This window comes from Vidua chalybeata, chromosome 4, assembly GCF_026979565.1.
Source record: "Vidua chalybeata isolate OUT-0048 chromosome 4, bVidCha1 merged haplotype, whole genome shotgun sequence".
NCBI lineage: Eukaryota > Metazoa > Chordata > Aves > Passeriformes > Viduidae > Vidua > Vidua chalybeata.
The window spans coordinates 62,512,883-62,584,971 of NC_071533.1; the positions used below are offsets into that span (position 1 = coordinate 62,512,883).

At 39.7% G+C, this 72,089-nt stretch overlaps 3 long non-coding RNA genes across 3 annotated transcripts; 2 read left to right on the forward strand and 1 right to left on the reverse strand.

The window, feature by feature from the left end:
* The first annotated feature begins 28,247 nt into the window (after positions 1 to 28,247).
* On the forward strand, positions 28,248 to 45,777 carry LOC128787224 (uncharacterized). The gene is made up of 4 exons (XR_008430621.1): positions 28,248 to 28,360; positions 28,512 to 28,568; positions 43,692 to 43,859; positions 45,697 to 45,777. It is a non-coding gene; the product is annotated as an uncharacterized LOC128787224 (long non-coding RNA).
* Positions 45,697 to 47,603, reverse strand: LOC128787223 (uncharacterized). Its single transcript, XR_008430620.1, has 2 exons — positions 47,403 to 47,603; positions 45,697 to 45,972 (listed from the first exon to the last, which is right to left on the reverse strand). It is a non-coding gene; the product is annotated as an uncharacterized LOC128787223 (long non-coding RNA).
* A 134-nt stretch (positions 47,604 to 47,737) lies between these two features.
* Positions 47,738 to 56,944, forward strand: LOC128787139 (uncharacterized). Its single transcript, XR_008430581.1, has 4 exons — positions 47,738 to 47,860; positions 52,413 to 52,500; positions 55,138 to 55,256; positions 56,719 to 56,944. It is a non-coding gene; the product is annotated as an uncharacterized LOC128787139 (long non-coding RNA).
* The last annotated feature ends 15,145 nt before the right edge of the window (positions 56,945 to 72,089 follow it).

The following is a 72,089-nucleotide window of genomic DNA, read 5'->3' on the forward strand; positions in this document are numbered from 1 at the left end:
GAAGGAGAGGTCAGCAGGGGCTGAGACACCCTGCAGTCTCTGGTCTGGACAAGTCCTGCAAGGTGAGCAAGGAGTCTTTGTCCTGTTACTTATTGCCCTCAGAGACAAAATGGTTCTTCTAGAAGTATTTTAAATAACTTTATGATATAATTTGTGTGGTTCTGTTGATCAGTTTAGGCAACAAAAAAAGAAAATTGTCAAATATTTGCTGAGAACAAGCTGTCTCTAAGTGTCACAACAGAAACCCAACAATGTGCTTTAGCAGAGCAGAACATTGTGCTACAATCTCACCTCAAAGACAGACTTGAAGGCCAACATTACAGCTTTCTCAAGATCGTGGGAAATGCAAGTTAAAAAGAGATGGGGTCATTTTCAGAGAGGATCTGCTTCTCTGGGCTATTTTTAGTCATAGTTCTCTTTTCCAGGGAATTGTGTTCTTTATGAAATGGGCTGCCCTCAGCAATATGTGTTGAGACTGGTGCTTGGATCCACACAGCCAGAGAGAATTGCCCTGGTTTTTGGTGTGGGTCATCAGCTGGTGAGAGACCAGCTTGGATCTCTGCTCTGAATTTCCACAGGTGTTTAAGAGAACAGGGGCATCAATGCTCAAAACCGACGTGAAGTTCTCATAAAACATAAAACTAGGTGTCAGATGCAAAAATTGTGGATTTTGCCATCCCTTCTTTGCTGCCATAATTTAAGGGTTTCTTTTGGAGCACTATTCTTCTATGGATATGGATATTGCTATGTATAGTGTTGCTGTCAGCCATTCAGCCATTTTTTTTTTCCCCAAAAAATAATATCTCAGGTCTGAGGGCTGAATGAATGGATGGACTTAAACAATTTAATTAAACCTCTTTCTGATGTTGGTGTTTGAAACTCTGCAGCATTCTGCAGCTAAACCATTAATATTATAATGTTTATTGACTGAGCATCAAAAGTGTTTTGGGAACATAAAAGGAGCAAAAGCCATGTGGTTTATGTACCTGAAAGTTTGTAATTGGATCCAGCTGGACACAGATTATACTTGTGACTACTAAAAAAACAAAACAAAGAGCAACAGACAGGTCCTAGGATGGCAGAAGCCAGTGCAAATTCATAAAACCATAAATTACACACTTTCCCTGAAAACCTGACTCATTTTTAACTTCAGTCAATGTCAAGGGACAAGGCTGATAGCAAAGCAAAAGGAACTTTCTGCCTTGATAACTTTTCTTTCCAATTGACTGATGTTTTCATATTGTCAGGCAATTTATTTTTTTGTAAAATAGTCCAAAGTTCAGCAAATGTGAAACTCATTTAAGCTCCACCACCTTCATTAGGAAAAGGCAAAGATCAAATTGATAGTGATGAAGGATTGATTCTATGCAACCACTATGAAATTGTAATTTGAAAAGTGGACAATCTTGGGCAATGTATTGTGCTTTATTTCTCTTGTGTACACTTAATCAATAAGATGAAATCACTAGTTGTATTTTTTGCCAGCTTCCTTTAATTCCCATTTAGTAGCATTTAAGGAACTACTCTTCCAGGAACAGTTTTTCTCCTACTTTATAAAATTTGTTTTAAACCTTAACTTTTGCTGGAACACACCTATTTGCAGTGAAACTTAATGCCACGACCTCGTGGAAAAGGCTGTAACCTGGGTGTTTGCTAACACAGAATCCCTGGGCTTAGGGGGTTGGCTGAAAACCTTCAATTAACATAACAGCATACAGATGGCCTTCAATAAAAAGCAATGAAAGGGTTTGTGGTTCAAAAGCAATTTATGTCTGAAACTGTTGTCCTTGGCAACACACCTACACACTTTGTCTTTGGAATGTGCTACTGTTTTGTCTGCTGGAAAGAAAAAAAAAAAAAGATTATTTAATGAAAACAGAAGAAAAAATATACTATTATAAAGGAGAAGGGGAAGAATCTACATCAACACAACATTTCACTATTTTCAATAATCCTGATCAAGACTTTTCACAGAAGGATCTGCTATGTTTTAACTCTGTATAGATGTTCTATCTTGAGAAAAGAGGATAAAAAATGGGTCTTTAAATAACATCCCCACAGGATGTTATTTGAGGTGCTTCTAGATATCCTTTACCTCTTTTAAGATGGAAATTTAAAGCCTCTTTCCTCAGTTTATAATTGTAGAGCTGTCAATTTTCCTTTACAAACCAGAGGACAAAATGCTGAAAGTCATATAAAAATTCATGAAAAAAAAAAAAAAAAGTGAGCACAATAGTGGCTAGGAAAGGTTATTACTGGAGCTGTTTGATAAAGATATGCTCATTGTGTTTTTTTACCTGGAAATGCCACTGCTTCTAGACTGGCACATCCATAAATATTTACCATGTGCTCCAGGCAGCCATGCAATGGCTCTATCTTGAAGCCTGACTCCATTACCCACACTCTGCACATAAACTACAGCTGCTTCTAGGGTTTTAAAATGCCTCAAAAACTTTCCAGCAGCCCCAAAACATCAAACTAAATAGAAGCTGTCTTTGTATTCTGGTTTTTCCCCTATCCCTTCCTTACCACTTGTTCCCTCTTCTCCCACCTGAGCAATTTCAGAGGTTTCAGGCTCACATTTCTGACTGGCTTTATACAAGGATTTCTTTCTGAGCATGCAAAATGCTGAGAACACATGAATCCCATGACCTAGGCCATTTCTTGAGGATCTCCAGACATATACTATCCTGCAGCAGCAGAGGGATTTCTCTCACTGGACCTCCACATGCTTGGGAGGCCAGGGGAGATTTTCCTTTTCTGACTAAACAAAGCTTGGGAGCAGAGAGGAGGACCTACATGGGAAACCAATGGATTGGGTTCTGTGTAGAGAGCACTTCTGTAACCTCTGAAAATAAAGTTCAGCAGCTAGGGGGTAACAGGAGAAATGCTTGTTTATAACGTGGGAGGTATCATAGAGTCCCACCATTTTTTAAAGGAAGATATTTCTTCTGGGCCTGGACAATATTTTTAAGCAGACCCTAAATAAGATACATGGTTTAAGGTGCTTCTGAAATTATCTTTTTCTGGGACTGAAATTGCAACAGAACCAGGAAAAGGAAATCACATCACCGACTCCATTCCCACAGTCATACCACATAGTTTCTGTTAGGCATTTGTGTGTTTGTTGTGCTACAATTACAAATTTCTAAATAGCAGAGATTATTCTGCAGCTATTCTATCCTCAAATTAATTCATATTTTATTCCTTTTGCACTGATCAGACCAGACTATGCATGCTCTAGCAGTTAGGAAATTTTATCTTATTTTCAGCATAAACGTGTTCACAATCTATTTATGGTATCTTTTTATCTGTTTATTCCTCTGTCAGTATTAACTTTTAATAGAAACAGTTCTCCTCCTCCTATATTTTTGGAGGATGATCACATCCAGTTTTCACCTTTTATGTTTTGAGAAAGAACAGGCACATCTGTGTGGTCTCCTTTCATGACTCTCTTTATTTTTGAATTTTTAGTAGCCTGTTTTCACACTAGTCCAGGTTGACAGAGAAACAATAATCCCACTTGTAAATACTGTATTGAATGGCAGTCTTGCACATTTGACTGCTTAAATTCTGCTATAAAAAGTAAGAAGAAAAAGTACCTGAAAACTGCTTAACTCCCAAAAAACTTGAACACAGAAGGACCCCCTTTAATTTATGCTGGGAAGTACAGAGGAACAGTAGATCAGAAAGTTTGGAAACTTTGCTAATAAAGACAGCTTTTGGAAAATGCATGCCTTGATTATGGTCTGAGCAATTTTACAGTCTAGTTAAAGAATTATTAAAGGAAATATTGTAGAATTCAATTTTAATCAACCAATCATTCAAAAAGTAATCAACATTCTGAAGTCTTAGGAAATTGTCATCATCAAATAAGTGCTGAACATTTAGGAAGGGACAAATAGCAACTAAAGATTGAGGAAATACTAAATCCAAACTACACTGTTAATCAGAGGAAAATGGAATAAAATTTTACTCAAAACTTTTGAAATGCTTTAGAAATTATGTAAGTCCTTACTTAAAGTGGATTTTCACTAAAATTAATATTAAGACCAAGTTGCTGAAGAATTAAGTTTCCAAGTTTCATTTTATATCTTGATTTTCCCTTTCCCCTTTCTGAATTTCCCTATTAAAATGAAGATAGTAAAAAGAGAAACTCAAGATTGGAAGTAAAAATCTTTCATCCCTTCAACCTCCAAATTTGGGACTGAAAGGTTATTGATCAGAAACTATGAAAAATCTGGGGCTTTTTTTATTAATTCATTAACTTAATTTAAGCTTGTGAATTATCTACAGTTATTATTGTAAGTTATTATTATCTACAGTTATTATTGTATTATTGTAACAATATAATATAATAATATTGTTATTATTATTGCAAGAAGGGGTAAACAACTCAACTTTTATTTTCTCCTGCATATTGGAGCAAAACAGTAAAGCATATATAATAAGTCAACTTCACAAGTCATACATTAATGGCTTTTAATTAATTTTAGCTTATTTTTTCTTTTTATTAGTTTTCATTAAAACTTCTAGAAGCTTAGTCTTTCATTTCCTCGTGAAAGCCAAGACAGTATGAAATTTTTAGTCTTCTGGGAGCTCCAGTAAAATCACTTTTATCACTGTGAAATTTTAACCAAATCTAGCAGTGAAAGATTAATCTTAAAGAACTCTTTCTCATTTTCCTAAACAGCATTCCTATGCTCTAGAAAAGGTTCTGAAAAGATGGCCCATCAAATTTCTTGCAGATGTGGTGTGAAATACAAATGCAGTGGAGGTAAGGGGGACGGGCTGGCCTGGATCAGCTGGGTGCAGGGAGCAAGGCAAAGGGGTGGCCACAGGAGCAGAGGCAGGACTCGATGCATTAGGACAGAAGTGGGTGTCTCTGTGGTCCTGGGAGGAGCAAACCATTCCCTGAGCACTGGGAGACATTTGGAGCACTTTCAGTGCTCTTCTTTGGGAAAAGAAGCGCAGGCTTTTCAGCATCTGCTTCAGGAGCCTGAGCAGCCTTTCCTGGCAAAGCTGAGCCTTTGAGAGTGTCTCAGACCCACCCTCTGCAGACAATGCCACTCTAAACACTGAGCCTGGGGCAGGGCATCTGCAAGAGAACCTGGGGGAGCTGAAAGCAGGTGGGGTCTCCCAGAGTGATCCCTAAACCAGCCTTGACCACCGCAGCATCTTCCCCTGTCTCCTTGAAGAAAGGCTGCAGCTGTCTGTGCTTTCAGCCTGGGATGGCTGAAATGTGAGTGTTCATTGAAAACTCTCCTTTGCTGACTTTTTGTTGCCACAGCTACTTTGTCTTTGTTGCCCATCTAGCACCTACTTGTTATTTGGGAGAGAAGAAAGACTATTTTTGATCTCAGTCTCTCCCAGTGCACATACCCCTGAGGCTGACAATACTGCAGTAATGTCTGTAACTATTCTCCACAGTTTTAGTTCAAAAACATCTGCATTTTTCACTTGTTCGGTGTCTCCTTCCTTTCCTCTTGAATATTTCCTCTGATAATTCCTGCTTACAGAAGTAGGTATAGCCTGCATCATTAATTATAGCAGAAATCACAGAATCTCAGAATAAATCCTCATTGCTGTATGATTTGGCAATGGTAGCTGTAGCAGCAACATTTCCACAGCTTCTTATGGTGGTCAAACATTTTAGAGATTCAGCTCTCAATAAAAATCCGGGTGTCTGAAGACTCTTGTGTTCCTGAATATTAGCTAGAATCTTTCTAATGCTTTATACCTCAAAACCTTCTGGGTCTGTGAGCTCCTTCGAGAAAAGTGGAAGTAGCGTTGATTATTTTGTACTGAGAAAATGAACTGTTTTTTAGGAGGAATATTTTAATTCAGGTTGTAGTAAGGTCCCTGCTTTGGTAGCATTTTAACACTACAAAATGACCTTCAGAATGGCTTTCTTTCAGGAATGTGCTTGTTATCTCTTCTATTTTATTGTTTAGAGATTTAAAACTTATTTTAACTCTGCTTTTTTTCCCTTCCCATGTTAGAATAAATCACCTGTTCTTCTAACAAACAGTGAGACAAATGATCTTTGAAGTACCATGCCCACATGTATCAGTGGGTGGTGCAAAATGTCAAAAGCTTTCAAAAGCTTTTGAAATTTATAATTCAAAGACTACACTCTACCTATGTACCAAGAGCCTGCCATATCTAGCAGCTCAGTGTCACTGCCACCACCCTCAAGTCAGTGACACAGTGGTACAAACTGACCTAATCCCCACTTGTAGCCACAGTCAAGTTTGACTGCTTGGAGGTAAGTTATTTATATGTAATTCAGCTCTGTTGGGCCAAAGGAAAGCTGCCTGCTTAAGAAATATTGAAATCCACATAAGAAGAAAGTTTTAGTGTGAGAACATTGTTTTGGGGTTTTTGAAATGTTTAAACTTTTCATCTGTTTGAGTGAGTAGTCTCCTGACCAGCTACCTTTTACAAAAGCGAGCAATTGTCAGTTTGGAGCTGTAAAGTAACATCTACTGATAGGTAATGAAAAACAAATTCAGTATGGCAAATAAACCTCTGTTATTTACCTGAAGTGGCTTGATATAAGCTATTGTTTATGATTTTTACACCTAAGTCAAGTCTCAAGGCACTTTCAGAATGTTTTAAATGCTCTTATTTTGCCTGGGTGGTAGTTTCTGATCATGCTTTCCAAAGCAAAGGAAAGCATGAGCAGTATCAGTTTCAGTTTAAGTAACATGCTTATCAAATGTCACTCATGTCTTTGTGTTACTTTTAGCTGTTACCCTGCATCTGATATTAGAAATGCACTGATGTAAAATCTCCCCCTCCTATTTCCTGCAAGTCATAGGATTTTTAAAGTTATCTGCATAAATGCATTTATTAGCACTCTTAACCTTTAAATAAAACTCCCATTTCTGCCATCAGTCATCTATAGGGCTTTCCTATCCCACTTAAGCTTATTACCTGTTCCTCCATCTTTCACATCCTCCTCCTTCTATGCAGGGAGCTGAAAACCCAGCACTGCACCCAGGGCTCAGCCAGCAGAGGTTGCCTGGGCAACCAAGATACAGGAATTGGACATGTGGCTAGTGAGAGGAGGAAAAGAAAACCTTTCAAAGGAAGAAAAAAATAATCCAGAATACTCTTTATGAATATTTTTTTCATTTGTAAATATGTTGTAAATATTCCAGGGTAGCTTTGTACCAGTGCTTGAGGAGTAAGTCTCATCTCCCTTCAGGGAGAATTTGCAAGAGCTCAGGCAGCAGTTTAGCAAAGGGGAGGTTAATATGATCACAGCCTAGAATTATCTAGAGAGAAAGAAATATTCCTGATACAATAAGACTTTCTATTTTAGAAGAAAAGTTATAGCAGAATATGTCAGCCAGATCTAGCTGAAGTTAAATACATTCAGACAAGAAATAATGCATGTGTCTTTAATCAGGATAACAGTTAAACTTAGAAGAAACTCACCTCAGGATGAGTCTCTCTCTCTCTAAATTAATAATTGTCTCTTTCTAAAAGATATTCTCCAGCTTCTAGATAAACCATGGATTTCACAAATATATCCCTCAGTATGCCATCAGTCTTCTGCAGCTCAAATTTTTTGTAATCAATTAAAGTCTATAGGAAGGAAACAGAGAAAAATAAAGCATAATTAAAAAAAGGTACAACTTATTTGTTATGATGAATAAATATTAACATGTTGGACCAGATCAGTACTCAAGCCAGTCTAATGGTTTTCATTTTCTACATCCTGAAGGAGATTTTTCAGGGTGATATTTCAGCTTTTCCTGGTGACAGCCCAAGCTGCAGTGGGGCTGGTGGCATGGTCAGCATGGGATGGGTGTCTCCTAGTGGTGAGGGAGATGAGACATGGGTAGCCTTAGGGTGAGCCTGGTCACTCAGCTCCCATGCAGGGAGGCAGGGGCTGCTCATGATCATAGGGAAGGCCACTCTTCTTATTAATTCTCCTGTTACAGCCAGATGTGACAGAGACGTTGCCAAGCCATGGCACCCACCTGTCCCCTCCCTCCTTGGCCACTCAAATGGACAACTGCCACTGCAGATGAGACAAATACAGCCCATACTGTCAGGGTCTAACTGGGAGGTGGATGCTCCCCTGAGAGCAGTGGAGCTCCAAATCCTCTTTCCCTGGGTGCCACACAAGCTCCTGGCAATGAAGAAGCCACATCACAGCAGGCAGAGCATTTGTGGTGGTGTCCCCAGCCACAGTGGGGTTGGTGATATGGTTGACCCAGGTTGGCTGTCAGGAAGATTATGGATGGACAATCTTAGTGTGGTTCTGGGGGAGCCCAGGGAGACAGGGGCTTCATGGGGTTGATTGTTCCTTTTTGACCAGAATAAAAGGAGTTACAAGTACAGACTTTTCCCTGCCCCTGGGCTGGGCAGTGTCAGCACTTCCTCCATGGAATTTTCCTAAGGGCTAGATAAAGACACAGCCTTGGCTGAAGTGAGCTCTGCAGCACCCACCTTCTCTGTACCATGTCACAATCCAAGCAGCAGGATAGTCCCTGCAGTCTCATGCCAAGTTCACTCCACAAAACTCCCCTTCTCTGTAAAGTTTATCTCAAAATAAGTTTTCTGATTTTTGATCCCATTGGCTGGTTCGTGCTGTCTTTTTTTGGAAAATCTTTTGGGACTTGTACATCAGGATTGCATAAGCCTCAATTTCTTAGAAATTCATGCAAAAAAAAAATCACTGCATATAAAGCATCATATCTAAGATTAAAGACTGCAGGCATGCATATGTAAACCACTCTGTCCCTTATTTGAGCAATGTAGCAAATTTATATGATAAAGGAAAGAGCAGGTATTTAATCTGAACCAAAATGGCTTGTGCGAGCTTATGAGAATCCTTTTGTTATGTAAGCTCCAAAAGTCTGATGATGCCTGTGGAGAATTCAGGAATGAACAAAACTTAGGTTTAGCATCCGAAGACAGTCTCTGAGCACAGCAGAAAAGCTGAAGGACTTGCTTTGATTTATGGACATCAAATGACACCCTTGATAAGGAATTTCACTGATAGGGCTGAGATCAGTGTCTCCTTAACACAACAATGTCAGAAAAACCCTCAGATGAAAACAGATGAAAACACCTTCAGTATGAGTGTGTGTGGCAGCAGCTCTCTGGCCACAAAGAGCAGGTACAGACTTTCCCAGGCATTTTCCTGAGCAAGGCTGTGAGAAGATCAGAGAAAAGAATGAGAAAAAATTCTTATCTCCACTTGTTGCACCTGCTGTTGTGCACATGTGGAATGTGTCATGGAGATTTGTTTACCAAAGGGTGATTTCTTAATTGGACACTGAATGGTGTTTGGATGGATTGACCAATTAGATCAAAGCTGTATTGGACTGGCTGTAAGGGTTACTGAGTTTCTTAATAAGTATAAAATAATATAGTATAGGATGATATAATAGAGCAATTGATCAGCCTTCTGCAATCATGGAGTCAATGCTAATTACTACCTGGCTGGGGGCCTGCGGCAATAAGTGTGCAATACTTAGGCTGAAGAATTTTTTGCTGCTGTGCTGGCAGGACTGCTAATGTCACAAGCAGCTGAACCACTTGCTACTCTAGCAAAATAAGCTTTTTTTAAAGGATGGGCAAATGCAATGCACAGTGAACTTGTGTGTGAGGAGCCATGCTCTAAAGGATAACAAACATATTGCAATGGCAGCCAGCTGACCTACATTTACAGCTGGAGATGTAAAGCTGGCCCAGATGGAGTGCTAGTCAAACAGGCCATGCATTTAAAATTATAAATGATTGCAGCAGCACAAGGATGAGTTTCCTGCTGCCCTATGTAAGGAACAAGCCAGGTCAATAGAGCATGATGAGCCACTGCTGGCTGGGAAACACAGCTCAGAGGGTCTCCTCTCTCCTCAGCACACCCTGCTGCAGGGAGGGGAAGCAGCCTTTGGGTATGCAGAGAGAAATCAACCCTGGTGTCAGCAGTACCTGGGGTGGCAGCGTGGGCTGAGCTGGACAAGCCAGGGGAGCTCAGGGGCTCTGGTGCAAGCAACAAGGCTACAGCAATGCCAGTGCCACTGTGCACTTGTTGCCACCAAGCCTGTGGCATCCCAGCTCCCACAGTGAGTGACACACAACCATAAATGCAGCTTGCTCCCCAGCATGCATAACCTTCAACAAAAGCAAAAAGGCAGTGAATTGTAGGGTTACTGGGTTGTAAAGAGAGGAGAGTAGGAGATAAAGACAACCTTTCCCAAGCACAGTGGTGATACTTGCATCAGCACCAGGAGAGAATTACACGTACACAAGTCCAGATTTTAGCCACCACCAAACCAATTAGCTGTGTTGAGATCAGCATACTACTGGTCCCACTGTATAAGGACCTGCCTGTTGGCATAAATCAACCTTAAAAAAAAAAAAACAGGCTTCTGGGTATTTTGCTGAGTCTCCCAAATACATTGGCTGGTTTTGAGCACAGCCTTCCCCATCCCTCTGTGGAGCTGTGTGTTTGTATGACAGCTAATAAGCACATGAGCAATTACTGCTACAGTGGCAAAGGAAAGGAAAATTGAAAGTTGCTACAAAACAAAAATGCTTATCCTAAACCCACCTATTGAAGATAAAGCATAAACATAATTAAGCCACCTTGCTTTTAGATAAATTGTTTCACACCAGTGTTTCATGGTTTTCTAGGACAAAACCAGAACAAGGGAAATAGCCCTGCTGTGCTCAGTAAATGTATGCAAATAACCACAGCATGAAACTATTATTAATAAGGACCAGTTAGAGAGATATCTCCTAGAGTCCCCAGATTCCTCAGCCTTTTCTTTTTCTCTTTTTTTTTTTCCCTTTTAGAATTCAGAAAATCTTTTTTCAAAACTTCACACATACAAGACTTTTCCTGGGATCAGCTGGTGTGTTTCCACAGTGTTCAGGGAAAGCCTGAAACATTGCTGTATTTGCAGGATCTTAATGGAATTTCTGTGACCCTGATGATAACTGTGATTACTCTATGTTCAAGCTGACATAAAACAGAAACTTGGAAATAAGAGTTATGGTTTCATGTATCATATTTTTGTCCTTCCACCTACATAGAGCCTTGTATCACAAAAGGACAGTAAGAAGCTGAATAAATATTTCATTCCTTAAATTAATCTTTGATGGCCAACGTATTAAATAATGGCAAAAAAGGATGAGGTTTGGTTTGCAGCACAGGCAAAAATATTTAATATGAACTCCTAATCTGCTCTGATGGAACTGCTTGAGGAAATTCCTGTTACTGGCACAGATTCTGGAAGAAGGAAAAATAATTCATGTGTTCACTGCTTCTTTCCTGAGACCAGAGCATTTTCCTTCCATGCTTAGTTTCAAACTTAATCACTAATAAAGGTCAGAGCTTTTACCCATTTTTATCCCTTCTCAGTCCAGCAAGCCACGTCCAAATCTTTCTCCTCATAGACAACATTTCAGCAAAGCTTTATGGCCAAAGGTAAGCACTTTTTTACTTCTGGTAAATAAATAAAGGCTTTTCTATTAATTCAAGGAAGTTAAGACTGGAGAATCTTTTGACAAGTGATTACCAGACTTAAAAACTTAAACTTCTAAGCCACTTGTAAAAGTGACTTCTAAGATGCTCTGGTCAAATGTTAACATTTTACCGTGATTTTCACCTGCAGCGATTTATAAGAATCTGAGAAGATGACAGATCAACTTCCACAGACCTAAACAGCCTGTCAGACATCGTTTTTCTTAGCAGCATCTTGGATGTCTACCATCTCTTCTAAGAATATATTCCCCGTGCCAAATTACATCTTCCCTAGGACCTGTACTGATCATCTGGATTTATGAAACGTTGCAGAAGTCTCTGAGGGGAACCTAAAGCAACAAGTGGATAATCCCTCTGTAGTTTAGCCTGAAAATGTAACATCAGATAGAATATTTATTCAAAAATATTTCCTAAAAAGTCAGCTGAAAGGAGAACTTGGGTGTGCTGGCAGCATTTTACATATTAGCACTAGATTGCTGGCTGCAATGTCTCAAAATTTCTTTTTTACACAGAATTTTAAGTGCCTGGCTTTAAGTAATGGATCTTTGAGTATTAAAGATCCATGAAGTAGCAGCTTAAGTGATTACATGGTCTTTCCAAGGTATTTTTCCTCTGCTTTAGTTACAGGTGTGGAGGGGAATTTTTAAGTTTTGCCTTGCCCTAATGCTCCATGTGAGAGCTTATTCTAGCTTAGACTGTCATTAATTGCTACATTTTAATGATGCCTTTATCAAAAGAGCAATGTCCAACTGAACACACTTAGCTGGCCAAGTCTCTTCACACAAATGAAGTGATGATGGTAGGGAAAGGCACCACTTGCCCTTTTGCATGAGCATGCTGTACCTCTTACTTGCTAAAGGTTAAGGGGGCTCAAATCTGCGCTTATGTGTAGCAATGAGCTCTTCTGTCACTCTGGCCATTTGCTACTGTCAGAGCAGGAGTCCAAACTGCCCTGGGGTCTGGCAGCTTTGCAGCAGGTTAGGAGCAGAGGTAGGCTGCTGTTCTTACTGAAGATTCTTGCCCAGAGAACAATCGAAAGACTTTCTCTCCTCTCCTCCTTGTATGCTCCCTTCCTGCATCTCCTTACCTAGTAATAACCAGAAAAAAAAAAAAAAAGTGTTGGGGGCAAACTTGTGTTTTTCTCTTGTATGCAGGAAACCAGAAGTACACACACAAGCATGCTTTGTCACCTAAGATTACATCAGAGGTATGAACCATGCATCATTAATACCATTTTATGATAGAAACACCCTAGGAAGGTCCCAAGAACTGTCTGCCCACTCAGATCAGGGTGGCTACAACATCTATGCTGAAAGGGAGGACAGGATCTGGAGAGATCCTGTCACCCATCCATCTGTTGTCATAGTGGGTGTGGCAACCAGGGAGACCAAGAGCAGTGCAATTCATTTTGCTTAGTAATGGGATATACAAAAAGTTTGTTGTTTTTTTTTTTTTTTTAATGGATCTCATGAAGTAGCATTAGAAGAGTCTATTGAAAAAAATGGAAAAAATTGAAAAAATTCTGGTTTTATTGAAGTAATGAAAAGTAACTTGGAAAGATTTTCAGATTGTTTGGCTTGAAGAGCACATCCCATGTCTTCTAATAAACCACCACCACAAGAAGCTGGCCTCCACATGCATGCATACACAGAAGTACCATAGTTTGCTGCTGCAGTGGGCTTAGCGTTGAAGCTCTTTGGAGTGTATATTTCAAGTGCAGATACACTGTAAATATATATGTACACTCTGTGAACTCAACCTCCCCCTACAATTGGTTCTCCTTTATGCCAGAAATTAAGTGAAAAATGCTTGTTTTCAAAAATATCACTTTTTGGACAGCTTTGTTTCTGTTCTGCTAGGAGAGATAGCCCTTACCTTCCCAATTTGGATAGCAGGAAGAATCTCATTATGAAAAAGAACAAAAAAACCTTGAATTTTTAACACTAGCCTGTCCTTAGAAACTGTACTTTCCTTCCCACCTTTCATCCTCTTTTGTTATCTCAGGCATTTTTAATCCAGCAAGGCAGGAATCATGCTCCTCCCCTTCTACATTCACTAACTGGGTGGATGCTTTTATTATTTGGTTTCATCAAGCTCAGCTTTGCCCTGTGAAAGCTTCAGGGAAATTACTAAAAAGAAGTGAGAATACCCATGGGGTTTCTTTTTTCTTTCCCTTCTGATGACAGCTCTCAGTACTAAAAAATTTGCTTTTAATTAAGCCTGATGAATCAGCATTCAGGTGGCTGTAAAATGCTGCCACTTTCTTCTCCCCTTTCTAAGTCTTTGGGAATTCACAACAACTCTTCCTACAGACAAACTGCTTTTGATGCAAGGTTTATCATGTTCCCTTTCCATTCCAGGATACCCTGGGCTGGGACAATGTAATCTCCACAGTTATTCACTATTCAATGAGAAAAATCTTTTCCTCTTCTGAAAATGTTCAGCCAAGAGGGACATTGGCCAAAGAATGAAAAAATTGTATTAAAATCTGGTTCATTTTTTTTTGGAGAGATCTAGATAGATCCAGGAAAAAAAAAAAAAAAAGGAAAAAAAAAGAAAAAAAGGCAAACTTAGAGAATTCAAACATGATGAAAAAAAATTTGCAGATTTACTACACCCTAAAAACTAGACCAAAATTACACATCAGTACGATCTTTAATAAAATAAGTAAAGCACCTGTATTTTATAAAAGTAAAGTGGTTATTTCATCAGAAACTAAGTCTGAGAGAGGAAAAATACATAAGGGAGGGAGGAAGCTACAAAAGAGGGAGGGAAAAATCTGTGAAGGAGGGAGGGAAAAAGCTGCAAAGGAGGGAGTAAAAAAACAAAGTACAAGTAAAGCTGTAATGTATTAGAAAGGAAAGATAAAAGTATTGTGAAGGAAAAGGAAAAGGGAGGGAAAAGGAGAAAAGAGAATGCCAAAAGCTGAATCTCCAGCACATATATTTTCCAGACAGAAATGACAACTGCTGAGGAGAGCAGAGGAAAATAGATGGAGAGAGAAAAGTAAAATTAAACCAAGTGGAGATAAGTACAAGTAATATAAAAATTGCATTTCATTCTTACTCCCTAAATTAATGGGATTAGGAACAGCCTTGCTGTACAAATGGCCTGTTCCTTCCCATAATCATTTATTGATGTTGACCCACTGCACAGCAATCAATAAGACAGAACCCTGCTCCCTGTCCACCCCCTCTCCTTGTTAAGGTACTTTTAATATTGATGGACTAGGTATTCTGTGTAGATTAATGAAGTCCATGTAGGAAGTGTATCTTAATTTGACAGGCTACTCAGACTCATCACAAGTCAATGGGAAGGAAGTCTTTGCAAGACAAAAATGTAGTTCTTAGTCCTGCAGTCTTATATTTTTTACTGAACCTTTTAAAATGAGAAGGCTTGTTGAACTCAAATTCCATTTACAAACTTTAAAAACTTCTTAATGTTCTTAGAAGCAGCAAGATACTCTAAAAATGTTCCACAGTTAGGTACATTTCCAAAAGTATTTTGAAGAAGATAACTGTTACATAATGTGAGGTCTGAATAGCATTCCTTTGTTCAAGAAACTTTAGTTCAAATAAGCTGTCTTGTTAACCTTAATAAGTATATTTGAAGGGCTCACCAGCTTCAGTTGGAGGTACATTAATCCTGCTGTAAGTGCCTAGAAGAGCACATCAGGTACATCATAGACTCAAAGAAATGGTCAAAGTAACATTATGTAGATAGTGGAGTCAAACACTCATCAGAACAAAATTACCTGTGCATTCTCAGTTCAGGTCTTGGTGAATAGCTTTTCTTTAATTAGTGTTAGTCAGATATAGTCACATAAAGATGCTTTTCCCCCAGATTACTTCTTGAATCTGGACAGAAGACAGTGCTCATCAGTAAGCTTCAGTTTTTCTTGTAGGTCCCTTACAACTCAGCATATGCTGTGATTCTGTGACTGAATCTGCATCAGGAAAGGAAAAGAAGCATTTTGGAAAAAAACCCAAACCCCAAAACCCAGAAAAACCCCCAAACCATATTTACTTGTACGTCTCCTGCAGTAACATCATCCTCTTATTTCCCAGTTTACTGATGGAGAGCATAGGCCCCAAATGTAAAGGCAAGCTTAAGGCAAAGGGCAGGATTGACTTGCTCAGCATATCTAAGAACAACTGCTGTGGACAAGTTTAGTTTCCTGGCTTTTCCTTAGCTGCATTTCGGTCAAAAGAATAACATTCCTCTCATGCCTTTTGCCATCTAACAAATGAGCAGAGCAGTAGAGAGGAGTCAGCAGAAATGACCCTTGTATGTGCTTAATGGAGCATGATGTAGGTAAAAGGATGATTTGTTTCATCATGTAATTATCCATGTATCATAAAGCATGGACTCATGGGATGAAGATAACCAGAATAAGTAGCACAGCAAATTAAGTGTTGGATTTTCATAACCATTGAATATTTTGCATCATTCTATTTTAATAGAGGCTGATTTTTGTTCTTCAAAAGAAGTAAAATGTGAAAAATTAAAAATATGAAATTGACCTTCACCTCAGTCATCACAAAATACAGTCTATACAATTACTGCTCTGCTCTTTGACACATAAGAGTGGTGATTTGATAGCTTATCTGGGGGCCATCTCTGGAGAGACAATATGACACAGCACCAGACTCCCGAAAACAAAGTGAGAAGAGACAAGAGGCCTGCAGCCTTCGAAAAAAAAAAAAGAGAGAGAGAGAGCATGGCTTTACAGCCCAAATTTACTCATGTCCGAGCGTCTCTTGAGTATTTCAGCCTTACCTCTGCATTGTACCACTAGTCTTACTTCTCTCCCTGGGAGCCATTGGCATATGAAACTCCATTCTTTAGTTTTTAGCGGTAGTGTTGGGTTTTTTTAATTTTTTTTTTTTTACTTGATGTCATTACATATCATCTTTTTTCATTAATTTTTGACCTCCCCTCTGAGTTCAAGTCCTACTTTCTCATTTGGGATTTCCACAAGGTATGACTTACCATTTTTCCTAGGTTTACTACCCAGACATATACAATTATTCATAAACCCCTGAGCTCTACAGTCACTCTGCAACCTCATCCTTTAGTTTCTCACTCTCCATCCCAAGAGTAGGAATTGCCCTTAATGGTCCTGACCAGCCTCACCTAGGACCTCTCCCCAGCCCCTGACCAGGAATCTCATTTAGGCTTGGACTTGGCCCTGACCTGAGTTATGCTGTAGGTGTATCTGTCTTTAGTCCTAGGTTTGGCCCTATCTCCAGGATGGTACATAGACCTATGTTGAAGATTTGGGTCCAGCTCCAACCCTGCTGCTCCCAAATATCCTACAGAAGCTCTTATACTCTGGACAAATTCCATCCTGGTTGCACTTCTGCCTCAGCAGTGATGACCTAGAAACAGTGGGAAGTCAAATAACTGGGGGAGTACAGTGAATGTGTTACAACCAAATGGCAGAAATGAGCTTTTGCAGCTGCTAAAAGCTGAATTCACATGCAAGTCAAGTTTTAAATCACATTTCAATTCTGTATAGTGAAATCCATTACAAAATTTCATGACTTTTTCATATTGCTAGAACAAAATACTTTTTAAAAATATATTGATCTCAGACTAACAGTGACTTATTTGACATTAATCTGGCAGTATCAAAGTGCTTTGACTCAGATACAAGAGCTGTAGTGTTTCATTATAAGATAGTTCTGAAAGAATGGTAAAAAAACCCCAGATTTAATGAGTCGATGAATGTGTTATTGACTTCTAAACCACTTCACAAACAATTAATATTTAGCCCTAGAGGCAATTCATTTCTATAATTGCCACAAAACTACCTGAGCTGGTCTACATGGTTGTCAGTTTTCAGATCAGGTTGACTTGTCAGCTTCAAGATTTTTCTGCTTTGGGTCAGTAATTGGTTCACGTAAATTCTTAGGTTGTATTTCTCAGTTTTAACTAGCCTGTGCCAAAAGACTGCCAACACTGAAATGTTAGAAACATATAAAGCCATTTTGAGGAACCTGTTGTTATAAGTGAATATATAGGAATTAAAATAAAATATAATCTGGCATAAAAACTGTGCAGCTCTGGAATGTGAGCAGATTATAATGGCTGCCAGATTAACAAGAACCTTCTTCAAGTGATGATGTCCTGACAGCTTCCATTTTAGAAGAAAGTCAAGGAGGCAGAAAAGAGGCTTAAAGCAGAAGGGTGACGTGACATCTAAGTTTTTTCTTAGATATAGGATTCAATTATTTCTTTCAATTTAAACTACTGAATTGCTACACTTTTGTTCCTTAATCTATTTTGCTGAAAAATACTGAACATAGTTTTTATCACTTCATTAAATCAGTATTTTTTGTATGCTCAGTTCCATTAATAGGGACTTTAAGAGCTTCAGCTAATTTCCAAAACCTCTGTGTATAGATAGGGAAGCTAACAAACCATGCAAAATTCACCCCTGAAATCAATGATAAAGCCAGAGAAAGACATGCACGTGTTTTGTTGCTATGACTTCCAGCTGAATAGTAACCTCCATCTCTAATTCAGCCACACTTTTAACGACATGATATTGGCTTTTGTTGACAGAGGCTTTAATCCATAAGTCACTATATAGAGTATGACTGCTTTTTGCATTTGGCTGGCAGGTTTTGGCAGTTGTGCTCTTCAAGTCATAATTAAGGATCTGAAGATAATCATTGTGAATCTAATGTAATGGACTTTGTAATAGCTACAAAAATTTGAATCATGAACCATACCTTTATATAATTTTGAACAATAAATAATTTAACCTGGTTCTTCAGTTTTACTATAGATGCAGCTAATGTTCCATCTCTACTTGGAGCTAATACTGAATGCAGATCCTGGTGTAACAAGTAACAAAAAATACTGGCACTATTCATCTAAACAATTTACAAAGCTGCTCTACTTCTGAGTAGAAAAAGTACAGTCATGGAATGAAATCTCTAAGTCATCTGGAGAAACAAACTCTGAGTCCTATAGTCAAGCTCAAACAGTGCTTTTGGAACTGATTGATATTATCTATTGTTTGGAAAAAACTTAATTATTTTCACTATAATTCTTACATGTCTATAAAGCACTCTTCTTTCCAGCTACTATGAGTAACAACACAAAAGAAAAATTTTCTCCTAATTAACCGTCCTCTTGTTGCCTCTTTAGGGAGAAGTTTATTTTAAAACATCTTGAGTTTTTCATAAGATGTGGAATAATATTTTGTACACATTGGTACATGTACTAGTACTTCAGAAGGCACCAAAAAGGATATGTTCATGTGGCTGCCAGCTGTTGGAGTGGTGGACTTGGCACCTGGAATACTACTTTCATTTCTCTAGTGATAAATTCACTACACCCCCAAAAAGGGTTTTCTTGAGGCTAGAATTGCTCCATTAGGCTGTGACTCATGCTTGAGCCCCATTTGCCTTGCCAGACAACACAGTTGAAGGATGTGTGGGAACAGGCAAGGGCCTGGATATGCCTGGAGTGGGCATGAGAGCAGCTGGAGGCAATTGAAATCACCTCTTTCAAAGACCATAATTTGCCCCTGAAGAGGAACAGGTTATTAAAGCACAGGACTGGTGAGCACAACATGCTTCTCAAATTCTCTGTGTGGAGAGCAAGAAGCTGCAGTGCAAATTCAGTAGCAAAAGAACAAAAGCCCAGCCATTTGTTGTTTTTCTACACATCTACTGACACAGGGGAGTGTGACACACAAAACTGCAAACCTCTTTGGCAAAAAGGACAGAATGATGAGTGGGTGTCCCTAGCTTTGTCTATGCTCAGCTGCTTGGGTGTCTCTCTTTTCTAAACTAGTGGTTAGGTTTATGTATATGGAGCATACTGCAAATATGCCTTTGGCTGATTAGACTGCATGAAGTGATTAGCTAGATAAGGGGAGATGAGAATTTTTGTATAGATTGGATGTAAAGTGAATACATTAACTAAGCAGGGTCAAGAACACCTTGTTCTGAGAAGGATTCAGGGATGTTCATCAGGATGAGAGAGCACAGGAAAAGGTCTCCCTGATGCAGCCTGAAACCCAGCTGTGCTAGCGTGAGACCAGCCACTCCACAAAAAGGTGGCGTGGCTTCTGTGCTTGTGGCAATGCCATTTCAAAATGCTTTCCCCTGCAAGACACCCTGTAGACTTTTCCCACAGGGTAAAAGATAGAGATGAAATTTAAGTGGCCTGATGATGGATTATTTGTCTCGCCTGAGCACCCAGCTGTGCCAGTGAGCAAAGTGCTCCCACCCCTTGCCATGGGAACAGCACGGAACACAAGGATCAGCAAAGGATGTTTCATACAGATACATGGGAATGATCATTTTGATCACTGCATGCCTGCTGGAACTGAATTCTCTCATGGTGGCTAATAAATACTTCCTGCAGCACTATTTTTGCGGGGAAATTTGCTTTTGCTTTGCTGGACTTGTGATATGTTGAGCACTTGTCTCTGCACTGGAGCAAAAGGCAGCTTCCACAGTTGAGTCCAACCATCCTCAGCTTCTGCTGACTTTTTTGGGACATAGAGGTCTTGAATACAGTGCCCTGCAGGAACTGCACTCTCTCCTATTAGGAAGGTGCAGTTATTAATTAATGATTTGAGAGGAAAAGAAATTAGGAGGTTGAAGTCTCCAGTTGGCAAGAGGCTTGCATACAAATCTTCTTCCCTCAGGAACAATTAAATGAAATCTGTCATATTTGCATATAAAATAGCATCTTTTTTTCCCTCATCTGAAAATAAATATTAAGAGTCTCTTTTTCCACACAAGAATTCACATGAGAATTATTTAATTGGAAATATTAAATCTATTTTTTCTAAAACCAAATAGAAAATGAGATTTTTAAATAATATTCATAAATGGGAACTTGAATAGCTTGGTAATCTGTAAAGAAGTCACATTTAATACTTTAATGAATTTATAATGTTTTGGGAAGTTTGTGCTCATTAATTTAAAAATGAGTTTCAGTATTTTAAAGGAATTTTTTAAACTAGTCTAGAGAAATGATAAAGAAATCCTACTGCAGAAGCATGGCCAGTTTTCCAAATTCATATTCCTGAGGATTTATCATGACATACTTTTTGTTAAATGTGTATTTCCAGACTACTATTATAAGTTAAGAGTCAATGTTGAGATAATCCATAAAATAACAATAAATAAATATCCTTAATTTACTTGGTAGTATGTAAGTAGTTTCCTACCTGTTTCTGTATACCCTGTTTATGCTGAACAGCAGCTCTGCTTCACCTCACCTGCATTGCACATCTCTTCTACCTGGAGCAGGATTTGAAACCTCTTTTTCATGGTGATACACAGGACTGACTCCAGAGCTCCTGAGATTAACACACCATGTAGTTAACGGGTTTTTTACACTTTGATTAGTGGATCTGTGACTGATGGTCCATTGGCCAGAGGAGTACTTCCTAGATCAGGAATCTTCAGGACTAGAAAATATGTCCTGCTACTGGGAGTTGAACTCTACAGCAGGAACTCCATGGGCAATTCTTTACCCATGTGGCATGAGGTTGCTTTAAAGCATGTTCATTGTACCATGGGGTTTGCCCATGACTAGGACTGCTAGGTAACTCAATATGGTGAGGGGGGCAGGAAAGCCTTGAAACCCACGGTTTTATCAGCCAGACACTGGATCCTGCAGGGAAATAGTGATGAGGCCAGCAGGACCCCTCTGGCCTCGAGGTCCTGCTGGCCTCATCCCTATTTCCCTGCAGGATCCTCTCCTGGCACTATGAACTGCATGTGGCATTTGGCATCTCCCTACTTACAAACTGAAGTCCTGGAATTCTCAAAGCCCCCCTCTTACAGTGCATCTCAAGGGCACCAAAGTTGGAACAAAATAGATGTCCCAAGTTGTACTTTCTCATAGTGCTGCTCTGAAACAGTTCTTTTACGCCTTTACTACTAGCCATTGCTTTGCCTATAGTTTTTATCATCACTATTTGAATTTTAAAGTTAGAGACCATATGTCAGAGATTTTGCATGCAGCCAACTGCTTTTCTTTCCATATGTGAAGTTATGGTGCTGCTCTGCTTTCAGGCTTTCAGGTAGGGTTTGGGTTTTTTCTTATTTTATTTAATTTCCTTGTAAAAACAGAGGATAACTTGGAATGAAAAGAGCAGCTGGAGATATATTTTGTCCATGTGTTTACTTGCATCAAACCTGACTTGTTATGAAAGAAAGCAATGGCTTCCTCTGCTCAAGAAACATTTCAGTACATGATTAATTCACTGCCAGCATAGATTTTTGATGTGTCTTTGTCATATGTCAATGACCAGTTGAAATGTATGTTTTTCAAATTTAAGCAGGAGTCCACCATCTGAAGTTCAGAACTCGGCAGCATTAAGTTCCCTTTACTCAAAATGACTATTGCAGAGGGAGAATAAGGTCGGGGAACAGAGGAGCAGCACTGGCAGGTTGATGCCTGAACTTCTGCTAAGAAACATTATACAGACAGAAATCCCACTTCCAGCTTCCAAAAGCCTAGCATTTTATTAAAGCTGTGCATAATGTGCCAATTTCTCCCCCCAGTTCTCTTAATTTTAATTAAGAGAAGATACCCATGTGCTATCTCAGAAACTTCTCTCTCTTTTAGCAATAATACTCCCAACTCATAGATTAGCTCCACTCAAATCTGATAGGAAGGTGGGAAAATAAAAAATTTCTTTTTTTGCCTGATGACCCCTCCCTCTGCAGACCTGAGGCTGTTGGCTCCATGCTTGCCAGGGATGCCAACAGCAGCCAGCTGGCCCAGAGCACCCCTCTGGCTCCAGTGGCACAGACGTGTGCCTGAGCCTTCCTGCAGAGGCAGCTGAGGACATGGAGGGGAGCTGAGGTTACTGCAGGGGAGGAGGGAGGGGTGGGTTTGGAGCTGGGGAATTGTGCTGCAGCTTCAAGAAATCAGTCTTCATTAGTCCTGCTGCAAAGACTTGGAGTGATTCTTCTCTATCTCTCAGGAGACAATCTTAATCATCTGGGACAGAGGCGTTCGGTGTCTGTCTCCTGATTGCCCCTCCAGAGCTTGTTCCTTTTGCCTGGATAATCCACTAATCAGTACAGAAACACCAGGGACTTGCTAGAGAATGTTAGGGGAATGCACCATCCATAGCTTCTATGATCTTTCCCCACTGAATATTGAATTATTTTATAACTCCTTTTAGAAGGAAAGAGGCACTTCTTCAAAGATAACAGTTCAACACTGGTGGTGAATAACTCGTAATAGAACCACTGAAGGGTTAAAGGGACCTTAATGATCACCTTGTTCCAACCCCTCTGCCATGGACAGGGGAACCTTCCACTGGAACAGGCTGTCCAAGCCACATCCAACCTGGCTTTGAACACTCCCAGGGATGGGGCAGCCACATCAGCTTGTTCCAGTGCCTCATCAGCCTCACAGTGAAAAATATCTTCCTACTATCTAATCTCAGTCTACCCTCTTTCAGGGTATTACTCCTTGTCCTATCACTACATGCCCTTGTAAAAAGTCCATCTTCTTGAAAAATCACTCTTCATGAAGATGCCGCTTTCTCTGCTTTTATGTTACAAGTTGCATGCTTTTAAAATAAAGTTAGCAGGAAGGTAAGTGAATTCAGAAAAAAAAAAAAAAAAGTTAGAAAAATAGTCTTTTTCTCTTCCACCTAGGAAAAAAGTCATACCCAGGGGATATTTTGGATCAGTGTTGAAGGACAGCTATCCTAGGCCCATTGCTTGGGCAAACATTTGGGTTCTCAGAGGAACACCCTAGGCATTGCTAGTTCCTCTAGCACTGCAAATCTTAGAAGAATGGCTCAGCAAAGAATCCCTGCTAAAAACTGCTCAACTTTCTGCTGATTTTTGTCTTTTAGTTTTGTCAAAACCAGGCTTTCTTACAGGGATAATTTGATCCTTCAAAAATCAAGGGATCTCTCTGAAACAGTATGTTGTTAATATATTATCAGTCAAATCCAGATTACATCAGATTTTTTCAAAATGCTGTTGTCAAGCCCAACAGACTTTTCATTCTTATTTGAAATTAATTAGAGCCTCTGCCTTACTTTGATTTTCTAAAAGGCTGCAGCAAGGGAAATTCAGTTAGTCTCACAGCTCTTGCCCTATAGAAACATCTCTATTATGAGAGTTGGCATTTAGATGGGAAATATATATTTTCTGTAATATTTACATACAGTATAGTGAGACATTTGTCTGGTTTAAGATACAGCCAAATAAACACTTGTAATGTTCCTTTGTGTGCAGGTAAACTCATATTAATTCCAAGACAGAAAAACAGAATTAATATTCTGGTAATTGTCCATTTCCAATTAAAAGATCATTGTGCAATGAATAATAATAAAAAAGAGCCAAGACTTTCAAATATTTGAGGTTGAGTGCCTTGAATTAATATTTATGAACAGAAAAACCGTTCTGACTTTGTAAGAGTGCTGTACACTCAGCAGCATCTTCTGCAATTGACAAAAAACATGGACGCAGCACAGAGTAAATTATCCTTTCTGCATTTTGATTAAGGACACACCTTGCTGCCTTGTTAAGTGCACAAAGCTGCAGCTTTTGGGCCAGTTGTGAATTTAAGTTTCCTTGGTTAATGATGACAGTTTACCATAATAACCAGTTTCAAGAAGCAGATGTACTTAGCACTTTGGAAAGCACTCAGCAGCTTCTCCTGAAATCCTGGTGTCTGAAATATAGAACTCTTATTTAGTTTAGGTTTGGTGGGTTTTTGTGTTGTTGTTGTTTTTTTTTTCTTTGTTTGTTGTTTTGTGGGTTTGTTTTGTTTTGTTTTTTTCCTGTTTGGGGGTGCCTTTTTCTTTTCTTTTCTCTTTTCTTTTCTTTTCTTTTCTTTTCTTTTCTTTTCTTTTCTTTTCTTTTCTTTTCTTTTCTTTTCTTTTCTTTTCTTTTCTTTTCTTTTCTTTTCTTTTCTTTTCTTTTTTTCTTTTCTTTTTTTCTTTTCTTTTCTTTTCTTTTCTTTTCTTTTCTTTTCTTTTCTTTTCTTTTCTTTTCTTTTCTTTTCTTTTCTTTTCTTTTCTTTTCTTTTCTTTTCTTTTCTTTTCTTTTCTTGTCATCCCTTTCCCTTAAAAGGATCTTACTTTAGCTTTCCCAAGGGCTGTGAATTATCTTTTAGCACTTAAAAGCAGTTGTTCTTTAAAGAGATACAAGATTTTCCATCTCTGTGTGCTGTCCAAACACCTTTCTGGGAACTTGATTCACCACTACACCTTTGGAAGTAGAGGAGGAGAAGACAGTGGTGCTCTTAGTGCTGCATCCAGATTTGTAGCACTGCCCGTGTCTGGGTGGTGTGGGATGCAGCAGAGAAAATTGTGGGGAGCTTGACCCTGCTCAGTGAGGTTCCTGGCTTTCTTCAGAACAGTGTTCTGATGCCTGAGAAGATGCATGCACCACCTGATATTGAGGGCTGGCACTTCAGTTTGTCTGCTTGGTGCTGTCATCTGTAGCCCCTTTCTGCCTGCGGATGTGTTCCTCAATGACATTCCCAGCTTTGAAAAACTGCCCAGTTTGGCCATTTTCCTGTTGCAGCTGTAGGTGCTACTCTCATAAAAAATACAGTAAAAAAAATCTGTATCTTGTCTATTAATGACTAATAAAAGTGTATTTGAGCAATGGCTAACGAAACCCCCTACTTTACACCCTTCAGAGTAGGCAGTTAGAGAAAGTGCCAGACCAGAATCAGGGCCCTGCTCTCCCCCTGTACTGTGTATCTCCTCCCTGGGACTCTGGACCTCTGTCCACAGTAATCCCACAGTGATGAGATGAAGATGTTTTATAGTATCCAGAAAGGTGTGGTTTGCATTTTTTATTCACTCTTAACTGTGAATGTCTGCCAAGTAATAAGTAATAAAATAAAATCTTTATATGGAAAGATGAGTCATGGTATCAGCTGGAACTAAATTTGGAGGGAGGGTTTACTAGTACAAGTGGTCAATGCATATCAATATTTTCTGACTTTTAGTCATTATTCCCTGACTTTAATTCTATCTTAGATTTGTTAAATAACATTCTGCTTTGCACAGGAATTGCAGAACTGATTGTACCCAAGGGACATGTAATCTAACACTCAGGTGGAGGCAGTATCAGCTATTTCAGTAGAAGGTGTAATACTGAGCCATTTGAAGACAACAGGTAAAAATATGTCATTTTAGATCCTTGTGTCTAACAGAGATTGGTCTATATGCTCATATATATGACATTTCAGTTGTTCAGTTCACTTGGGATAATTCTGAGAAGTGTTATTATAAATACACAGGTCCAATTCTTTCCAGTAAAAATAATTTTTGCCTGCTTATGGTTTGTTTGGCTCTTCCCTGCAAAAACTGTTTTGTCCCAGACGGATGAGCGGTTACGTTTCCTTAAAGGAAATTATCTGTTTTCTCTTGGATCGAAATTTTACTTCCTCCCTCTTTACATTCATTTTTCAGATATATCTGAAATAGTAATTTGAAATAAATGGGAGCAACTTCTTCCACCAATCCATTTGTCAGGAGTCAGCAAAAATCAGCCCCTGGCATCCATGGTGGGCCAAGGAGAGTTTTGGGAAAGCTGGAAAAGTTCAGCAATCCAGCACTAGTGAAAATTACTCTGTATTTCAACATCTCTGTTCTTCTTAGTTTGTGCCAGTCTGCAGGAATATAGATTTCTCTGCAGATTGCAAGAACAGGTTTATGTTTGACCAAAGGGGAAAATTCTTTAAAAGTCTCTCAAAATATTGCCAGCTTTAAAGTCTGATGAAAAACTTGATCTGCTCCATTCATTGATTTCCAGAACTCCATTTTCTTTCAGAAATGCTCTCCTTCCTCAGCTCCCTGTCCCTGCCCTTCCTGAGCCGTGGTGTGTGCCGATGACACCGAGCTGTGTGGTGCAGTTGACACTGGAGGGAAGGGATGCCATCCTGAGGGACCTGGGTGAACCTCACGGAGTTCAACCAGGCCCAGTGCAAGGTTCTGCATCAGGGTCAGGGCAATCCCAAGCACAAACACAGGCTGGGAGGAGAAAGTAGAAGCCCTGAGAAGAAGGACCTGGGGGTGTTGGTGGACAAAAAGTTCAACATGAGCTGACAATGTGAACTTGCAGCCAAAAAAAGCAAATGTCTCCTGGGCTGTATCCAATGAGACCAGCAGCACAAGGGTGTTTCTGCCCCCCTGCTCCACTGTTGTGACACCCCACCCAGCTCTGGGGTCCCCAGCACAGGAAGGACGTGGGCCTGCTGGAGAGAATCCAGCGGAGGGCTACAAAGATGCTCCAAGCGCATTGAAATTGGAGGGGGAAGTTCCCTTTTCAAAGAAAATATTTGATTCACATCTAATACAAAGTAATTGCCTTACACCTGACGAGGACTGCAAATTGGTCACAGGTTTCCTGAATCACACTTATTGCCACCTCAGCATTTTACTGGAGGAGTGGATTTTCTAGTTTTCTGAATAGTCTGTTGGGATGTGAATCTCTGGATGGACAAAGACCAGAGACAGCTCTGGACTATGTGCATATTTCTCTTTGTTTTGAAGTGTCATGTGTGCAAAAAGCATTTGATTACTGATGGGTTTTAAAACTTTTATGGCTTCTGCTCCATGATCTAAGGTATGCTTTCTTCTCTTTCCAACTTGTCATATTGAGTTATTCCTAAAAAGATCAAAGGCAAACTTAAATTTATTTCCTTATTTCCCATTCCATTTTGAACATAAAGCTTTCATTATTGTCTTCCATATAACAGTCCCCTGTCCAGGTACATCTCAGAATCATAGAACCATTTAGGTTAGAAAGGATCTTTAAGATCACTGAGTCCAGTCATTAAACCAGCACTGCCAAGTCCACCACTAAACCTTGTCCCCAGGTGCCACATCTACATTTGTAAATCCCTCCAGGAATAGTGACTCAACCACTTTCCTGGGCAGCTTGTTCCAATTCTTGACAACCCTTTCCATGAAGAATTTTTTTGTAATATACAATCTAAACCTCTCCTGGCACAGCTTAGGGCCATTTCCTTTTATCCTATTTCTAGTTACCTGGGAAAGGCCCAAAACTGAACAAAATATTTGAGGTGTGGACTCAGCAGTGCCCAGTATCATTGCCCTGGTCCTGCTGGCCACACTATTTCTGATACAGGCCAGGATTCCATTGGCCTTCCTGGCCACCTGGGCACACCTGGCTCATGTTCAGCCACTCTCAACCAGCACCTCCAGGTCCTCTTCTGCTGGGCAGCTTTCCAGCCACTCTGCCCCAGCCTATAGCAGTGCCTGGGGTTTTTGTGACCCAGGGGTAGGACCCTGTGCTTCACATTGTTGTACCTCATAAAATCATGGCATCTTTGTTCCTTCTAGGTTACGCCTGCTTTCAAAAGTGATAAACATTTTTTCCTGAGTTCCAGGCAAAGCTCTCTGTTCAGCCAGGCCGGTTGTCCTCCCTGCTGGTTCACTGTTTAGGACATGGGAACAGCCTGTTCCTCTACCTTTAGGATTTCCTTCTTGTAGGTTGTTCTGCTTTTCTGCTGTTGCCTGCTCCTCTCAGCCATAGTGTGCCTTCATATAGGCATTGATTTGATGGGCAGACCTTACCTCAAGAACTGCAGTTTAGCAGCCATGTTTTGATGTCATGTGATTTCCCTTCATGTCTCTCTTAAACAGCTCCAAGTCTCTCACTCCTGTTTTTGTGACATCAGCTTTTGCAGCACTTCACAAAGAAACACAGGGGTAGAAAGACCTGCAGCCTGAGTCAGACGGGTGCTGTGACCTGTGGAATGAGCAGGGCTACCTGAAAGTCTGCAGTTTAAAATTCAGTGCTGCTGTTAAGTTTGGGGGCACGAAGCAAAATCATGGAAGAAAATGATAAAGTGAGTCTGCAAATTTCACTGCTTAGGCCTCATGGCCTGGAAGCTTATGCCACATGTAAATGTACAGCAAACAGATATATTGTAGCATACTAGTGTGTTCACCTGTTTCAGCTTGATGAAATGATTTGATTTTTTTTTCCTATGCCTGCAGATTATTAGTTAAATGAGAAGCTCAGCTGGATTTCATCACCAGAGCATCTTGGTGGAGGTACTGTCATTGAATTTCCACTTAAAGCTTAGATATACAGTCAACAAGACTATACCAAATTTTGACACAGAGCTAAAAAGATGTAAGCTTTTTCTTTCAAGCTAGTACTGATTAATTTATTGATCAGATTTTTATAAGTAAATATATGATTTTCTGAGTAGCTATGACCTTACCCATGGACCCCACTGAGCAGCTGATATTCCTGGAGAGATGCATCCCTACAGAGCTGCTCTGCAGCTGCCTTGTTGGTGTTCTGCAAGGGGTTTCCCTGTTCACTAAACTGTGACAGAAGAAGACCTGGTGTCTCTATAACTGGTGGGTTTCATGCTGCCTGTATAACTAGGAAAACATAGATTATGAGCTAGAGACTGGTGAAAATTGTCCAACTTTCTTGTCAGCTAAAAAGTTTATTTAAAAAAAACCCTTTTTTACCCAAAAATGTATTAAAAATGCAGAAGAAATTGAAGAAATCTTAGTGTTCATTGGATAAAAGCATAATGGGAACACCTAGGCATTAATAGGAAAGTTCATGGTATATTCACAGAGAAATGGGATGCACTGGGGCCCCTTTAAGCACTGGAAATACTGCTTTGGTACTGAGTATTTAAGCTTTCTGAAACATAGTTTTGCTTGGAGTATTTCCTTATATTAAAAATCTTCACAGAGCAAATCTTTGTCTCTTAAAAAAAGCCTAAAGCCATAAGCCCTGATTTCTCTAATATAAATGAAATGAAATATTATGGAAGACTGAATATTTTCCATTGAAACTAGTTTATCTACCTTAGATTTGCTCCAGGATATAAAACCAGAATTTTGCTCTGCATGGTCTCTCCTTGCACAGCATCACAAAGCTTCAGTCTTAGGGAAATAACATCCCACCCATACAATAATTTCTAGGCTGTCAGGACAACTACACTGGTTAGTGCAAATCATATCTGAGGGCTAAGGTCAGTTTCAGTTTGGGTGTTTCCTGCTAAAATGCATTATTCTGTCCTAATGTGGTTGGGTGCATGTCAGTATTTTTTCAAGTACTGACTATTCTGATGCATCTGGTTGAAGTGAAAGTTGCATGGAGAAACTCTGCTGGAGCCATGGATTTTCAGAGTGTTGGCTCAGTCAGGATAAGTGGTTAAAGAGATCTTGATCTGGCTGATGGGGCAATTTTTCTGGGTGTGCCAATCACAAATGAGAAGGAATACTGCAGCTGGAATGCAGAGTCCCAAGGAAAAACCCCAGTAGGAGCTACTCACATCAACTTTGTGTCAGAAACCAATGTCCTGTGCAGCTGCCTCGGGACAAACACAACACAGTGTCCTTGGCAAGACCATAACACATCTTTAGGTGTAAGATGCAGCACACATAGGATGGAAGTGCAAAATCCTACTGAAGGATGAAGGATGAATCCTACTGAATCCTTCAGAAGGATGGTGGTTTGTGCCTGTTTTCTGTGGAGGCTGATGACCAAAAACAGTGGTAGAGGACCATGCTGGGATTGCATCCCACACTGCCTGAAACTTCTTAGTGTTGTCCTATTTCCAGCAGTTCAGCTGGGAGCTGCTTTCATTAGACACTCATGGCAAAATCTGTCTTGTCCTCAGAATCATTAAGGTTGAAAAATGACCTCTAAGACCATTGAGACCATAAAAAGACAGGAAAGAAGCCGTGCCAAGACTGCAGCATATTCATTTCTTGACTCTCTCCTCCTACATGGAGCTGTTAGAGTGAAAAACTCCCACTGCTTTTTGTAGCTGAAGTTTGCTGCTTTCAACTCTGCTATGCAGGGCTGGATGTCACACTTGCCTCAGGTTAGACAGGAGGGTGCTCAGACTGTTGGTAGTAAGGGCTGCAGGCAGCTTAAGGCTCTCATGCTTTGTGAGTCACTACTAAAGGCTATAAATAGGAAATAATATAAAGTAAATGTATGACTCTAACAAACCACAAAGTGTGGGGATAGTATGACTCAGTCTAGTCTCCCCTTCTCCAGTTTTATAATTTCTCTTATTGCTATATTATATTTGATCTCTGAAACGCTGGGGACAAACCAGGGTCTGATGCTTTGTTGAGGTGTTCTTGTTTCTCAAGACATTTTTTAATAACAAAAAGTTGGAAAAGATCTGACTGAACTGGCTGGTGGAAAACATGATAAAAACAGATCTAAAAGTAAGATGGCAAGAGAGAAAAAGGGGTGAGGGGAGGAGTGGGGAATGTTCATATCACAGATACCTCAAGATTTTAAGTGAAACCAGAATTCCTGAGTAGGGCAGAAAAGGAGAGTGAAATACATCTCATGTTTGCAGCTGTGGATCTCTAATCAGTGATATCTAGAAGGAAGGGGAAAAGGAACAGCAGATTCCAGGATGTTTGCATCTTGACCAGGCTGGGATACAACCAGCGAGTAGTGATGGATGGGAAGAGACAGTCTGGCACAGGAAAGCCCAGGGAAGTGCAGAGGGTGCTGGGACTTGTCCTGCAGCAGAACTGCATGGTGTCACTCATCGAGGTGGACTAAGTTTGAGATGAACTTTCAGTCATTTGGTCTTGTGGATGTTTGGGGCTTTTTAGGGTTTGTATTTCTCTCTCTCTCTCTCTTTTTTTTTTTTTTTTTTTTTTTTTTTTTTTTTTTTTTTTTTTTTTGTTGGTTTGGTTGGTTTTTTAATGTTGTTTTGTTTGGATACTTTGTTAGTTTTGGGGGGAGGAGCTGGTCTTTGAAGTTCTTTGCTAGTTTGTATTCAAACTTTGAATTTTGCTAAATGTCTGACAGGAAACCTTGCCTCAAATGTCCTATTCCTCTGCAAACTGAGAAGATATTTGGAAGGTTGTAAGAATCTTCAAAAGATTCTTGCATCCCATGTGTTGTGCTGGAAACTCTTTATACCACTCTAAATGTGACAGTGCCTGGTTAGATAGAAGTGTTGATGGAGAAGCCTGAGTAGACTCAGAATTTAGTGAAATTTCAGTATTTTGAAGAGACTTCTTACAAAAAGCCACAAACACTGAGCTGTTTTTCATTATGTTGTTTCTCAAATCAAGCAGTCTTGCATGTGGCCATCCATATGGACTGTAAATAAAAGAAACTTTGGATATTCAACAAAAGATATCCCTCAAAGAAATAATTTCCACTTCTCTTCTATAAGGTGTCCTCATCTGGATGAAAAGGTGAAGAGTGTGAAGGAGGGCAGGATGTGACCTCTGCCAGAGGAGAAGGTCAGGGCTTGGGAGGGAAGGACTCCAAACCTGAATTCACTCAGAACTCAGTGGTGGAATCCTGGCTGAATTTTTGCTAACTGGCATATTCTGAACTTTCACAGGAAAGGTCAAGATAATTTAGCAGGAAAAAAAGCTGCTGCCAAATTCTAATGAGTTTCTTATTTTTTCCCATGTGGGAATAACTCTGAACTATCTAGATAAGTTTAACATGATGCAATGCCAACAAAATGAATCCTGGGACAAGTTCATCCTTGGCAAGACTGCTCATTGAGCTGCTTTTGCACCAGGGATTGGTTTTACTCAGCTTTCCTTTAAGTTACTTTTCTGAACTCTAACAAGCTGAGACATCTGAATAAAATAGTAATTTTACATCAAAATATTAATAAAGCAGATATTTCAGATACTTCACTTGCAAATAATTCATTGCACTAAATTAGTTTTTTCTAATCAATTAGGAGTCTGCCAGGTACCAGCAAATGGTAATTTAACAGCAGGAACAATTTTATATATTTTTAGAGAGGATGAGAACCAATTTATTTAAAATTGTTCCTCCAATCCACAGGTCCCAGGCTGAACACTTCCCTTCAATGACACAAAGGCTTTTTTTACACCAATTTTCCTATTTGGAACAGGGATGTATTGCCTTAGTGCTGCTCAGAGCCTAGTTATTTTATTTGCTGTTGAAGCAGCAACCAAAATATACCATTATATGATTTATGTGTCTCAAGGACAAACTGCAGGTCTGCAGAGACACATGAGTGCACCTATTACTGGCACTTGGTTTAACAGGGTGGTACAGACCTCTTTTGTAATCAGTACAGAGACACAGGGGAGCAGAGTGACCCAGAATGTCCACATGGAGATCCAAGCCCTTCTACAGGCACACACAGTCCTTGATAAATGCTGCTTGTTACTCTCCAATGGATGCTTCTTTGTCTAATCCAATTTGTTTGTTCTCATAGGCTCAGACCTGCCTACAAGTAGCTATCAGAAAGCACTAGGTACAAATTATACCTGGACTCTCACTATTGGCTGGTATTTGGATACTTAATGTTGTATTTTTTCACCAGCATATAATACAAATAGAAGAGAGGCCTTATTAGTCTGTGTCATTTCTGGTGGTGGAGTTAGGGCTGGTCACTTTTTGCTTGATGAATTTGGAGCTCCAAATCCTTTCCATGAGGAGGAGGATTACAGCTGTGCCTGATCACCAGACTGTAGGCTGGATTTGTCAGTGACAACATTCCCCTTTAGCCTCTGAAACCAGACCTGGTACCTGCCCTTGGGAATGCAGCAGGGGAAGCCTGGCTGCAATGCTGGACAGTCACTTCTGACTTAACTGAAGCATCTGAAGGGTTATGGAGACAAATCTGTAGCTAGGATGTCATGTCTTGGTGTGGTGTGTGTTGTCATGATCCTTTCTGAATCACATGCTAAGAATCACCTTTTAGTGTCTAAATCCTGAAACCTAAAACCTGTTGTGACTTCGTGACAAATGTGTAAGAGTCCTCTCTGCACATTTTTGGGTGCATGCTGGAGCCAATGAGATTGGATGCTAGAAGCCATGAAATGCACCCCTGACTCTTGTAGCTGCCCTGCCAGGGGCTTTGGTTTCTCTGCCTGGGTGTTCTGACCAAGGTCCTGCTCCAGCTGCATGTTGGTTCAGTGTGTCAGTCCAAGTACATGCTTTGATAGTGCAGTAGGGAAACCAAAAGACAAATGCTTCTGCTTTGGCACCCCCATTGCAGAATGCAAAGCTCCACAGAATCTGGCAAAGCCCATGCAGCCTTCAGCAGATTAAAGGAATAAGTCCCAAAAGAAACAGGCATTTGACCTTAGGCAAAGGCAAATATGTGCCATGTAATCGTCATTACTGCTTTTCAGTATGATTGCAAAAAATTGAACAGCTTGAGGTTGTCACATTTACTGCCCTAATTGGTTCCATATTTGGCTGGGTAAAATCTGAAATGCTCTTGTTTTATGGAGTTCAAGATTTCTCAGTATCTGCTTCCACAAACTTTGCCTTGGTTTTACTCTCTAGATGCAATTTGGTGTGCACAGCTGGCTGTCTCAGGTCAGCATTAAGGGGAATAACTGAGGTATAGCCTCTAAAGAGAGACAGACCGTGCCTGAGGCAAGTCTGTTTCCTTCCATGGGAAACTTCATCAAAGTCTCTCAAGGAAAGAGAGAGCTGCCTTTCTCATTTGCTTTAAGTTAAACCAACAAAGTGATTTCTGAAAATGTTTTGTTTTAATAGTTGCTCTCACACTTAAGAAATAGCCATACAGGCTAATATTAGTATTTTGGTACTATATATTAGTACTATATATTCAGTACTATTTGATGCCAAATGCACACTAAGCTCTATACAAAGCTTCAAAACAAAGACAGCCTCTGGTATAATCCAAAGGCTTTGTATAGCAAATTTCCTGTTAACTAAACACACATTTTCTCACTAATTTAACTGAAACAACTGACAGGCATGAAGTTGAAGCATAAGCCAGGAGTGTTTTGCAGATCAAGTATTTGAGGATTTTTAAGGGCATGAATCAAGGCCCAGGGAAGTCAATGGGAGGCTCCAACAAACCACTATTTTAGAAATTAGGTTGTAAAAATAGTAAATTAGCAAAAAGATCCTTGAAATTGTGGCTGAGAACAGAAATTTGTAAGATATCCCATTACCTGAACACCTGGAGAAAGAAGACAAGACTTTTTCTTGGAAAGACATAAAGTGCTCTGCAAGGCACTGAAGAAGAAAGTGTTCCCAGAACACTGCTCCGGGATGCTCTCTCCAGCGTTGCCTTTCCTTTAATGCCGAGTTCACTTGCTTCTTTGATGTGTTACAAAGAGCTGAAAAGCGGGAGTTTTGTTGTGGGCTCTTTGTTTGTTTTAAATCCATAGCAGAAGGAGTGCAGGTGTGTGTCGCGGCTTCCTGGGCAGCCCGTGTCTCCTCTGGCCGCTGGGGTGGGAATTACCTGCCCGGCAGCTTCTCGTCCACCTACCGAGTCCCTCTAGTGGCGTCATCCCGCAAATTTTTCTCCTACGTTCCCAAATTAATGAAGAATAAAAGCAATTCTAAGTGAACAAATATTTTAATGCAGCCTTCCATTAGTGGGTATGCTACAGCGTTGAGAAGTGCCCATTTAGTTTGGTCTAAGCAGCATCACGCTGCTGGAAAATTGTGTACCGTGGTAAATGCTGTGCCTTCAGTTTAACAGAGTTGAAACTGTTTTCAGTGGCAGCTGAGCGGGATCCTCAATTTTCAAGCAAATGTGAAACAAGCTAAAAATACAATATGTTTTTCATCATGTAAAGTTTTATCCTTGGCTCTTTTCAGAGATAATTTAGGAAGGTTTCTTTGAGCAAATTAAATGTATTTCCATGGTGACCTTGTGAGCTCAGCATTATCAGTGTGCATATTGCAAATGGGGAATTAGAGTTGGGGCCACCGTGTTCACAAATAGGGAATGATATTTCTGCTTTTTTGAGACAATAAAATGTTGGGAAAAAAAATAACAGTGAAAGGTTGGAAATTATATGAAAGCTGCTGAGAGTGAAATTAAAAAATTGAGAAATGCAGGATGGTCCTTGAAGCAAGCACACCTGCATGTGAAATGTTCAATACAGCATTGTCTTGATTTTAATTCTTCGTGGGTTTGAGGTGAGGTTTTTTGTCATTGTTTTGTTGGATATTTTTAAGTCATGTATTTAGGTAAATAGGAGAAACCACATTTGTTTGTAGAGGCTTTTTAAGCTTTCAGGGTTCAGAGCAATCAGAGCAGATCTGAAAAATGCTTTAGCTGGCTCCAAACCCTGGAGTGGTGAAGCACCGTGCGAAGGCGGCAGCGATCCGGCAGTGACCGGAGTGACAGGGGACAGATGATGGCTGTCCTGGCCGGCTGTGGGGCCAGGAGCCCCCTCAGCACTGCACACATGCTGATGGAATATTGCTCACAGCTAGGAAAATCCAAAACTGGTTGCAAAGGGTGTAGCAGGAGCACAGCACTGCTGCAGCAGCCAGGGCTGTGCTGGAAGTGCAGCGAGCAGGAGTGGTGCAGCTGCAGGTAAATGTGGCTGATCCCACTTTGTTCACTGCCCACTTGAGCCAGGTAGGGATTGTCCATTCTGCACTGCTCTGCTTGGAACCTCGGGCACCTGAGTTGATGGATTTTGTTTCCCATTTCACACATTGCCAAGGAGCCACTGGGTAAAAGCACCTGATATCTCTCCTGGGTTAAGCACTTATTTGATCAAAATTCAGCTTTGTCTGGGAATTCATTACCTCAGTTAGTCTTAGGAATTGGGAGATTCATGTGGAGAAATCAAATTAATTTCCTTTCTTCCACCAGGTTGTCAATCAAGGTATGAGAAGGAAAATGGCATAATTTTTCACTTTTTTTCCTAATACCCTGAGGTTAGATGAGATTAAATATACTTTAACCCTGCACCCCCATGCAATGCTCTGCGGAGATACCTGACCAAAGTCTGGTGAATGACAAATAAGTGAGTCTGCAGGGAAGTTTGACTATTAATAGATTTTTTCCTAATCATATCTTGCTTTCAAGAGAAAGACTACTGGAAGCCTATAAAGGCAGTGGGCTAGAATAATAACAAAAAAAAAAATCTAGATTCACAAGTTATTCCTTTAATTTCAAAACATAAAGTGGAAAGCCATGATTGCCTGATGTTTGTGTTTATGCTTCTCCATGCAGAGGCGTGCTGACCAGGGATGGAGGGTTAGGGAATCAATACTGAGAACTGAAGTAGCTTTTAGATGCTCAGCTCCTGCTGTGCTTGGTCTAATTTGCAGTTTGTTTTAATCCCATTTTAAATGGTGTTGGAGGGGTCTGCTTTATCTCAGCGAGAAATCCAGGGAAGCTGGTAGTTGAAAATAATGGATCATCGGGAAATAAATGTAGGGATAATGTGTGCAGAGAAAACTTCAGCCATGAAACTTGTTTTGGAGGAATGCAAGCCCACATCTCTGCTCATCTTTTACAATTAGAAATGAAACCCAGAACTATTATAGGAAATAATTCATGACAGTGCAGTGGTTCCATTTTTTTTTTTTTTTAGGCTGAAATCCCCAAAAGAACTACTATAAATTTGCTTTAGTGAGCAGATGAAATTCATGCCCAAACTTTCAGACTTGGGGAGAGTCATGCTTCTTCCTTACATGCTGGATCTCACCTTTCACAGCACTTTGAGAAGTCAGCCCAGCTGAGTTGTCTAACTATAAAACATTCCTAGTCCATCCCAAAAACCCACAGCAGTTCCTCTGTGTTCCTTTGGCAAACTGATGCTTGCAGCAAAAGAGGTGAATATTGAGCAGGAACCCCAGAGGGTAGGGAATGGCCCTCACCCTTCACAGAGGAGAAGGTTTTGGTCAGTGAAATGTCCTCTCCCTCTGCTCCTTGGCAGCCCTATTTTGTAGGGATCCAGCAGAGACTGGGAAAATGTCAGCCAGTGAAATGGAAAGTGAACGCTCGTGCAGCCTGACTCCATTCATTGCTATAGCAATAATTCCCCATGAAAGTGGAGCAAAGAAATGTTTTAGATGATAATGCACTTTTAAAATGCAATACTCCTAGCAAGAAAACCCTCTCCCATTTTAACCCACGGATCTGTGAAATCCTTTAATGACACTGATAAGCTGCTTTGGCTTCCTAAAGGATTTCTCAAGTGGGAATGAATTTAGCAACTCCTACCTTGCAGTTACTGGTAAGAATCTAGATGTATGAGTTCCTAAACAATAAAAGTTTTAAGAACATACTTTGATATGAGTAAATCCTCTGTCTTCTCTTATTTCTTCAGATTTCCAACCCTCTCACAAAGATAGAGATGCAAATGCAACTAAAAGTTTTTGGCTGTCCTTTAGATGTTAATTCCCTTTTGCACTTTTCAGTGTCCACTCCAATGTGTTGAGGCAGAAGAAACATTCCCACAGGACTTATCCCAGCCAGAGCTATCCCACGTCAGGGCAGAGTAAAAAAGAGATTTCCTGAAATACTTTTTTTTTTTTTTTTTGCTATTGGCAGAGTGCAGCTACCTTCTCACAGTACCTGATGCCTTTACCTCCATATATCCACCTCCAGCCAATCCACCTTTGTTTCTCCACAAAGAGAGGGCACAAGAGCTCTTTCCTACCTGAAGGAGGTGAAGGCACTGGAGGGGTTATGTGCTGTGGTGTCCTGCACAGGCTGAGGATGAACAGCAGAGGTTTTGTTGGATTATGTCCCTCTGACCCATCCAGAAATGGTCTCTGGGGGCACAGCAAGGGCTGCTTGATTCTCCTCTGCATCTGTAAAGGTGTCGTACTTCCATGCATTTTCTTCTATACGTTTGAAGAACACAGTCCAAGGAATCAGTGGCTTATTTGGTTTGTGAGTCGCTGAGATGTTAACCATACCTTCTGTGTTTACAAACCTGCCAACTAACAGTGTACTTTTAATTAAATTATCTTTGACTAGGAGAATTCAGGTACCTTGCAAAAGGAAAACATGAAACAGCTCTATTATAGGCTGGTATTTTATTATTAGCCTGTTTTTTTTTTGTTTGTTTTTGTTTTTTTTTGTTTTTTTTTTTTTTAAGTATTTAAACAGAATCTTAGAAGGTGTTTAATTTTGAAGTACATTAATTTGCCCTAAGGATTTAGAGTAGCCTGATTTCTGCACCTACTTCATCTAAAAAAACCCAGAAAATTCTGTTCTGCTAAATCCAGATCAGGCCAGTTTTAGATTTAGATTTTTAAGGGAGAAAATCTAGGGCTTTTAGATCCTTCATAGAACACAGTGAAAAAGAAAGTGTTTTAATTTTTGTGGCCAGCTAAAAGAGAATTGAGAGAATAATTTTTGGTTTAAAATTGAAAGTTGGAAGGATTTTCTTTTCTTCTATTCAAAATGAGGAAAAATGTTGAGTAAAGGGGCCAAGTAAAAGTTTAGTTCCCCTGAAAAAAAAAAAGAATTTATTTTGGGGAAATTCTTGTTATTATTTCTTAATATAGCTGCATGATAGAATAATTTCAAAAGTAAATGTTGGGAATATTTTTGAGTTTTCCCCTGGATCTCCCTTTGAACTGAAATTAATTGTTTAATCTAATCCAAATGCCCAAATTGTTTCATTCCTCTTGAGTCAGGATTTATCAGAGAAGGAGCTGTCTGGGAAAAGCTTTCCTGAAGCCAAAGAAAATGGGAATTCTCAGGGGCAATGCCCACCTGGAGGCTGCCAGGAAGGACCATCTCTGTCCCCTGTATATGGCAAAGTATGAAGGTCCTATGGCACAGGGACTCCAGGAGAAATCTGGAAGCAGGCAGGTATTTTCTTGAAGTCAAAAGATCCAACATTATAGGATATCAAATATAATATGGTTCTTATAACACTATATAATAGGATAGGATATATAATAAAAAATCCAATAATAACAACAAGATTTTTCCTGTAATATAGGATATCTGATATCAGGATACTTCCAGACTGAATATGGGGAAGCTATGGATTACAGGGTAATGAAATAATTATTTCTAGACCTCTGGTCACTTGTCATCATCTCTTTTTCTTCACTGTCAGTTCTGTGATTTGTAAGGAGTATAAAGAGAGTGTGAGAGATTGCAACATAGTCAGCTCAGCTTGGGCACAGCAACGTGATCCAGCCAGAAAGAGCAAAGCTAAAGGTCACCTGTACCCTTCTGCATGTTCAGCTCTTCAGGTTTTTGCCTTTGTGAGTCACTGGCTGTTCCAAACTTCAGACTGAATAAAGCAAAGTCATGACACAAGCTACCAGTTTGATTAGACCAGTTTCTTGAATAAGGGAAAGGTTCTTCCTAAATGGACAAAACAAGTGTCTTGGCATAGGCAGGGACAGGTTTCATAAAGTCATGGTGGGGAGAGAGGTAACAAAAAAATTTTCAGCTTAGCACACCGGAGTATTAGCTGTATTTTGTCAGAATAGCCAGCATCCTGCAGGACCCCCTTCCTTTCACTGATCGTGGTCCTCGGGGTGAAAGCCCAACAGTGGCTGCACACTTGGAGAAGGCATTCCAGGTGGAAGAGGTTATCACTCTCAGTCATGAGCATGATCACTGCCCAGTGCAGCCTCAGACAGACTGTGTCCCCATTGCAGAAATACTTAAAGAAGAGAAAGGCAAGTACAAGCATGGAAACCCATCTAGTGGCACTAAGCCTTTCAGTAGTGGAATGGACACACTGTATCTCTTTGATGTCCAGCACCAGGGTCCTTGGCAGCTTCTAGAAACAGCTGCCACACCAGAATCTCTCAGAAACAGACAATTCAGTGAAGCTATGTCAAATGACACCCACCTTCCCTCAGCTGAGGGCTGCAGGGAAAACAGAGGCACTTGGGATCAGTGCATAACCAGCAGAGCTCCACTGCTGTGGCTTCTAGAGCATCTCCTTGAACTCCCTGAGTAATTCAAGTGTTGAGTGAGATAAACCCCTCCTCCTCATTGCAGGGCTTTCACCCTAAGGTGTAAGCCAAGGGAAGGGAATCGTAAGCAGCTAAAGCCATGAGATTTACACACCTTGCCTCCCAGATTGCTTTCAAGATGAAGGTCACCTTCCACTAGGATACCCTAGCCACTGTTTGTGTGCATGAGCAGTCTTGGCAGGCTTTTTGGTGGTTTAGTACCACAGCAGGAGAGGCCAGGTGAGCAGTGTTTGAAGGCTGTATGTGACCCTCTTAATCTGTGCTGGAAGTGGGAATATTGGATAAGCTGCTTTAGAATGCTTTCTGTTAAGTATGTAGCCCATATTTCTAACCATTTAATTAATCAGTGCAATGAATGCAATTGAGACAGGTAATAAAAAGTCCTCTATTCAACCTTAAACTGGCACATAATTTTACCTGTCAACAATCTGTAGTACAGAAGGCTGTTTCTGAAAATCCTGGCTCTAAACATTACTGAGCCACTTACAAAAAAAAGAGCTTAACTGCCAGTGAGTCAGCATTCAGAGGTCTGAAACTCGTTTCCAGGAATTGTGTGATTTACAAGGTTTGACTTTCAAACTTGGCCACTGACACAGCAAGAGAAGAAATAAAAACATTCTGAAATAAAACCCCCACATGCCTTTCAAATGCAAAGCACAATAAGAAAACTGTCAGTCTCTTGAGACATATCTGCACCTGTCATTTAAAATTAGAGGGCAGTGGAGAAATACTCTGTCTCAGTCATTTTCTCTTTGGAGTCACAGTTTCTTGACTGATGTCAAGTCCAAAGATACCTCTGAAACTGAAAAAAAGAAGCATTCTTAAAATTTCATAGTACAAATGAATGAAGGCAATTCCTGTTCTTTTGGATCCCTTAAATGTGGAATGACAGTGTTTGATATATTATTAGCATCATAACAGCTGATGGTATCTGCTTCAGGCAGTGCTGTTTGAGCAGAGATAACAGACTCGTGGCAGCAAAAGTTTCACTATTATTATTTAATGTTGATATTCCAGTGAAGCTCAGGAAAACTTTGACTAGAAGCATTTCCAAAGATGATTTCCAAATATTACCAATGCTATTCACTTGGAAGTAAGAAAATTTGAAGGTCGTATTTAGGGAATGAGATTAATACTTCATTTAGATGGTTAAGACAAGGGAAGTGACCATTCCTAGGTGACCATCAACCACTAAGCAGGATTGGTTGCAATCTCTTAGGGAGAATAACATTCACTCCTGGCAGTGCCTTCAGCAGCTCTTGGAAATAGGTTGCTATCTCATTTTCTTAATTTCATGGCTCTGTGTCCTACTTTTCAGACAGATAATTTTCCTTTTCATTAGGGATCTTATGGTAAAGGTGTAATTTGTACTTCTAGGAGCTAAAGCAGTCACAGGGTTATTAATCATGGAGGCAATGTAACCTTATAAGACCCCAAAGCTGGAAGGAGAGTCCATTCTCCTGACTGAAAGACAGGACAAGGCAGAGGCTGGTGGCTGCAGTTTGCTGGAAGGCAGAGCATCCACCCCTTGCACCACAGTCTTGGCTAACCAAATGATACTGCTCCTCTTAGTGTGGTTTGTTTCTAATTGGAGTGAGGTACATGCCAGCAAAGAATTAAGCAACTTTGTGGCAAGCCTTGTATTGTTTCTTTTGGGTTTTTTTTAGGAGTGGCATTAAGTGCTTTTATTTGTTAACTCCTCTTTTGTTGCAGAAGTTACTGTCCCTTTAACTGGAACTGGTAAATGCTACTGAAGAATATGCAAATACATAGACAGTACTAGTAGCTATCATATGTGTTGACTTTTTCTCTTGCTTATGGAAAAATTCATTACTTTGAAAGTTCCCAGTGTCATAGCATGCAGTATCTTGTATTGCTACCAGTCCATTTTCAGACCTGATTATGCCATGGAGACAACCTGGTTTTACCTCGTTAGAGCAGATGATGTCTTTCATGTTTGTAAAGCCCCCATAATGACTGTCTGAAATGTTTAGCAGATTTTATTTACTTAAATAGATGTTTAGGCTGGAATAGATGATTTGTGTAGACTTGAAAATTTGCCTGAAAACAGATTTTTTTATGCCCTTGACAAAAATATGAGGTTTACAGCGATAAAGTGATCGTTCCCCTTAAGAACTATCTATTATTTGTTTCCTACTTGTTCATAAATTTTTCACATATTTCTTTTGTTTATTCAATTATATTTGACAAATTAAAAGCCCTGTCTGTGCAAGGTATGAGAACATAAATAATTTGGAACAACTTGCTTGGGTTTTATCAGAAGAGAAGAGGAGCTGTTTTCCAAGGTTGATGCCAGGTCCGTAAATAAAGAGGAATAGTTCAGTGCTCTCATGGTAGTATGCCACTGCAGTTTTATTTTAAACTGCAATATCCCAAGCCAAATATTTATGTTCCATCTGGAAGCCAACAGGTGACCTGCCTAGGTTTTTCTGCACAGATGGTATAAGACTCTCTTGGTGTTTTATGGGTGGGAAAAAAAAAGAACCTTACCATGTAGAAATTAGGAAATTCTCAAAGCAGTAAAATTGTATATTGTGGTAGCAACATCCTAACTAAGGTAAAAAGAGTATAGGAATGTTCATGGGCACTACTCTATGGGAACAGTGTGGCACCAGCCAGAGGTCTGACAGTGCTCTATGTTTGCTTGTTTTTCAAAGCAAACTGCTATTCATCATCATAATTTTGAATTACATGACTTCTAGGGCTTTTCCTGAGCTGAGGTAAGAGGCAAAGAAAAATGCATTTGAAATGAACAAGTATTAAAAGTTACTTAGTCCAAAGTCAGTGTACAGATGGGTGTTAGGTATGAAGGATCCCTATTTTTCCACACTAGTTTTTTGATTCTCTGCTTAGATCTCAACAGTATGGTGCAAAGTGGGCTACTTATAAGTAACAGCATGAAATACCACATATAAAAAAGTGATAAAAATATTATCTCTCTGAAGAATATTGTATTGGAAATATACCAAATTAGCCAAAGCAAATACTCTTATGTGTAAGTAGACAAATGTATATAGATAAGTAATATGATCTTAATCACATATGTTCTTAAAATCCCAAATAATCAAATTATAATCAGCAAAAATCCCCAGTCTGCTGTATCAGGCCTCTATGCCTTTACACATTTGGAGGAAAGCATGTAGATCAACAGACATTGCATACCATTAATGAAGCACTTGAAAAAGGCAGCTGTAAATTATTTCTTCTCATGGCCTCAATAGACAATTTATGTTTTATCAGGAGATGAGAATTTGAGTAGATGTGATTACCTCAGTTCAAAGAAGAAAATATTTTAACCAGGACATCTTTCCATCTACTTTTGTTTCGGTGAGGGTGATTTGTGTTCTTATTAACTCATATAATAGCAATCAAGTGACGAAAGATAGGAGGATAAACAAGCTGAAAATTAAACCAGAAAGCATTAAGAAAGATGTCCTTACTGTGTTTTGCAGGCTGCAGAATTTGGCTTTAACAGTGCAGCAAGTTGGGAGGTACTTGCCTATACAAAATTAGAGTCCAGCTGACTTCATTGGAGTCTGCGTGGGCAGCCACTGAGCCACACACTTTTAATCCTGGAAGGATTCACTCCCAGACAAGAAGAAAAAAGGTGAAAATCTGAGGTGAGAACTTCTTCACCAGAGACTCTGGGAGCTCTGGATTGAAGGAGTGTCACTGCACAGAGGTATTGCCATGTTTTGCTCCTGGGCTGGGGGGAGAGAGGTGCTGTTGCAGTGATTGATCCTTGTTTTTCTTTTTTGTTTTGAATTTTTTCCAGTGAGAGATTGTCCAATCTTCTCACATAAAAAAGGGTCTTAGTAAATGAGTAATATTTTTAAATAATGCTGTGAGAAGATACATCACATCCTTTTGTTTTCTGTAAGTCTTATTATAGTATTGGATATTTTGGTGTTGCTTGGCCTGTTTTTTCCCAGCATGTCTATCCAATGCATAAATAACTTCCCATGGTGAAGCAGCTGTCTTGTTAACAATGGATCTTATGGAATATGAGTTAAACACCAGTACACATGATTATGTATTTTAGCAGTTCTGCAGGGCTGCTTGTTTCTAATCTTTCCCTGTTACATTATGGGACTTACTGTTACGACAAATCATCAGAATTGGTCTTGCAATGGGAATGGTATCCATCAACCAGATGCTCAATTGCACACCAGAGAGTTACTGAGGAGCGGCACAAAAGGCACAACAGCTCAAAGAAGTGACTCTACTCTCAGAGCTAAGGCGAGCCGCTATGGTTGCAAACTGTTGAAATACTAAAAAAACAACTAAAAGCTTTTGCATAAAAATTATTTTTTAAAAAATTAAATAATTGTGTTGATTTCTTGATATAAAAAGGAAAAATTTAAAAAAACCTCTAAAACCTCCTCAAAATACACTTTATTGTGACTGTTTCAGTTGCCTCTCATAAATGTTTTGAACCTATTTCTCACTTTTTACGCTCACTGGTCTTCTCAAGAGACCAGTGAACAACAGGCCATTTTGGAACTGCTATCATCAAGGGCGTACATTGCTTAATTCCAAACAGAAAGGTGTTGCATAGCGTGCTCTAAATGTCATTGCTGCCACTTAGAAACTGAGGTGATTTGCATTCCTTTTAATAAATTAGATATTTAATTACATTATAAATGTAACCTCTAATTGAAGCACCTGCTCCCAGTGGGCATAACTCTATGATGATTTTGCATGAGCTACCTAGAAGTAGATGCATGCTGCTGCAGGAGTGGGTATCTCATGAATTGGCACTTAAACATTATTCTTGAGTATTTTTGCATCTTAATGGATCGTCCCCCAGGATATCTCTTAGGACGGTATTTGTTTTGCTGTAGTGTGTTGCCTTTTGTTCTTGTCCTCCACTTGTGGACATTTGTGTGTCTGCACTTTTCCCTTTGAGAACTTTTATTTTCCGTGCTCTGATACCCACAGCTATCTCACAGTATATAAAGGTGGATGCAAGTCCCTGTCCATGGGTATTTCGTGGCATTGGTGGTACTCTCTGGCTCTAAACCTATTTAGCTACCTATTTAGCACAGATCTTTTAATATCTATAGTGTTACTGAAGCTATTAGTTGAGCTCTGATACCTGTTTGCTCTGTATGGTAAATCATGAACCAAATGCAGAAGAGCACTTCTCTTCTGAGAATGCCACATAAAACTTCATTGTATGCTGAAGTCCCATATCAGTCTGATTGTTAAAGTTTTAAAAGCTTTAAATATATTTATTTAGCACAGCCTCTTGGTTAAGGTCTAGTCTAAGCAGTTATTTTCTTCTTATCTATGATTTGTTTTCATATCCGTAAGAATTTTTACCTTATGTAACTTCTTACTGTTTCTGGTCAATTTAACTCTCAAGGTGGTTGAATCAATGCATTTAAATAGCATGTATATCTAGAGAATGTTGTGAAATCATTACATTTAACTGTTGTTACTGTTTGATTGCAGATCATCAAGGTTTTGGGCAGATCAGATAAAACCGACAATAATTTGTGCCAAAACAAATTGAAGAACAGCTTTAGTTTTCTTCCCTGATTCATGTTTCCAAGACTAACCCTGGATTTGCCTCTATGTTTCTGACCAATTTTCCTGTCAGCTTCCACGGGAAGATGCAAACCTGGTGCTCAGACCTGAACAAACAAGGCACGCTCACAGCACTCAGGAGTTTGGGGCCAATCCCTGCAGCAGCTGTGCAGTTTGGATGCTAAACAAGCGATGAAAGCTCTGAGGAACAGCAAAAGATATTAAGAATTGTTCAGATCTTAGGCAGTTGCAAAGGCTCACTCTTGCTCTTAAATAGTACAAAAATTTCAGCAGCATATTAAATTCTAGAATCTACGGCCTATAGTAACTTACTACAGTACCAGGCACAACAGAGAGGACCCAAGAAATAAAAGACAAAAAGACTATATGTGTATTGCTTACAGTTTAGTTTCTTCCCAACTCCCTTAGGATTTTTTCCTTTTAAAATTATTAGGCTCTCACTTCATTACTAATCTAAGTTTTCTGTGTGCTTTTGAACTTGGTCTTTGTTCTACCTGACACTGGCTAAATACACAGTATTGGAGATATATTCCTCAGGGTTTAATTTACTCTCACTATGCTTCTCCTGGTTCTCATAGTAGAAGAAAGATGATCAGGCATTTGCCATCTAAAAAAAAGTCTGATATTTAAATTCAAAACAATGCAGTTTCAAGGATTAGGACTGATAATATAAATTAGAACTGTGTGACCTTAGAAAAGTCTTATCTTTTACAGAGAACTTGAACAAGGTCCTGTTAAAGAAGTACAAATTATATTTCTGGTTACTCTCTGTATTTTATAGACATGAGAACCTTCTCAGTTTCTCTGGGAGACATCCAAAGATTAATTCAGACACTTATATATATATCTATGTAGCTGATAGACCATAATATTCTTCCCTCATCAAACCTCTCATTTTGAAAGATGAAGCCTGAATTTTATATCTAAGATAAGCAGCCCGTTTAATTGGTTTAGGACTCTACTACATGTGGGCGGATGAATTCTATTTGTTTTGCTGAAGTACGACAGTTCCTTTTCACATAAGCTGAGAATGCAATGCCATTAATTTTTCTTTCTGTAAATTGTGCCATTAAATACCTCGTTAAGTTAGTTAGGAGAATAAATGAAGATGTATGGCAATACCCTTTCTGGAGGAGAAACGGCACCAAAACAGTCTGGCTGCAAAATGCATGTTTGTAAACACTGGATCACATTCTCAACCGTGCAGTTTCATTGACTTTGATTAATAAAGATCTGGTCTATCAGTTTTCTCTCAGATAAATACAAATGTACTCTTCTTTCTGTCTCAAAATGGCTCTCCCAGATACCAAATGCAGAAAGGAGGAGAGCTGAATAAAGGCTTTCTAGCGAAGACTTCTAATGGAGGCTGTGGTATTTTCAAAAATATTAAAGAATGAACTGCATGTGGGGCTGTGAAAGAGGGGCAGCTATCTTCATGTGGAGAATTACCTCCAAACTTCCAGGGTTTGCTAGAGATGTGAGCAGAACCTGCTGCAGGGCTGTGAAATATCACAGTAAGTCTTTCTCACTCCTCATCTGCTACTACTAACTACTTAACCTTGCCTTGATAAAATAACCCCAAGTATTACTGGATCAAGAGAAGGGCTTACTTTTTGGGTGGGTCTGCTGTAGAGTTTGGTAATTCTCAAAATGTGGTGGCTTTTTCTTGATGGCCCCTGTGGACATTCTGTGGAAAACAAATTTCTCCTCTTCTGCACCACCAGCCCAATGTAGGTGTTGCTGCTCTTAGACCCTTTTCATCTGTCAGACATGGCATATCTCTGCCTATCCACATTAAATTTTCTGTTAAATCCCCATGCTGACAGAGAATAGCATTACAGAATCCAGCACAGCTGTGAGGTCACAGTGTAATGTGCGTTTGGAAGATAGACGTGAGCTGCAAGGTAGGAAGCTCCCAGTAAGTACTGCAGGGATAAATAAGCAGTCTGTACATCTGTGGTGGGAAAGGAGAAGCTGTCACCTAATGCTGGCCATGGGAAGCTCAGGGATAGCCATGGTACTTCAGGCTGCTGGCAGGATGCCTTCTTTCAGCTGATTTCCCCCTAAGGTATCTGGCAGGGGCACATTGTGCCTTTGGTGGGTTAAAAAAATATTAAGTCTTCATGCTCTACTTGATTCCCTATGGGCGTACTCCATGTGTTTTTGCTACATGACATATGGCTTTATTATGAGACTCACCTTCAGTTTCAGAAGTGTCTTTTTGCTGTCTGGAGCTTGTTTCATGTCCCTCTGCCATCTGGATCTGTGACAGTTAAAATCGTGTTGGCCTGGGCTATGTTTAGCATTTGTTGGTGAAAAACCTCAGAGCTGAAGTTGGTCTGTTTCATTAGTTAAAGGCAAAACAAATGTTCACATGGGAGAGGTGAGTTACTGCTTTGCTGAGTAGTCACAGTGGTTTTCTCATGATAATTTTTGTTTTTCACAAAAATTAAGAATCTTCAAAGCTGTATGACTTGTGTTACTCCTGATTTCTGTAAAGACTAATTGAATGCACTTTGACTTTCTTAAAGAACTTTTGATAGACTTCTCTTTGTTCTCCAGTTTAATTTAAATGAAAAGAAGACGTTAACTTGGGCTAATTAATTTATTTTTGTTAATAAATTTTACTGACTCATCCTTCCATATTGCACTGAAATTTGAGGTGTGCCGCAAATCAGGCATGGTTTAGCATAACAACAGGGCAAAAGTATTTGGGGGCTGTGGGTTGATTTTATGTCTACCATAAATAAATGCACTTAGAAAACTGAAAGCATTGCCTGGAGGTCCCTGGTTCGAGAAAAGCCCTTGTTTTCAGCCTGAGATGTGGCAGAGCTGTGATTGTGGCACTGGTTATTTACAGCCACTTAAAGGCAGATTTATAAATAGTTTACAGAAATATTGCTTCAGTTGAACAAAGCAATTTTTGTTTCTTCCAGAAGTGATGTTATAAGCCACTGAAGGCTGGGAAAATTGTGGATAAAATTGTTCAGAAAGAAATAGTGGAGGAAAACTGACTGTAACAGAAATTCAGGAAGCCATGAGGAGATGTGTAAAGTCACCAGCCAGGATGCGGAATTTGGTTGCCCTTGAGTATCTGTTAGACTAGACCAGCAGGACAACAACATCTCCTTGATTCAGGAGGTCAGAAGGAGGGCAACAGAGTTATAGTTTGGATGTCCTGGGGTGAAAACAATTCTGTTGGAGCTTCCCCAAAACTCCTGCCACTGGCAGAAGAGTTTTTGAGCATGGCTGAGACAAAATGCCTAAGAAGGGCATGGAAAGATTGAGCTTGCCAGCAGAATCATCAGCTGCTTCTCTCCTAGGAGTGAGATAGCTTGTGGGGCTGTAAGAGGGTTTGGTGGGCACTTCATGTCTTTTCTACCTCTCTCAGGTACCAAGTCATAGGTAAATGATATTTCCTTGAAGATCCAGTCAATGCAGACACGGGTCTTGTGAAGTTGATGAGAAAAATAGCCAAACCAAGGCAGCTACTGCTCTCAGTTAGCATTTATGTTGGTCACTTTATGTTTTTTGCCCACATGTCTTGGTAGCAGACCACGATAAGCCCTGCTTGCTCCTGGCAGGTGTCTGCAGTGATTGGATGGAGGCTGTAGCTTGGTTCTGGGACCAGCAAGTTGCCTGCAGGTGGCAAGTAATGGTGGGCAGCTCTCCTGTACCTTTCCTCCAGGTACACTTTATGACTGAAGAATGAAAAAGGCTTGGGATATGTGAAAAGGGGGAAAATGTACATGTGAAGGAAAGGAGGAGCCACAAAAGGGCCAGAGGATGGATCCTGTCTATGGAGGTTTCTGTTGGTTATTGCCTCCTGATGCTCTGCTGTTCTGGGAGGGGAAATACCACAATGAAAGAAGAAAAACAATGATTTCTGTCAGGATGTCCATTTTGAGAAGAAGAAAAAATTCTCAAACATGGTCAGTCTAGGAGAATACTCTCTTCCTCTTCCCACCTTTAACATGGGAGATACAGAGAAAATGTGAATAGCAGCATAAGCCTGCAAAACTGTGCCAGATGTACGGCAGAGTTTAAACCCAACTGTCGACAACAAAGGCAAACAGTACAAACCAAATGATGCTTGCTAGCATCCTACACCCCGGGCAGATTTCCAGGCTGGGTGGGAAGTGAGCTGGAAAATTGCCAGGCAAGTACAAAGTGCAGACATGCCAACAAGAATCTCAGTGCTTTACTTTGCAAAGAACTTAGCAGGGTCTCCAACAGGCACTCAGGAGGTGCTGCATTCACCAGCTGCTACAAAAAGCTTCACTCTGTGCATACACTCGGGTATTGGCAGCAAACAGTGGTTTTCTTCTGCTGTGGGTGACCAAACCTGAAGGTATTTCAAAGCTCTCCACTTTGTGGCAAGATCCAAAAATGAATTCCTTCCTCTGGCCCTCCTTCCTGGGTTACCTTCCCAGAACAGGGGCAGGTTCTTTCTGACAAAGGAAGTCCTGCTTTGTGTTTTTTTGGTTTTTTTTAAAAACTGATTAAAATACTTTGTGGAGGTGGATTTTCTCAGGTGAAAAGGGCATCTCTCCTCATCAGGTAGTTTGGTTAAACTGAGCATCATTGTTTGGGTGAGTCTGCCTGAATGCTCACTTGGGGATGTAAACTAGGATCTTTTGTTTCCAAATTGCTTTATATTTTGTGGAATTTCTTCCATATGTGAGGCTTTCAAATAACATCTAATTTAAATGGTGGCATTTTGAATTTATTTTGTCCAAATGTAAATGTTTAAGCTGTTAGGGAGCAAACTCAGGTCCAGAATGAAATTTTTAACACTTATCTCTTATTGAAAAAAAATCCCATGTGGTAATACAGTTAAAATTTTTTCTGTATCTAAAATTTTCACTTTCTCTTTAATCATATTTCTTTCAAACTTCCTCTCTTTTCCCCCAAATGAGTATGTTTTTGGCTTCATTTGTTCTTGGCATTTTTTCCCCTCCCAGTTTCTTCAGCAGAAAAATTGGCATAACACTGTGTTTGGCTAAATCTGTTGCAGGGAAAGATATCAGTCTGTTACTACCTCTAGAAATCAAAGTCATGCTAGGTTATCCTCTGCATACAGCTGTCAGAATTTCAAACTTTTTCTTGCCAGAGATGTAGTATTTGAATTTACTTATTTTCTGGGAATGTCACTTTTTCCTTACACTGCAAAGCATATGAATGCATACCTATTTATGGAACAAATCAGTAGTTTGCTTGAGTATTGATTAGCTAAGTTCAGAATTTGCTTTAGGGAGGTAAAATGTGCTGTTGGCATTTGAGGTTCAACAATATAATTAATAAATATTTAGGTTTTGTTGGATTTTTGAAACTGCCTTGTTTGTTTGAATATTTAGTGAATTGCTAAGGTTTTGTTTGTGTAAATTCCTCAGAGAAAATGCTTATGATGTTTCAAATTGTATAGAGAGTTACTGAATGCTTTTTCCCCAGAAGAAGCTCAAGGCCTTTGGCATATCTGCTTTGTGACTTGAAGGCTTGATTGCCATTTAATTTGCTTTAGTGCCCCATAGCCTTCGGATTGTCAGCATGGAGCTGCTTTCATTTTATTGCTATATAAAAGGTTATAGAAATGAAGGATGAAACTAGCACTTCAACTCACACTTCTGATTTTTTCCAGATTTTTTCATATGATGGGAAGTGAGTACATTTCCAGAACATAAACTTGAAGCTTAGGAAGCAAAACCAGCAAGGGGACTGCTGTATACATGTCACTGCAGGCTCCCAGCTGGGGAATAATTACCATTTACTCCATGATTGCAGAAGGCTGATCAATTGTTTTATTATATCATCCTATACTATATTATTTTATACTTATTAAGAAACTCAGTAACCCTTACAGCCAGTCCAATACAGCTTTGACCTAATTGGTCAATCAATCTAAACACTATCTAGTGTCCAATTGAGAAATTACCCTTTGGTAAACAAATCTCCATGACACATTCCACATGTGCCCAACAGCAGGTGCAGCAAGTGGAGATAAGAATTGTTTCTCATTCTTTCCTCTGATCTTCTCACAGCCTTCCCTGGGAAAGTCTGTGCCTGCCTTCTGTGGCCAGAGAGCTGCTGCCACATATACATATTCTGTGTATGTTTGAACCATGCAGGGATTGAATGAGTCAGTTCACAGTCACTGTGGGATGACTTTTTCATGGCTTTTTGCTCAGACAACCATGCACAGGTAAACAGGAATTGTTACTGATGTCTGGAAAGGTGAGAACTCTTGTCCGTGTGTTGGTAGCTACTTGTGCAGGTGTGAATCCTAACCACTTATATCATATGACAAATGTAAACATTTATCATAGAACAAACTCAATTTAAATTACCCAGAGTTTACATGAACTATAGAACTTGCTTGTTCTCTAGATGATGACACAGTTGTTTCCTAATTAAAATATAGATTTAAGATTCATCTGTAGGAATATGAAGGCATGATTTTGCTTATGTGTGATTAGTTTTAAATTCTGGAGGAGATAGAGTTGTTCATTGTGCTAGTAAGTACAGCCATGGCTTATATGCAATATAAGGTGGGCAGGCTGGTTTGAAAATAAAAAGGATTATGTAAAAATTGCCATTACTTGATGTGCTCTGTTTTTTATCAGCCTGAAAATATTAGGAGCTAAATTACTGCAAGAGCAGAGCTTCATTTCACTTGCACAGGTGGCTGAGAAGCAGTTGGATCATGGCCTGGTATGTACAAGTTAATCAGCTAGAACAGGGGGATCTGTATCATCAGTGGTCTGTTGGAGATTGTTATCAAACATCATGTGCTAGCAAAGTCATTAGGCTGCTCAAACTTGATCAGTGCTGCAGACTTTCTTTTAATCAGAGAGGCATAATTGTAGCTTCTCCACTGGCAGAAGGAAATCTGGGTTCTGAAGCTACATTCTGTGTGTTTGCATTTATCTCACGCTCCTCCAGTTCTTGTTGATGGAGATGTGGGAGTGGAGAACCAGCAGGTTAAAAAGTTCAAAAACATTTCAGCACAGCTTCAGGTACTTCTTCCTAGCTTTGTTGAAGATATGGTTGCCTGGACATAAAAGAAAAATATAGCCTAGATCTCTTTCTGTAGTCATTAAACAAAAGGTACCCTCACCTCTATTGATGTAAATATCTGCTCTTCAAGGATGTTGGTTTAAATACAAGGCACATAAAACCTGGGCTTTTGTAAGGGATTTTAAGCCCACAAACTAAAGGCTTTGCTAAATCCCTAAATCTTTCCTAAATCAAGGAAAAATGACAGGTGCCCCTAAGTCATCTCTAGGACATTAAAGTGCAAGGACAGTGACATGCAAGCAATGAATGCTCTTTAGATACCAAGTGTGTTTGTATAACTGTACAAATTTGGCTAGTAGATGGAAACACATTGAATTTCAATACAAGTCAGATCTTCAAAACCACTGTTTGTTACCAAATTGAAGGATGGATTATGATGGATTTGGAGTTTCTGTGAGGAACCCCTTGTTCAAGCTGGCAGGCAGTTGCTCACCTAAACAGCTGCAACGATTTCAGTGTACAGGCTTTCTCCCCAGTGCAAGGCAAGTACATAACCTGGTCCAAATCATAATTTATAAATCAATGTGCAGGTAGGAATATTTTCTCTGAGGACTGGCAGATGATAAGAGTTATCAGTAATTGCATGCATGTGCTTAACCCATGATTAGAGAAGGTTTATATGAAGTGGCAATGAGGTCTGTTGAGCTTTTAGTCCGTTTAAAATAAACTAAAACATGCACATATAAAGCTACCAGAACCCAGTTGATGCATGGTAAATCTTTAACCTTTTCCTGGTATGAAAGATTCTTTTTAATAGGAAAATCCCTCTTCAGAAAGTGGAGGAATTTCAGGCAGAAAAGCACAGAGCCTGGTACAATAAATAGCTTCACAGTGGGAGGATATGTAAGAAGAGTGCCTGGAATGCAAAAAAGACGTCTACAAACCTTTCAAGAGCTGTTGGGAAAGAATAGGAAAAATTCCAAGTGGTTTAGGGTCATCACAAACTACAGTAGTGCTATTTTCTCAGTACCTGGAACACATGGCATTCTCTGAAAAATCCTGTGTATTGTGTGTTGCTGTTGAAAGGCAGAGCAGAGCTGAGTCCATCACTGTGTTCTTCATCAATAGGGGCCATGAAAAAATTGTGGAAGTTGTCTTTGAATGGTCACTTGCTGTTAAAATCCTTGTTAGATAAATTTAGAGAAAAAGTGCGAAGTGGTATCTATTAGTCTAGCTAAAGTTTGGGTCTGTCTTTGTTTCAGGCCAAGGTTTTTTGCATATTCAGGTATTTTTTAAGTCCTTTCATGGCAACTTGTGTGAAAGTTAGCAGTTAAAAAACCATCCATGCGAGGGGCTTATGCAAAGGTCTCTCAGCTCATTCTGTTCTGTGAGAGTTTGAGACTCCACTGGACAAAATTTAAAACATGAAGAGAGAGAAACTGCAAAATGTTGTGTGAGAGATGGCTATTTTAAAACCTCTGAATGCCATCCAGGCCTTCAGTAATAATAATACATAATAATAGTTATTATGTAGTAAATGCTCAAAACTTTTGGAGAAATGTCAAAGGAAGCATCTGTAGAAAACAAAAACATCCGTCTGAGATGCTCTGGAACTTTTCACAACCCTATATTTTGCCTATATTTTTTCTAGGTTGTATTTTCCTTTGTCTCTCATTTCTTAGGAAGACCTTGGCTATTTCTGGGACTACTGAACTCACTGCTATTCCAGTCAAAGCTTAGTGCAGGTGATTCATTCCCTGGGGAGTTGTGCACCCACTACTTTGCAGACATTGACACTGGCACAACTCTGTGAAACAGCTTCAATAGAAACAACTTCCATAGATAAAGCACAATAAGAGGCGGGAGAGGAAGGGAAGAGCAGGTTAACAAAGTGATATGGCCAAAAATTTTTGAAATGCTTAGAAATAATGTTTTGGAGATAATCTCAGGCCTCCAGCAATCCCTTATACACATTCAGAGTTGATAGCTCTTTGTCTCAACCCTAACTTTCAGACATGACTCCTCCTTAGTCTTAAGGCTCATCTAAGGATTTGACAATGCAAAATTATGATAGCAAAATTATGATCAAATTATTTTACATTTTTGCTTGGACTTGATGGAATCGCCAGATTTTTAGGTTTGCTTTTAAAAATCTGCTGGTTTTTTTTCCCTGTTTCCACTTTCAGTAAGGTTTGGTGGATACATGCATTTGAATGTACCTTTGGGTTTTCCTTCATGCTCCTTACATGAAGGGAGCTGGCTTCATAAACAGTGATTGCTTTCTACAAGGAAGACCTATGTTTCTCCTTGCTTTTTTTTCTTCCCAAATAGTGACCTCAAAGAGCACTTACAGAATCACACAAATCACACAATAATTTTGGTCAGAAGGGACCCATGTAGCTGTCTACTCCAACACCCTGCTCAGAGCAGAAGCCTGGCTTCAGGGACCGGTGAGCTAATGGTTTCATATAGCTGAGTTTTGAGCATTTCCAAGGCTGCATATTCCATAGTCTCAGTGCTTGTTTTCACACTTTATCTCCTTCCTTGTAAGTTTTCTTTCCAAGTATCTAGCTGGAGTTTCCCTGGGTTTTTTGCACCTTGTCACAGTTGCCTCACGTCCTGCTGTTATGCATCTTGGGAAGAGCCTGGCTCTGTCTTCTCCTTACCTACTTTTTAGCTAGTTGAGCCCAGCAGCCAGGGCTGCTCCTGGCCATGCTGAGGAGGGGGAGGTGCCTCAGCCTTGTCTCACACGCTGTTCTCCAGCCCCAGGCTGCCTGCAGTGGAGACTGCTCAGGTTTGTGCAGCTTCCTCCTGGTTTGGGAGCCCAGAGCTGGACACAGACTGCCAGATGTGGCCTGATCAATGCCAAACAGGCAGCAGTAACAAATTGTTTCTTTTAAGATTGTTGCATGATCCAAAACATTATTCTGTAAACAAACAAATAGAATCCTTTTAATCACTTTTTGAACAAAACATACACATGGAAGGTTTCTAAGGAAGAAAATTGTGTGGCTTTATTTACTGGCTTCCAAAGTTTGTGCTATAATATCCTTCTTTCATAACAGGAACAAAGTATTCTGTGATTCAAAACTAGTTAGAAGTGAAGATTATGATCAAAATAATTTAGGATTTGTACTTTGCTAACAAAATGCAACAAATTGAACACTGGAAGCATAGCAATGGATGTGGAAGAAAGGAAAGTTTGCATGCTTGACATTATCACTGACATGACAGCAAGGGCTCTAAATTCAGGCATTTATGAAATGGAGATAAAAGTAGGTGGGTTCTTTTCTGACTTGATCATAGGAATATTATACTCACTGTCAATATTTTCCACCAAGGGCTAATGTAACCATTAACTCTTGAAATTGTCAACCTCTATGAGCAGACTGCCAGTCCGTGTAAGGATCAGAGCCACTATTTAAGGAGTGTCAGTGTATTGCCTCCCTTCAGTGAGGCAGAAGTGAAGATATGTCCAAGAGTTATCACCTGTGACTGTTCCTAGATCCTTCTAATGATAGCAAATCTCACCAATCTCCTGCTGTCAAACATTTCAAATTTGGAAGCCTAAAATAGGTGTGTAATTCCACGGGCATGAGGTCTGCAAGTGCAGGAAAGAGTCAGAGGAGTAAATATCATAGCCACAGCTGTTAGTGTTGATTGATGGGATTGCCTTGGATCCAGCTGTCCCTATTAAAAGAGACATTATTAAAGAATATGGGCTGACAAAATGCATACTAATTTGAGCTTCCCAGAGAGTCATTACGTGTGCAGTGGGGCGGGGGGGGGGGGGGGGGGGGGTGGATATCAGTGCACTACAATAGTCTGCAAATCTCTACCTACCTTCTGCACTGTTTTTTGGTCTTCTGTATTGCAGCACACACTTACCTTTTCTTCCTGTATGTTTCCCAGTGCTTTTACAGCTACATCAAGCCTTATGCCATTGCACAGGCGTACAAAGGCTGAATGCTGCACACCAGGAGTCACAGGAAAGGATTTCTGAGCAAATTGTATGGCAGATAGAAATACATCTCTGCTACACTTGCTGCTCCTGTGGAGCACACTGCAAAGCCTGTAGATACAATGCAAAGCTGTGTGAGCTTCTGTTTTGATCCTCATGTATCAGAAAAAAGAAGAATGTGAGAAGAACATTACTATGAGATAAATGGTTTCAATTTTTGTAGCAAAAGAAGAAACTTCGCAAGGGAACATCCAAATTCAAATTCATTTAAATCTGATCATGAAAGACTCAGGGAGGGCATCTGATCTCGCAGGCAGGGTCCAGGGGAAAGGCATGGCAGAGTCTCCATCTTGTTATGTTCGGTTTGAGAGGCATCACTGGAAATTACCCTCGTCAGTCTGATAGGATTCCTGTGGCTAACAAAAAGGGGAACAATTCAATACAATAAACTATTTATACATCCCCAAGGCACATTTACAGATGTCCTTGGCAACATCAATTTCCAGCCTGTTAATAGCTTTAAAAGCTAAAAGCAAAAACTGTAGACCTTTTCTAGGCACTAAAAAGCAGAAAATGCTGACAGACAAGTAGTGAGTAGGCAGATCCCTCTCTGCCCACCTCTGATAACAATCAAGGTGCTGTACTGTGCATTAGCTTCAGGGAATGGATTAGCCCTTTTGGCAGCCCACTATAAAGCACTTTGCAGTAATCTCATTTTGAGATCTCAAAGGCATGAATCATCCAGGTCAAGTTTAAATAGAGCTTTGAGAGCCAGATTCCTATCTTGCTTATGCCACCATGAATAGAGAGTTGTTGCTGTTAGAGCCAGTGTTGTTACACAAATGTGTACCATCAGTGTGCAGGTAATCAGAACGGGGCCCTAAGGGTGAAAAAATTGGTATGCTAATAAAAATTAGCTGAGGGAGGAAGTATGGCTTTCTATATATAACAGTAAAGAAACAACTACTTCTAACACTGAATGAGGAAATTTTTTACAATAAAGTTAATGGTCCAATTTCAAACTAAATATTTAGGGCCTTTACTGGAGAGGTTCCTACTTCTCCACTGAGATCACTGGGCATCTTGTCTGGCCAAACTGCAAGCATTTCACTGGCAGACATGAACATCCCATCACATAAATCCATGCCCACCTGGTTTGGGATGAGGTCTCTTACTTCTGCCCATTTCTTGTTAGTATGAGGAAGAGGTGGCAGATAGGAAAGGTGGCAGACAGTGGGTGGATAAATTTCTTTATCCAGCAAATGTCTTACTCTCAACTGGCTTCTGAGGGACCCCAGAAAGGGCTGAAGTGATGCTGAGGAGCTGTTCTTGGGGGACCGTGTAGGCAGCATCTTTGGCAGTTTCCTCGTTTGTCAGCTCTGTGAGTACACTGCAGGCTGCATCTTCAGGAGGCATATGTTTTTCAGTTTTGCATCATTTAAAAGAGATCTCTTACACTGAGCTGCTTCTCAGACACAAATATTTAGGGTGAAAGACCTGAGTACTCCAGCCTCTTCAGACCTGATCTAAGTGGCAGGACACATGTTAATGCATTTTTGAGGCAGTTGACCCTGTGGCCTCTCTCCCTTCTCATCTCTACCTTTCTATTTAAATTGTTAACACTTTTCCTATTTGTCAGTACCTGATAAGCAGAACAGGTTTATTCCACTGCTAATGAAAGGATTTCCTGAAGAGTTGCACAAAGCTTTTCCTCTGCAAAATGCTTATTTAATCTGTCCACCCTTTTCTGCAAGTTTGCTTTGGAAAGCATGTTCTTAAAATCTGCCTGGATCTCAAAAGCTTCAAATGCAGAGGATGTAATCAGCATCCAGAAATCTGAAATGGAATTAGACAGTGCTCTGTCCAGTGACCTGGAAAAAAACCAGCATGGCTCAGGGGAGCTTGCAGAGGTCAGGTAGTCTCTGCCCTGTCTTGCAGCAAGCTCAGCTCTTTCTATAACATTTGTGACAAATCTACCCTATCCTTAAAAAATCGTCTGTGGGAAAGATTCTACTACCTCCTGAAGCAAACAGGTCTTGCAGGCACTTGTTCTCAGTTACCCATTAATAGGTAACAGCCCTGAGAAATTGGACAGGTCCGAACCCACAGGATCCACAATGTGATTCCTCCTGCCATGAAGGCAATTTTTGACTGCACTGGAATATTCTTTTTGGAAGTTATATGGGTCTGGATTCAAATATCAAGTATAACCCCTGAACTTGACTGCAATATTTTTGGGCTCAATGATTCTGAGCCCAAAATACTTGCAAAGCAAACTTATGGAAGGTGAATTTCTGCAAATACCAGTCAAGATCAGACTTCCAGGATTGTTAGACATCTGGCTGCATGACGGGGAGCCTGTCAGTCCTGTGAAATGCATCTTTTAGGCTCTGCCACAGGTAGTGCAGGCAAGGTGGTGGAAGGGCAGCCTTACCTTGCAAGGCTGAATCAAACCAGTGTGTTCCTGCTAAAAATGCAAATTATTTAATGCATATTCATAAAATCATAGACTCATTAAAGTCCAAAAAGACTTCCAAAATCATCAAGGCCAACCTTCATGTAGAGGGCAAGAGGTCCTATTAAAAATTGCTAACCAGCCTTCAAGGAAACCGCCCTCCTACCATGTGTTTATCAGATATGCTAATCCTTTCTCCTCAAATAGTCTGACAGGTGCTTTTGCATGGATTTGCTGGGTCACAGCATAGATGCCAGATTCTCTTAGGTCATTTGTCAAGAACGCTTCTGTTTGTGTCTTCTTGTAGAAGGCCTCTGTGTGGACACTCTTGTCTGAAAGAAGAGCCTTTCTGCAGGTGGATTTTTTAGGAAGTGACATAAGAAATTGGGGAAATTACTGATCTTTGTATGTGTGTACAGTTTTGTGATAGTACACCCCTTATTGCCTGCAATATAATCAGCTTTCATTATGATTAATACTGTTGTGCTGAAGAAAGAAGCTGCCTAAACACACAGACATTTTGGGGAGCAGCTCATCCAGTGGGTTCACAGCTCTGAGGTTCACTCCCCAAGAACTTCAGAGAAGTTAGGCCTTTTTAGTTTGTCTGTTTTACAGCCACAACACAAATATTTACATTCTACACATTCTCTGATGCTTCTGTCAATGTCTTCGCAGTGACTGACAATGTTTTTTGCAAAAGTTAAAAGGAGAGCTATAGCAAAAGCTTTTGCCTCTGGTAATAAACACTGCTGCAAGCAGCACTGCTACTCAGCTGCCATTCAAGCCCAGGGTTATGAGGAGTGTTTGCAGAAAAATGCACCCAGAATACGAAAGCATTTTCTTTTCTGCTTACACTTTGTTCCCTCTCTCAACACTTGGAATTTAAATGCTTCAGTCAGAGGTTCTTCTTTGTTTTGCTGGAAAATTTTAATCTTCCCCCCAGAAGCCTACATCATCTATGAAACCACAAGTGCTTTCTTTATGAAAGATGGAAGGCAAAGCTATTCTGTCTGATGCTTGGGCAAGAAGAAGCACAAAAAAAAGCTGCTCAATTACAAAAGATGAATTGAATGTGAAGGCAGGAGATATCTTAGCAGAGTGCAGACAACTCAGGATGGAGAAATGATGCTCTTTACTGTGCAATTGTCACAAGATGTTCCCTCTCCACAGATGTGGAGAGACAGAGATGCAGCTGTTGGGCAGGCTCACCTTCATCCTCACCACCTTCATCCCCAGCAACAGAAAACATGCTCTTAAAATATACACATTCACCAGTTCTCCAGCAAAATGTCCGTGTTCATTTATCTAAGATCTCTTTTAAGTAATTCAGCTCCTTTCTGGAGGATATCAAGGGTCCCTTCTCCAGCATCTCACAAAGCACCAGCATGGAGTACCTAGGTGGTGGCTGTTGGCTGTTCATATGAAAGCTTGTACTCATGAAAGGGGCAGAGAAGCAAATGGATCAAGAGAAAATATTGAGAAGGTAAGATCAAGAAAATATCAAGAACACATGTGGGTGGACCATGAAAATGACTGCAAGCACTCAGGGTAGATTTCCGAAACCCAGTTAATAAATCACTGACAGGTTGCAGTCTCTGCCTGAATGAGGTGTTTAAAGGCTGCTAAAGTTAATGGAGGTGAGAGGGCTGTGCAGCTGGACAGGCAGAGGTGTTGAGGGAAAACATTTGCCCTGGTGCTTCTCTGCCATGAAAAGGCTGGTGGGTCACAGTCTAAGCCACTTCACCTGGTAGTTGAATTTTTGCCACATATTTCATTTTCCTTCTCTTCCCCTTCTCAGTTTTCATTTGATATGGTTTAATAAGTACATAGCTGGAATGGATTGGAGGCCTACAAAGACAACTTCTGCCATCAGTTGACTACACTGCTACATCACCAACCTTTAAGAGTTTGCTGACTACGTGTCCTCTTTTCTTATAGTATGTGAGTCATGTTTTGAGGCAAAGGTGTTTTCCATATACAGCATTCCACTGGAAAAATATGCTTTTCACCAGCCTGTTTGGTTACTTGCCTGTAACTGAGCATGTACACTTTTATTTTGTAACTGATTGTACATCACTTTTCAATGTGACCCGTAATGAGAAATGCTGCTTAGGCATTTAGGATGAGGAGAATGGATCCACTCAGTATCCAAAATCAGGCCTGTATTAGGTGAATACTTGCTTTGCTTACCAGAAACAGTGTGTTACAGAGTCCTGGAAAATGTGTCCCTCACTGGGAAATGCTCTCAAAGTAATTGCAAGAGCCTTTTACGCATCCCACAATTGTTGTTTTCTCTCAGTGTTCTCTAGCCTAAACAACTGCATTTCTTTCAACTGCCCATGAGAAATCTTTTTCCTTGGGCTCTGATTATTCTTGTCACTCTCTGATTTGTATTCCAGTGTTCCCATCTTTCTCTAATTATCATATTCTGGATGAGAGGCAGGATTACTGCTGAGACCATGCCAAAGCTGGAGGGAAGGTGAGGATTGCTTCACATCTTGCATAAAACCCACCTGCTTCTAAATGTCAGAAGGAGGTAGGTAGAAACAGTGCAGGTGTGTGACACTGCAAACCCTTCAATTTGCAGATCTGAACCTTTTCTCCAAAACTTAATTTCATCCAGTGGTTTTCCATCTTCTATTTGTGCAGTTGACTATTCCTACCTTTTCATCTGTCCTTGCCAAAGTACATCCTATTTATTTCAGACTCCATCTGATGAATTTTAATTCTACACTTGTAGAGCTTGAAACTCACATTAAACTTCAGATTGTATACAAATTTCATAAGGAGCACTCACAGCTTATGAGTCATTAATGGAAATGCTGAGGAGTGCCAGACACGGGACAGATTTTTGCAGGAAGACACAGGACATCCTTCTAGTTTGACAGTGAACACTGATCACTCTTGGCATTAGGTTTTCAGGTAATTGTATATAGCTTCTAACAATTTCAGCTAGAGCAGTCATTTAGGAAAAAAAAACCCTCTAGGAGAGTGTTCAAGCTACTTTAAAACCCTTGCTGTTAGACAGCAAAATGCCCCCTATTTACCCACATGCTGCTCAGGAGAGAAGTCAGGGACTTTTTGCTATTAATGGCAGTACTAGCTTAGGAAACTGAGCCTAGGACCCCTCATCTACAGGACATTCCTCAAGCTGATTAAAACAAAAAGTCAAATTAGTAGGTTTTCATGGTCTTTAAGGTAAAAATACGGCATATCACTTCTATTTATTTTAAGTGCTTTGGATCTCTTTTAGCATAAAAGGCATTGTTTGACATCAGTTGGCCTTCAGATATTCATGCTGCTTTTGCTGGCTTTTTAGGGACTTATAAAATAGCTTTTTGTTGCAGTATTTTGAGTGTTAGAGCTAGCCTGACGAGGTTAATGTTCTGGCATTTCTGCCTTCCTACTCCACCCACTTTTAAAAAAATGGATATGAAACATCCTCTTTCCAAGGTTTCTGTTTTCACCTGTCCCCCATAATTCTCAAAAGCAATACTTGTGAACTGCCTGAGATTGCACCTCTCAGTTCTTGATGCGTGTCAGAGTGAGTTCCACTGGGTCAGTCTGAGCCAGGAAATGCTATTTAGAGAAATGTAGTGTAATTTAGGCAGCAAATAAATCTGTAATTCAAGTATTGCAATCCCAGCTCACAGGGACAACTTGAACTTACCTAAGTATTTTCTGGTTTTTTTGGTTGGTTTTTGATTTCGATTTTTGTGGGGTTTTTTTTACTATCTTATTCAAGCTTAAGCACTCTCCTTTTTATCATTAAGGTTAATAGTTGTAGTCACTTGATTACAGGGAAGACTAAACAAGATAGAGTACCAGAAAGCTGTGCATTAGTTTTCCAGTCTCACAGAGTGATGAACCAGGTCCTTTCATCTTCTTTTGAAGACTGTGTTCATTGAATATTTCCCTGTTTCTGTCTGTTTGTCAAAGAAAGGAAATCAAGTAGCTTCTGGGTTTGTTTCGTGCTTTTATGGCCAGGTTTTGGCAGCAGGGGAGATACAGGGGTGGCTTTTGTGAGAAGCTGCCAGAAGCTTCCCCATGACCAGCAGAGCAAACACAGAAGAGTGACCCACATTGGGTCCAAGAGGGAAGAGTGACCCACATTGCAGCAGTCTGGGGAGGACTGATGCCTGGGTGATGGACCCACAATGGAGATGTTCATGGAGGACTCTCTCCCATGGGAGGGAGCAGGAGCACAACTCCTCTCCCTGAGCAGCAGCAGGAACAATGTGTGATGAACTGGCCATAATCCCCATTCCCTGTCTCTGTGTATTTCTGGGGAGGAGGTTGAGCTGGGAATGAGGGAGGGCTGAGAGGAAGTTTTTTTAAGGTTTTAGTTCTCATTATCGTGCTCTGATTTTGCTAGTAATAAATTCAATTAATATCAACTAATTCAAGTCTGCTCTGCCTGCGATGGCATTTGGTGAGTGATCTCTTCCAGTCCTCAACTCAACCTATGAAACTTTCATTATTATTTTCTCTCCCTTGCAGGGTTGCAGAGGGGAGGGATAGAGGGACTTTGTTGTGTGCCTGAAATCCATCCAGGGTTAACCCACTACACATCTACATAATCCAGTAACTATCTTACATTCCTCTTAACTCACTTTCCTCCTGACTAACTTGAACTAGCAAAATAATCTTTTCATGACATTCAGAGATTAAAAGTGTTTAGAAGTGCAGCTAAACTATTTTTAATAGTGGTCATTACTATTTCACTCCATATTTGTTTCTTGAAGGAAAAAATACTGAACAATTCACATTCTCTTCAAGCAAAGAGAGCTGCCATTTCACTTATATACTTCATTAGGAACCTTACTGCTTCTTGTGGAAACCCAGGGCATCAGGAATATTTCTCTGTCCTGACTCCCAAGGGAGCACTGACTTTGACCCTCATTCATGGAGAAAGCTTCCTAGACTTCAAGATAAATTAGAAACCACAAAACTGTGAAATATATTGTGGAGAGTAGTTTAGTATGTCACATGGGTGAGAAATTTAGGGTTTGGGATTTTTAGTATGTTATAGCTGGGTTCAAGATGGAGGATATAGGGTGTTGTCTTGAGTTCATTTTTCTTCCTTCCTCTTCCTTCTTCTTCTTGGGTTTGGGTGGTATCTTGTAATTGAGTAGAAAAATCCGCATTGTGGGTCTTAAGGGGTCAGTTATTGGGTTAGAAAGGAAAATAATTTAGGTGTCATTTCTTAATTGGGTAGCTTAGTTTTTGATTAGACTTAAAAGGCCTTGTAACACGAGATGGTTAGCCATTTTTGCACTGTTTTTCCTGCATGCGGAGTCTGGTGCAGACAGGGTGCTGAAGTTTTGATAAGATAACAAAAAACAGAAGCTGAAGACTGAAAAAGTCCAATGTGTCTCTCGTTCCTGACACAGAACTGCTCCAGGAGGGACTCCCCTGCCAGGGGAGCCCCCAGGGAGTTGCCCAACTTGGGGCCCTCAAACCCATATTTCTTCTTTCTAATTTTTCCCTTTCCACATTGTTACACAATGCACTCCCCAAAAATGTATCAAGAACATGCCTCTCAAAAAAAGTCTGGCCATAAAACTCAAGTAATTTTTAACTGGGGTAGCTTTAAAACTAGAAATGGCTTTCAATATTTATCTATATTTGGGTTTGCTGCACTGCTAGCTCTTAATCTGTTTAAATCTACAACATAGAAGTCATTTTCCCAGAATTACTAAAAAACAAAAATCCCTCGTTTCTCTCTTTGGTCAGAAAAGAGTTATTTCCAGGTCTATCACCTTCTGACACAGACACTATAATAGCAAATATTATTTGTATTAACCTCTTGAATATGGTAGAAAAGAGTGTTACAGTGTGGAGTTTACAAGCTCTTTCTCAAGTTTATTCTCTTTCAGAAAGAAATCAATGCAATTTCTAATGATTTGATTTCGAATTATGTCTCTGGGCATTATCCTTATTAATGGAATGTATTATCACTGGCATTGATTTCTGCTTGGGAAGGAGGCTGGCACACAATCTGCACTGCTCTGGGTGTCTCCTGGGAATGGCACCACTCTGGCCTGTAGGCAGCTGATGCACACACCCAGAGGAGTGAGTTAACACTTCTGCTGGTATGGAGCTGAACCAGCTGACATGAGCCCTTGGCAAAAGTCTCAGAGCTGGATTTTAAAGTGCACTTATGTGTCTAAGTGTTTGTGCAAATGTTGATATTTTCTCAGTTGTGGTTTCTAAAACCCAGAGAATGTGTCTAGACTGATCACCACAGTGTGCAAGTGAGTTTAAAACTAACATGCAAAGATAGGATTTTGAGTCCTGAAAGCAATACAGTTGTGCTAGAATTGCACTAAATAATACTATTTCTCTACAAGGCAGTTTCCCTGGTGTGAGTCTTTGCTGACAGGGTTGTGGCTGCTGGAGCTGTAGATGGCTGAGAGTGGGGCTGAGTTCTCTGCTCTGCTCTACTGCCCACTGTGAGCTTATGGAGTCAGTGGGGTCAGATCATGACTACAGATATTTCTGTTTATGAAAACTGGGGAGTTTCAAATTAGCTCTTGATGAAAACACAGAGTTGCTTTCTGGTTTTTTGTCAATGAGGCTTCACTTGTGGCTAAAAGCTTCTTTAAAAGTGCTGCTTCTTGGGCAGAATTATTAAAAAAGAACATGAATTAGAACTTGACACACCTCTGAAATATTGAATGCTTGTAAATGCATCAAAGAACGCTTCCCGTTCAGGAGATGTGGCATGTTTGTGTGCTTCAAATACCTCTTCCTTCAGCATAATCATGTGTTCAGTGATACATTTTCATGTCTCACAGAATAAACACAAAAGCTTTTCCATTTAAACAAATCACTTTTTGTTACATGGGCATTCAAAGTAATTTACCTGTACATCTATAAAGCAAGTGCAATAAATACATTTGTCTTGTATTTGGATTCAGCTTCACAGAATAATTTTCTCTTTTCAGCTAAGCAAAAGTATGAAAGATGACTAGAAGTGAATGTTGCAATATTGCATTGTGCCAAATTCATTCAATTCAATTTTCTAAGGGAAAATATTTTGACATCAATATTCAACTCCATGCCTTGGAGTGCTATCCTTGGAGTGCTATTCTATACAAGTCATGTATAGAATTGTTTTGTTTTTTTTTTTTCTTGTAAGGCATGAAAATGCAGCTACATTCAAATCTTAATAATTCTTCATGAAAATACTTTTTTCCCCTCCTCTTTCTTATTTTTCCTTCTTACTTCTTTCTTCCTTCATCCTTCTCTCTTATCCCTTCTCCTCTTTCATATCTTCTTTTTTCTTTTTTTTTTTTTTTCTTAAACAGAATGTAACTATGAACATTATAACTGCCAGTAAAACATGGAATAAAAGGAAGGAAATTCTCAGAAAATGACATTATCAAATGGTCGTGTATGCCAAAGACCAGGGAACACTTCATTTTGGAAAACACACACAGAGACGGGAGAGGAAGTTTATGGCTTTAAAGTGATGACACTTTGCTTATGAAATTAATGCACAAAACTGTGCATAGATTTAAACAAGTAAAAGCTTCATGAATTTTTTCTATACTGCAGGACTGTTTTTTCCCTCACTGCTTCCTAGTAGTCAAAAGAGACAATTTTTTACTACAAGGTTTCATCTACTCCAATTTTTAATGTGAATAAAACCATCGAAAAAAGTAGCATGAAACAAGTCTTAAAGCATTAAAACCCAATATTCATTAGTGTTGAAGAAAGCTCAGTTACAGACACCCATAGCTGGGTGCATGTACCTGAATGCACTATTGTGGTCATCTTGTGCAATGAGCACTCAATGCAGTTCTGCATGAAAATTAATCCAATGCTTTATTCAAAACTCTGCAAATCAAATCAATTGATTGTAGGTTATCCCCAAAATTTCTGAGAATATAGTCCAGTTTGGAATAAGTAGCTGTAAAAATCTTAATGCTTCAGGAACTAAGTTGGAGTGCCAAACTCCCATCCAACGTATAATTAGGGAAATAAAGTTGAATCTTTGCAAAAATATCTTACAAATGATATTGTGGCTATGGCAAAAAAAAAAATCATTGGCTCTGTCAGATATTTTGTCTGTGAGGAAAGTGGGCCAATTTCTGCAGTTGAAGAAGCCCTTAGAAAGCTCTTTAAAAATGAGGCCAAATCCTTCTGCTACAAAGCAAGTGCAATGCTCACTGATTTTAGAGTGCTGCTCATGCTGTACAGTTGGAGAAGTGACATGATCAAGATAAAAAGAAATAGATCAGCTTTTTTGTGTAATAGTACTGAAACATCAATTGGTGCTCATGTGTGAGTGTACAATGATGCAAACTTTTAAGCTATTCAACTGAGTATTCAATATAACTTTTAATACTTTACAGTGTTTGATTTCACACTTCATCTTTTTACCTTATGTTGTGCCATGTCTCATGTTTTATAGAGATAGCAATGAAGTTTTGGAGGAAGAAGAATCTAGCTCTGTGATTGCAGCTTCTGCTTTCCAAAACATAAGAGTTTTTTGCCTTGGAATAAGGCAAAGGTACACAGTATCTGCACAAAGATTTCCAGCTTTCTTCTAAAGAAACTCTTACATGTTTTCAGAAGTGAAAACATGAAGTGAGATTTTAATGATAGAATATGATTCTGAATTTGTGTGAAATGTCTTTTATTCCATGTAGCTGTTACCATTCAAGGTATACATTCACCCTTATTCTCAAAGAATGGACAGTTCAAAAATTTTTTTTTCCTCTCAGGAATACTAGGCTTTTCATTATTGTTTGGATTTGGATATTAATCGTAAAGCCTTTTCCTAGCCAACAGTCTTCTGGAGTTTCTAATCTGTTGTTGCATTCCTGTGATACTTTTTATTTACCTGTGTCAGAAACTTCTCATTTGAATGGCTTGTCTTCAGTCAGCTCTGGTTGCTGGCACTGGTGACACCCTTGATGAATGCTGAGAGTGCCACAGTCTACATAAAAACATTTTGGAAGAATTGACATTCATGAAAGACAGACATTTTTGTTGTTTTATAGAATAGAAGTTAAAAGATTTTTAATTTCAAAACAAAACAAAAACAGACAAACAGAAACCCAGGACCACCCCCCCCCCAAATAATTATATTGAAATAAGTGCATTCATGTATTTTAATATAATAGTTTGATAAGTAAACTAAAATGCGTAGTTATTTATTTTCCAATATGCATTTAAAAAAGGGGGTTTTTAGAGGCATTGATATAAGTTATTACAAATGAGATGCTGGGAGAAGTCTCAATCAGATAAATTTACCAGGCAGGTAAAGTGTCCACCTCCTATGTTGCTGATGTTCAATGATGTGCTCTTCCATCTATCTCTCATCTATGTAAGCTGTTGTTTAGGAATAGCTATTGTCTTTTAAATTAATGAATTTTGGTTTTATTGCAGCTATCAAATTTAAGCAAGGCCTTTGTAATCACTGAAACATCAAACTTTCGACTTAGCAGTGTGTAACCCTAACTCAGACAAAAGCACACCAGAACAAGATTAAATGCAGCAGATAAAAGCTCAGGTACTTCTGAATCCCACAACATTTGTACCAAGGCTGTTTTAAAATCCACCACCAGCAGTCAAGTGCGTGCCTCAGTCCTGATGTAGTTTATCTCCTCAGCAGTCTGCCCTGCTACTCACATCTGATTTTTGCATTTGCTTTTCATAAGAGTTTACCTCCAGTCCAAGGTCTTGCCCTTACCTTCAAGAGACTCCAGGCAGCATTCACCAGACCAGCTGTAGACTCCTACATCTGAGTGAGTCATCATAGGCTCACTGTACTGTCAGAGAAGAGAAATAGGTGCTTGGTGACAGAAATCTCATCCTGAGGTCAGCGCCTAAAATAGAGCAGAAAAATCTTGCCCAGCAGTGCTTATTTCTTTCTGTGGACTATATTTGGGTAAGATGAATTCCACCCACGCACAACTGAACTTCTGCAGCAGAGGGGAAAAGTGGTCTGCAGACTCTAAATACTAGCTGGATTATTACAGAAGACACCCTACTGCAAATATTTCCCCTGCTGGGACTGACTAAGTGAGCAGACAAGTGAGGAACACGTTACGGGACCTAATGAACGTTGGAGGAGGTGCTGGCTGCAGGGAGAGCTGGGTGTGAATGCTCTGGCAATGCAGAAGGAGATATGAGCCCAACTGCTTTTCCCAGTTTGGTAATCTGCCATGCAGCTCTTACTTTATCTAAGCATGAATGTACTCCTGTTCAATGTAAAGGCTATATTTAATAAGCCTGTGACATCGGCATCCTACTCCTTTTCTCAGAACAATTAAAATATTTCATATTAAATTAGTGCATATGTTGTTCCTGGTTATCTCTGAGATCACTTAGTACTCCATATGATCTGAAAATAACTGCCTGGGACACTACAACTGCTGATTTTCATGGTACAAAGTCCTGCTGGGGATAGAGAATTTTCACATGAAATCTTTTGCTTTTAGGATTTGGTTCTCTATCAAGTCTACCAGAGGATGTTTTTTGACTTCTGTGGCATTCAAAATGTGCTTAGTGATAATTTTTCTCTAGGCTATTACTTGTCAAGAGGAGATGGATGTTCCTGGGTCTTCTCAGAGGAATTTTAAAAGCCAATACATAGGGAATTTCCTTTCTTACCTAAACAGCTTCTGGCTACAAAATGGGGAATTACTATTTTTTGCACATCAGCAGGGGCCTTTCAAAAAAGTATGCTGCTGTTTATGAAAACATGTCTGTCAATTTCATAATTAGGCAGATATCAGCTTTCTCAGAAATAATCAGAAATAATATACTGATTTTCTAATGCTATGTTGTTTTGCAGACTGATTGAAATACTGTAGTGGACTCTCAGCTTTCTGATTTCATTATTATTAATGCAATTTTCTGTGCAGTTTTTTTTTTTTTTTTCCTAATAGCTATTGGTGCTTACAGGTTTATTATCATGGTTGTGCAATCCATGACAATGCTGGGATTTGCATGTCTTTTCACCATCAAACCATTCTACAAGGTTTTGGATGAGAGTCAGGAGAATTAGTAGATGGTTAACTTATCATAATCAAGTTTTCAGTCATTTAACTTATTCTCGTCGATTTCACAGTGGCAACACCGGACATAAATTTTATGGACTTATTTTCACCTGTGTTACAAATGAGTTTTGGCCAAGTGGTTTTGGCCACTTAAAGGATCACCATCAAGGTAATTGTCAAAACTAAGGTTTTAATAGGAATTTATGAAAGTACAACCTCAATAGACCTCGATGACAAGGTTCACTCTGTTACTCTATATAGATGAAGCATGGATAGGAAAATCAGATTGGAATAAATTTGTCATTTTTTACACTGAGACCAGGATGGGAAAGTGTGAGAGTCCAAAGAATACCAATACCTAAAGATAAGGGTGCAAGAGTCAGAGATGTGTAGATCTTTATTTGTGCACAAAGGTACCTATCAAAAATGCACCTTGAATTTGGTGAAATGTATAAAATCTCTTTGTGTTTCTCAGCAGGCATGGCTTGAACCTTGAGGAATGTCCTGGGGGGTATCAGCCTAAACCTTGTCATCAGCAATGGTCTTTCAAATTGCCAGATCAAGGGTTTGTGAGCTCTGGGAGGTGTCCCACACCAAGGGAGGTGTTGGTGCAGCCTGTGGTCCAGGAGAGCTCAAAGGAGCTCACTTAGGACAGCTGTTTATAAGATCTCAAGAATCGGTTTTAGTCACCTCTAAAATCTCTGTCCTCAGATTGGTAATTACTGGACTTTACAATTGGTTTGGAATTTGTTTACAAAATTCCAGCAGCAATGGTAAAATGGTAAAAGCCTGGGTGCAAAAGCAAACCAAGCAGTAAGATCTCACTTCTACCTCTTCACAAAAAAGTTTCCTAGGCTTGCCAGAGTAAGGCCGACATTTTGATGGTAGAAGGGTCATTGTAGAAATTTGTTTGAGTTTGTTGAAATTTGTTGAAATTTGACTTGCATCCATCTCTTGGTCTACCATTCCATCTTCTAGACCTACCTTGGGTTTATGAACATTTTAAATACTATTTTAGGATATCTCATGTCTTCCACATACAACTCAGAGTTCAACTACCTAACTACACACTTAGATCTCTTCTCAGGAGCTTCCCTTGTAGGCTCCTGACTAGTGATAGTAGTCTCAGCAAAATTAGTGGCTTGCAAGTTAGTCAACAGTTTGTGTATAAGAAAGATAGTTCCATCACCATGGTGTCTTCACCCTATGATGTCTTTATTTGTGAAGACATGGAATGGCAGAATCTACTCAGATAAAACTTGCAAGTTATTTTGCTTGAAAATAACAGAGGTTTTCAAATGTTTTTCTAAATTTCAGTGAGCACACAAACTTCCATCAGGTGCATCTCTTCTTATTGCTGAACTTCAATCAAACATATTCTAGATGTCCAACAATTAAAGCATTAAGCTGAGCTTAGCGTCTAATAGGAGAGAATTTTCCTGGCAAGTACAAAGGGGCACTGCCTTCAGTCATGTTAGCTTTCAGTAATGGAGACAGGTAAACCAATCCTTTCTTTCCAGCCAACTACTCTGAAAATAGGCCAGGCCCCACTGGGAACAAAAGATGCTCCTAGAAAAGTCTGTAATTAGACAACTTCAACTGCTCTACGCGAATGTCTCATTAAAGTTCCACTATGATCAAGCCTGCTGATGCATAATACAGACATAAACACCTCAGCTGAAAGCTGTGTTTTCTGTGATTCATTCTCTGAAGCAAATATTGCAGACTGATTATCTCTTTAATCCAACATATAGCCATTGTTCTTCATTGATAACCCAGTCAAATGCCTATTGTAGCTTACAGAATATTTTCTAATGATTTAGAAGTATCCAATGATTTGGATTAGACT